The sequence below is a fragment of the Apium graveolens genome, chromosome 11 (genome assembly GCF_009905375.1).
Source record: "Apium graveolens cultivar Ventura chromosome 11, ASM990537v1, whole genome shotgun sequence".
NCBI lineage: Eukaryota > Viridiplantae > Streptophyta > Magnoliopsida > Apiales > Apiaceae > Apium > Apium graveolens.
In genome coordinates this window covers 13,913,408-13,985,496 of record NC_133657.1, presented here as the reverse complement: position 1 = coordinate 13,985,496, position 72,089 = coordinate 13,913,408, and the positions used below count along the sequence as shown (strand labels likewise).

Below are 72,089 nucleotides of genomic sequence, written 5' to 3'. Positions count from 1 at the left end.
AAATAAAGGAGCCATAAGTCCTCGGATGAATATTCATAATAATATTCATTAAATAAAATAAAGTTATCGAATAAACCTTATTCGATTAATAGTTTTGAAAACTATAACCATATATTTATATAAATATATATGTATATATACATATATACAAAATCTACTCGGGATCCTCGACTCCCGGTTTTAGAAAATGTTTTCACCTTTGGGTCCCTATACTAAGGGTATATGCAAATTACTGCTATTCTCTAGCATAGGTATTATCAACTGAATCAACAATTATATATAGAAAGAATATGAAACAGGCATGCATATATATACCATAGCAGCATGCTTCAATATATTGCAACATTTGCTAATATAAACATCATGCATTTATCGCAAGATAATGCATATACATATATACATCACAACAACAGTATAACGGGTAGAAAACTTGCCTGAGCGACTGGGGGTTACGATTGGCTCGGGACGAGTCTGGTAACCTATAAACAACAAGTAAGTTGGAATTAAACCAAAGTCACTTGTAAATCTATACTTTAACTAACTTAGACTCTAACGCTTGTTTTGCGCTTACTGATTCTCTTAAGTCACTCGGGTACCCTCGGCTCCACCATTTTTAATAATTTAACCTTTACGAGTTTTAAGGCGATTCCTTCGCGAGTGTCTTACCAACTGCCTAACACACTTACCATAAATGTTTCATACATTAATTAACCCTTTTTGGTCTTTAACCTATGTTTCAAAGTAAGGCGAGGGGAAAAGTTTCGTTCGCGAAACGCCGTTACTTGAAACGGTCGTTTCTCCTAAACCGTGCATCGGAATCGAACGAACTACATATCAAAACGAAGCTCATAACATGAGCTATCTAAACATGGCAGTGGTCATAATATAGCAGGGGGTTCTCGGGTCCTAATGTTATGCACAAAAACAGTCCAAAGAAAATCGGACGTTACGACGGCTATGTTTACGCGATTACCAATGTTTAAACTACTCCAATTAACCACCAACCAACTCATAACCATCAATACAACAAAACTTCACCTAAACCATACCACATCAGTCCATAATCTCCAAGGTTTTCAACTCAAACAACCACAATCAAGACCTATGAACTATAATCAAGCTTCAATTACCAAAACACTTCCAAATCAAACCAAACTACTAATAATCACAATCCATGCTTCTCATTTCACAACACCAACCATTAAACTTACTAACAAATAAAGTAAAGGCTAGGGTTTGAAGTTTATACCTTCCTTGGGAGGTGTTAAGTTGCTAGGAAGCCTTAGGGAGCCTCCTACAAGCTTGATCTTTCCAAAGAAATCAAGAACACAAAGTTAGGCTTTGAAGTTTCTAAAAGTCCGATTTAAAGAACTGTAAAAATGAGGGTCTTACCATGATTATTTGGATGAGACTTGTGAACAAGAGTTGTAGGCCATCTCAATACCTTTCCAATGAGCTATAGAACACAATATTTGAGTGAGAAATGAAGGAGATACAGCAGTTTTAGTGTTCTGGTTCTGTTTTGGCCGAGAGCATGAAGAACAATGCCTTGGTTTCTTTTTGATTTTGATGAAAAATGATTTTACTTGGCTTGGTTGCTTGGTTTTTGTGTTTGATTTAGTCAATTACCTTGTTGCCCTTGAATTTGTGTGGTTCTCATTCAACCACACCTCCTTCCTTCCCATGTCATGCTTGTGTCATCCTCATGATGTCATCCTCCCCTCCTTGTCCTCTTTCTATTGGTTGGATGACATCATCCCCACTAATCCCTTTGATTAACTTCCTAATCGTTTGCCTAATGACCGTTGATCTGTTATACGGTTCGCTTAACTTTCGTTCTCGTTTATCGTTTGAAGGATCATACCCGGGATCTTATTACTTAGGTTCCCTTAACCTTTCTCAATACATTATATTTCTTTTTATGATCCTCTCTTATAATCCTTTAATTTAAATCCTTTTTATCCTGTTACCTTATACTCAATTCTTTCCGTATCTATTGGATTTCCGGGAAAAATCAAAGTGTTCGGATTTGGATTCTGACGATCTTTACATACACTTATATCCCATATAAAGTACTAATAAATCTCAGAATATCCATATCAGAACCCCTACATAGTGTGGCATGAAAAGTTTTCTCATTCAGCAAAAACACTATTCATAAGGGTTTCAAAAATTTCCAAAAATTGGGGTTATTACAGTCTCCCCTCCTTAAAAGGATTCCGTCCCGGAATCAGATAGAAATGAATAGGGATACTTTCTTAGTATTGCACTTTCTAACTCTCAAGTCAGTTTTCCCCCATTGTGGTTCTACCATCAAACTCTTACTAGTTTGATAACCCTTCTCCTAAGCACTCGTTCCTTCTTAATCTATACCCTTCCTGGTTGCTCCATATAGGTTACGTCTGGTTGCATGTCTATGCGCTCATACGCCCCTATTTGTCTAGCATCCGAAATTACACTTCCTTAACATTGATACGTGAAACACGTTATGACTTGCTATATGTTCTGGGGTAAGGCTAGCTCATATGCTAACTTCCCAATACTTCTTAATATATCCAAGGGTCCGACAAATTGTGGACTTAACTTTCCTTTCTTTCCGAATCTCATCAATCCTTTCCAAGGGTTTCCAAGGGGATACTTTTAACAACACTAGGTTCCCTACTTCCTTTTCTTTGTCCTTTCGTGTCAAATCAACATACTTCTTATGTCCATCTTGGGCTACTACCAGCCGTCCTCTGATTAGATCTATTATATCCCTGGTCCTTTGGACTACTGCGGGTCCGAGCATCTTGCGCTCTACAACTTCATCCTAACATAAGGGAGATGGACAGTGTCTTCCCTCAAGGATCTCATAAGGCGACATCTCGATAATGACATATGATCTATTGTTGTAAGATACTTAATCCGCGTTAAGTGATCATTCCAAATTCTTTCAAGTCTATTGCACAAACTCTCATTACAGCTTTTATCATTAGAACTTTTGCTTCTCAATACCCATTCTTTTCCAGTTCGTAATCGCTATCACCTTCCGTTCCTAATCTTATACTGGTTATACCTTTGTTCGCTAGCGTTCTATAACCTTTTAATAACCACGTCAACCTTAGTATCACGAATGTGTTTCCATTCCGCATACTACCACCACTTTATTACTCCTTTTTCAGTTGTTTCTATTTTCCAAAATTTGATCAATCAAATAGAAGTAAAGGAATTTGTTGAGAGATCACTATGATCATGAACACTTGTTATATCGCATAGTTAGTACAGAAGGTGGCCAGCCTTTAGTACTTGACAAGCAATTAAACAATAGCTGGTATCCTACTCGGCTTCTATCACACAGATAGATAGTCATTCGGCAATACCTCCCCTTCTGGAAGGGTTGTTCTTCTCAGCTTACATGAAATGAAAAGAAGAGAAAAGAACGAACTGAAGAGAATTGTATATTCATAAAAAAATTTTATTGCCATAAAATATCTGGCTTGGAATCTACCTCTGAACTATAGAGGTTTGTCATAGAAGAACAAAACATATATGTATTTATATCAACATCAAGTATTATAGCATCGCATTTCACGTGCCTAAATATTTTCGCTATCCCGTCCATCATTCTATGGACCCATGCTCTTCCTCGAGCTTATACACAATCACCTTTGAAACTCCCTCGACATCGAAAATCGAATTTGGGATCTCATTCTATATATCACCGTTACTAGGATTCTATGCTCGCACCGCAACCTTCCTCGTATAATAATACGACTCTCTATTGATAAGAAAGAATAATTATTCACTAGGTAGATACTCTACTTAATTAGTCTATCAATGATAACTTATACACTACCACGACCCGATTAGGGGTACTCAATCTCAACACCCATTCCAATACAACTCTCATGGTTGTAATCAGCTCACTACTCGCAGAATCATTGCTGCCTTACTATGGTCCACCACTGACCCACTGTAGTCATTCATTTTCCCTGAAGTCTTAATAGCTAACCATACAGAGTCCATACATGTCGTATCTAATTCTCCTAAGGAGTTAACATAACCACCAATCACAATTCATGAAGAACACTCCAAACTCTGATGTACTTTCATGACATAAAGCAGATAAAATTGCAGAAGAGTTTCATATGCCTTAATCATATGCCTTAAATAGAAGACTTAACTCAAAGGTTCGTCTAGTCCTTTTGGAAACATGGTCCTGGCTTATCCCAAGATAGGACCTCCTAAGATAGATAGCCCGTTCATGGCGATTACACGAATTAAACTTTTACCAACTACTATTACGGTTGGGTATTGCACAGTCATCAGAAGGAATGTCAATCTTCCAAACCATAATACAACCTTCACAGTTTTAACCATCATCACTGTATTCCTCTGGCACAAGCGCCTATAATTATCCTCTTACCTTTAAAGTGTCGGCCACCTCTTTGGCCTTTCCTGATATTAAAATTTCCTTATAGTCAATGTCATTTTAACCACCTCCAAATAAATTTTCTACCTTATTTCAATCACTGCTTTTGTGAAGATGTATTCCTTAAAATCTGATGAGTAAAAAAAAATCACCATTTTTCCATAAGTTATTGCCTCAGTCTTTAGAGGTTAATCACTGTCACGACTGACTCTCAATCATACTTAGAACATCTTTTATCTTAAGTCCTAATTGCCCTGAATAATTTCGACCTTTACTGGTTCGATCCATACTTTCTCGTGGTTTAACACGTGCCCCACTTGGCATCATTATAATTATGTCATATTTCCTTTATCAACATTTTTATTCTTGAGAATTTCGAATATTTCCTTTCTCCTTGTAAAACCTCTAAGGTTATCCTTCAATCGTTCCTCCTGTATTCCCTATATACAGGGCATATCAATATACCATTTACTAATACTAGAACCATTGTCTATATACTTCTGAAAAATTTCTCCACTGATCCTTAAAGGTTATTATTACCTTAATCCTTTCCAATTCATACTGTCAAAACTCATACTGTCCCTATTAAGGGTGACATGCCAACCTTTATGCAGTCCCCTAGGATTCATTTTAAGTTACCAATATTCTATCCTTAATTCCACCTTTAAAAGGTACCTGCATCCTTCCACGAATAAATCAAGTCATATATCCTTGATAGATTATCATATTCATCATTCCCACCTCGATAGTCTATACCTTTTTTTTCACAATAGCATCCTTATTCAAGTTAAGGTCAATCCACATGGCCTCCAAAAGATAAAAATGGTTATCCGCTTTTCTTTCCTGATTTGGTAATGATCACATGGATGATCTGGAAGATATTGGTCGTGTTCAACGCGAACTTCTTCTTAATAAATCCTTATTTACTTTTGTTGTTTATCTCAACAGTCATCTCAATGTTGGGATATCTTTCATACCTGGCGTCTCCCTTCCTGGGTATCGAGCCACCGGTCTTACATTTCACTTTATTGAAGGTCACTTCCTTCATCCAATTTTCCTACTTTCCTACTTTCTTGTCTCCTTAGTCTGTCCGCGTCTTATTACTTATCCTTCGAACTATCTAAAGGTTTCCTTGAATCCTCCCAACTTAAAGGGGATAAAATATATGTATCTCTTATGCCTTCACCCAGCAATTTTAACTCATGGTGAATCACCCTCATCCTGACGATTACATACTTTTCTATTTCTATTGCTACGAGTCTTTAGGGTTTCCTCATACCCAATTCCTTTATCATTCCTCAACTCTATTGCCTTTATATTCCTTTCCACTTCAGTTTCTTTTTTTTTTTTTCCTTTCTCTTATCGTTATTTCATGAACCAACACAACATAAGCATTGATTTCAAACATCCTGTCATTCTGGATTCGTGTCCTCAGAACGAATCTTGACAACTTTTATAACTTAGATTCATAATTCGTCATACTCGTCTGCCTTTGTTCTGACTCTAAAGCTTTTACACTATCTCCTTATCCTTGGGAATTACTTTCCGGAAAACAATTGACTGGACTTAAATCAGTTTATTATAATCTCTTGCTCCGTGCCTTTCTTGGTCTTTCACCAGCGGGTGGTCTCTCTCTTAGGAGGGTAAGAGACAAAAACAGTCCTTTTGAGATTCTTCAACCATTTAGAATCTCAAATGATTCCTATATTTCCTTTAGCCAGGCCCTTGCCTAGACTGGGTCAACCTCTTCCTTGGAACTCTGAGAGCTTAGCGACTTAAAGGTCATGAAAGAATTTCCTACCGCATTGTTTCCTCAAGGTGGTGGTTGGGGATAATAGTCTAAGTTCTTTTTAGACAGGTCCATGAATTGCCGTATAGGAGTACCGTCTCGGGTCTCCTTTCCTTACTCGACTTTCCGTTTCCTTAGTATGGAATGTTTCATCCTTCTCCCATACTTGGGGTTATCTTGTACTTTAAAATTCTTATTTTCCACTTCATTATGTTATGGGTTCCTTCTATCTTGATGGCGTCCTCCCTGACTATCACATTCAGGGTTTGCTCTAACTCTTATTCCTCAAACTAGCTTTCATCTAAGATTTCATCTTTAAGCTCTTAAACATTTGGAACCCAAATTCTATAGGAATACCTCATTATTCCCTTATCATCTCTCTCGGTATTAATCTCATATCTATTTGTTGGCTCTCTGCCTTCATTCATCACTTTTTCTGGCACAATATGTTCCTTTCCAATAATTCGGGCTGTATTGCAATCTCAAACAACTTTTCGGTACCGGCTCCGGTTACCTTCATATCTATTTCCATTTTTTTTTCAAAATCTCTTATCAACCCTCCCAAAGTCATTATCATCTTGAGTCTCTCCTTTTTACTAAGGGCATCAGCCACCACATTGGCTTTCCCCGAATGATACAGAATCTCCCAATCATAATTCTTGATTAGCTCTAACCGCCTCCTCAGGCGTATGTTGAGCTCTCTCTACGGGAAAATGTACTAGAGTACTTATGGCTTAGGTAATTCTCGCACTTCTCTCCATACAAGTAGTGCCTCCAATCTTTAGGGTAAAACTATTGCCACGAGCCTAAGCTCATGAGCGGGGATATCGAATTTCATATTACCTTAATTGTCTTGACATGTACGCGATTACCTTACCGTGCTGCATAAGCACGCACCCTAAGCCCTTGTGCGAAGCGTCACTACACTTCACAAAATCTCCTTTTCCATCCGGCAACGCCAGCATAGGGGCCATCACCAACCTCTGCTTCAGTTCTTGAAAGCTGTTCTCGCATTTCTCTGTCCATTCGAACTTCTCAGTCTTACGAGTAAGCCGCGTTAAAGGGGCTACTATCTTTACAACTTGAACGAACCTCCGGTAGTGACCGGCCAATCCTACCTCTGGTAGTCGACCAAACCATGGTCATCAATTCATTAGTGGTCCTTTATCCAATCCTATCAGGATCCTCCATGGGATCCTCCTCAACAACTATCCTTTCTAGGACAACATCCTCAACCGCTACATCCTCAATATCAACATCATCCGGTCCTGCATTAGGACACTATATCGGATCCACAATCCGATCTCCAATTAGTAATAAAATATCATCGCGATGTTGCTCCTCAACCTCAGGGTTCGGAGTCCCGCTACCATATACGATAACGAACTACGCTCCTATCACGATATTTATAAGGGTTCCCATAAGGGTTTTAACTGTCAGTACTACGTTAGGTAGCCCGACTATGAACTTGGCAAGAGTTCTTATTATCTTAGTGAACTTATTATCTTAACGTCCCATCATCTCTGAGGTTTATAACGCTTAGCTCTGATACCATTTCTGTAACACCCCCAGATCCGGGGTCGGGGATCCGGGTCGTCACGGTCTTTCTTTCCACAATATCACTTCACTTAATTAATAATAATAACCTTATGTTGTGACCTCACACTAACACACACCACAACCCGTTATACTCTCAGAGATGAAATTTAAATAAGTACAAGTCTTTGAATCCACCATTTAAAAGTTATTACAACCCAAAATGATTACTTGATAAATTTACAGTTAATTGCCATTATCTGCCACAAGTTATAATTATACATAATTGATTCTCAAAAGTAGATGGTCTGATCTATAATAGATCTACCTCTGCAGCTATAGCAGCTACAACATCAACGGGAAGGCGCGGAACGCTTCCCACGCGCTTGCGCTGGGTCTGCTGGAGTCTGGCCATCTTTCCTAACTGTTGTTGTGTGATGAAGAAATAAAGCAAGGGTGAGCAGCAAGCCCACCAAAATAATATGTATAATGAGTAACAATATATGAGCCTTCTCATAGCACTCATGAAAGTCTTGGTCAAAAGAAATGAACCAAGTTGATATCTTAACGCGACCAAGTCGCAAAATATTCAGTATATATGTATATACATATATATACTTTTCACAATATTTGAAATCCTTTTCCATGCATAATATACACAGAGTTCCAGTTTATAACTGTATAAAAATATCGTTGCAAGGTGATCTCATATATCTAACCTTGTCTCAACGTTTTTCTGAAAATCTTTGTCATGCATAAGATAATCATTTACTAGATATGAGTTTAAAAAAAATGAAGTTACAAGATACTCCAATATACTTTATATCCAAATACTACTTGAACTACCACCGTTCAAGTTATAATCAGTTTCAAAGTTCATCACCCAGATGAGACTACAAGATAAGACTTGAATAGATTCAATCTTTGAAATATCATTATAAATAATGAAGTTACGAGATACTTCATTAAGTCCTGATATATATATATCCATATATATATATATATATCTCATACATTTCCTGAAAATCTCTGTCATGTAAAGTATGAACAGAGTTATAATATCCAATGAATTTTGGAAAGGAAAAGAATTTTGGCATAAACCAGATATCTTGCTGATCAGGCAAAGATACCAATAAGTAACCTTTTCTACTGTAGATGGATGAATTCCTCACCGGTCATCACCCTGGCTGCATTAGGACCTCGCGCTAGACCGTTACCCGGCCACTCACGCGTTGATGGACTGCCACCCAGCCACTTACACTTTGATAGACCGTACCCCGGCCTGTCGCTTATGCCGACTCAATTAGATGGGCTTTCTTCCCGAACATTGGGCAAGTAATCAATTCATTTACCAAAACTGCAACCTCGTTGCGAATATAAAATACACCACAGAGCCGGATTCCCCAGGTTTTGAGCGAGTATTTAGATCCCCTTAAAAAGGAAGATCTTAACTATAAAAATGAGTTTTGGGATCCGCTCTAACTTTTTAAAAAATCATTTTGAAGACTCGAAAACACTTTAAAGAGTGTTTGGAGTAAAGCTGATTTAATGAAGTAAATCAGTCCCCATTATTAGAAAATATCTGAATATTATTATTTAAATAATATTCCCGTAAAGAATAATCTTTATAAAAATAATTGAAGTAGAAGTTTTAAAACTTATACTTGAAACGAGTATTAAATAACCAAAGATACACTTATATGAAAGTATTATCTTTATTTGAATAATCGAAAATAAGTTTGATTATTAACACCTTATTCTTTAATAAAATAAAGAATATATTTCAGTAATAAGCGGAGTCATAATACCTCAAATGAATATTATAAATAATATTCATTAAATAAAATAAAGGAGTCATACATCCTCAAATGAATATCCAAGTAATATTCAATAATAAAATAAAGGAGCCATAAGTCCTCGGATGAATATTCATAATAATATTCATTAAATAAAATAAAGTTATCGAATAAACCTTATTCGATTAATAGTTTTGAAAACTATAACCATATATTTATATAAATATATATGTATATATATACATATATACAAAATCTACTCGGGATCCTCGACTCCCGGTTTTAGAAAATGTTTTCACCTTTGGGTCCCTATACTAAGGGTATATGCAAATTACTGCTATTCTCTAGCATAGGTATTATCAACTGAATCAACAATTATATATAGAAAGAATATGAAACAGGCATGCATATATATACCATAGCAGCATGCTTCAATATTTGCTAATATAAACATCATGCATTTATCGCAAGATAATGCATATACATATATACATCACAACAACAGTATAACGGGTAGAAAACTTGCCTGAGCGACTGGGGGTTACGATTGGCTCGGGACGAGTCTGGTAACCTATAAACAACAAGTAAGTTGGAATTAAACCAAAGTCACTTATAAATCTATACTTTAACTAACTTAGACTCTAACGCTTGTTTTGCGCTTACTGATTCTCTTAAGTCACTCGGGTACCCTCGGCTCCACCATTTTTAATAATTTAACCTTTATGAGTTTTAAGGCGATTCCTTCGCGAGTGTCTTACCAACTGCCTAACACACTTACTATAAATGTTTCATACATTAATTAACCCTTTTTGGTCTTTAACCTATGTTTCAAAGTAAGGCGAGGGGAAAAGTTTCGTTCGCGAAACGCCGTTACTTGAAACGGTCGTTTCTCCTAAACCGTGCATCGGAATCGAACGAACTACATATCAAAATGAAGCTCATAACATGAGCTATCTAAACATGGCAGTGGTAATAATCTAGCAGGGGGTTCTCGGGTCCTAATGTTATGCACAAAAACAGTCCAAAGAAAATCGGACGTTACGACGGCTATGTTTACGCGATTACCAATGTTTAAACTACTCCAATTAACCACCAACCAACTCATAACCATCAATACAACAAAACTTCACCTAAACCATACCACATCAGTCCATAATCTCCAAGGTTTTCAACTCAAACAACCACAATCAAGACCTATGAACTATAATCAAGCTTCAATTACCAAAACACTTCCAAATCAAACCAAACTACTAATAATCACAATCCATGCTTCTCATTTCACAACACCAACCATTAAACTTACTAACAAATAAAGTAAAGGCTAGGGTTTGAAGTTTATACCTTCCTTGGGAGGTGTTAAGTTTCTAGGAAGCCTTAGGGAGCCTCCTACAAGCTTGATCTTTCCAAAGAAATCAAGAACACAAAGTTAGGCTTTGAAGTTTCTAAAAGTCCGATTTAAAGAACTATAAAAATGAGGGTCTTACCATGATTATTTGGATGAGACTTGTGAACAAGAGTTGTAGGCCATCTCAATACCTTTCCAATGAGCTATAGAACACAATATTTGAGTGAGAAATGAAGGAGATACATCAGTTTTAGTGTTCTGGTTCTGTTTTGGCCGAGAGCATGAAGAACAATGCCTTGGTTTCTTTTTGATTTTGATGAAAAATGATTTTACTTGGCTTGGTTGCTTGGTTTTTGTGTTTGATTTAGTCAATTACCTTGTTGCCCTTGAATTTGTATGGTTCTCATTCAACCACACCTCCTTCCTTCCCATGTCATGCTTGTGTCATCCTCATGATGTCATCCTCCCCTCCTTGTCCTCTTTCTATTGGTTGGATGACATCATCCCCACTAATCCCTTTGATTAACTTCCTAATCGTTTGCCTAATGACCGTTGATCTGTTATACGGTTCGCTTAACTTTCGTTCTCGTTTATCGTTTGAAGGATCATACCCGGGATCTTATTACTTAGGTTCCCTTAACCTTTCTCAATACATTATATTTCTTTTTATGATCCTCTCTTATAATCCTTTAATTTAAATCCTTTTTATCCTGTTACCTTATACTCAATTCTTTCCGTATCTATTGGATTTCCGGGAAAAATCAAAGTGTTCGGATTTGGATTCTGACGATCTTTACATACACTTATATCCCATATAAAGTACTAATAAATCTCAGAATATCCATATCAGAACCCCTACATAGTGTGGCATGAAAAGTTTTCTCATTCAGCAAAAACACTATTCATAAGGGTTTCAAAAATTTCCAAAAATTGGGGTTATTACACCTCCTCTGTTTATCGGCCTACCCGTCGGCCAACTCGACGTCAAATCAACAACAAACAACCCATAATTAAGCCAGATACAATTCCCAACCTCCGATTCAACTCAATAATAACAATCATAATTCTACACATTTCCAAATTTCAACTTAATTAGAATTATTAATTATTATTCATATTTATTTATTTTTAAATATTAGGACTCAGATAAACATCATCATCGTCCACCGTCCGCTTGTCGAAATTCATCGTGAACGGCGGTAAAATCCATGGATACCCGATTAATTCGGGTTTCCAATGCTAAATTCTACCGATTAAATAATTTCCGCACATAAATCTATTTTATTTCATGAATTTTACTCAACAAATTCCTGCAGAAAATAACATTAAAATAATAAAAATCTTAACCACAAACACACGCGCACAACGCGCGAAACAGAAAAATAGATACAACCACAGCCATATTAGTACCGCACAGGTTGCAACAGAACCACAGTAAGGTAAGGGCCACGTGCCTCCATCCTCACCGGAAAATCGTGAGGGGCGGCGGCAACAAGAGATGAACAAGAGAGGCACACTGCACACACATATGCACATAAATTACACACACACAAACACCAAATCGATTCATACACACACGCATACACGCGTGTGTATATTCACAGAATCAACAGGAAGAGAAACAAACGGCGGGGCACAGGCGGTTACCGGAATCGGAGTCACGGCGGCACCGGAGAAACCACAGAAACGATTGAGGAGTAAAAACCGAGAGAAAAATAAAAACAAAGGGAGAGAAAGATGCAGTCGAGAGATTCAGAGAACAAATGGGCTTGTAATTGTTATTATATTTTTTTTATCTAACCTATTCTGCTGCTTACACGTGTCCAGAAAGTTGCAAGAATTAAACACGTAGCAAAATTTATTGGTATAATCCTCTTGCCGCCCCATTCTGATCCGCCTTTCCCAATTTAACGCATACATACGCTATTTAATAAAGCCCGTAAAAGTATGAAAATAGTTTTAAAATATCACAAATATCCCGAAGTTTATAAAAATATAATTTCGTAATTTTAAAATAATTTCTGAAATGCAATTTATACCCGCTTTTATCAATTAAATAAATCGACACGCGGGTGAAATTAATCCCTAAAATTACCAAAATAATTTTAAAATTATCGGAATATTCCAAACTTAAATAAATATGAGTTTCATAATTTTTTAAAGAATCCCAGAATTAAATACAGATTTTACGAATAAATACAATCAGAAAATCACTCAGGGCTAAATAATTAATGAAATATTGATTCTAAATTTTATAAAATCCCAAAAATAAATATTGAAATTATAAAGTCATAAAAACGATTTTAGAGACAATCCACATATTTACGCAAATAAACTTGTATTAAATCCACTTTTAAAAGTGAAAACAATTCAATACAAGTCCATAATTAATTATACGAACCACCCTGGACACCATAATTCACACACATAGATAAAAGTAAAACAACACATAACTGACAGAAGCTATACACATATATTATTCATTTAATAATTCCATAATTACACTTTAATTAAATATAAAAGTATACGAGTCGTTACATTATATCCTGGATGCTGACTAAAAAGTGTTCATATTTACATCTCCAATCCACCTTATTCAAGCTAATTCATGACACCAAATATCAATTCAGGCATCCACAAGTGCCAGCACTAAAAGATTACTCACATCACATCTTGAAGCTCTACAACTGCACAATATTCAAGCTCTCCAACACAGTCAAAGTGTGGATGAAATGAAGCAAGAAATTTCTGAAGTCAAATAAGATTTTGTGGCAAGGTTGGATGCCAGACTTCCAGGAACCATCACGACTGAGATAGCTCAAAAGCTAAGGAAAAAAGTTGATCTGGACAGAAAGGTTGAGGCCATGGACTCTAGTTTGTCTAATATGGAGAAGTCAGTGGCCAACATACTTGCAAATCAGGAAGCTCAGACTGCTCTGCTCCAACAGTTGGTGGCTACACAACTCCCTTTTTCTCAACAACTTGATGCTAACAAAAAGGGGGAGAAAGGCTCATCAAGTGAGGGGGAGAAACTGCTCAAAATTCAAGTCAGCAAAGTAATTTGCCATCAATTGCTTTCACTAAGCCACCAGCTATGGATAACATTGATCTCATCAATCTAGCAACAACAAAACTGGAATCAAATGATAAACTGACAAAGATTGATGTAGCAGCAGCTGAGAAGGAGCTAGATGATAAATGGAAGAAGATTGATGTAAATATTCAAAAGAAATTTGGTCAGATACAGAAACCAGACAAGACTTTTCATCACCACTCACAAGTCATACAAATCCCAGTTAATGAAATGAGTCTTAGTAGCTTGGAAAATGCCAAACTTCATGCCTCAAATCTCCAAAAGACAATCTAATTCTGAAGCCTAAAAGGAACTATTTAAAGTTCTCAGACAAAAACCTTGTGGATCTTATGTTTGAGACATCTAGACCAGATGAAAAGAAGCTGTTGGCAAGGTTAATTGCATTTTACAAAGATCCATCTGATTCAGTTCAAAAGAAGAGAATTGGAAAAATTTACAGGAATGGAAAAGAGATCTATGTGGTGGCTGGACACCCTCTGTTTGTAGAAGCTAAGAAGGAAGAAAAAGAAAGGATCAAACAAGAAAAGAAGCAGGCTGCTTTAGACGCTAAGAAGCTCAAACAAAAAAAGGAGCAAGCTGCTATCTTGGCCAAACTTCAAGCTGTCAAATCTACAACTGAGATTTCTGAAAAACCACCTGTGATTACTGAAGCTCAAGATCAACAAATGCAAAATGAACCTCCACAGAAAAGATAATTCAGATACACGCTTCACTCCACAAGAAAATTGGACTCTAGTAATGAGAAAATGGAAGACTAAATTCCCAAACAGTCTACAACTTCAACTCAAACATCCAAGCTCTCAGTGGTACATGAGGAATTCAAGGTAGATCTAACAAAGAACTTTCATGGTGAACCTATAATTCCAAAGGATGACCCAATAGACTGGGAAAGCTTGTCAATTCCTGAATTCAATTTACCTATCTTCAACAAGCCAAAGAAGACAAAGATTAAAGCAACCAAGAAAGTGAAGCCCGTGACTTTCAGGTCCAAGACCCTAACCAAATCTCAACCAACAGTCAACAAGGGAGATCTCTTATACATCTGTGACATCAAGAAGTTTTCTGAAATAAACCTCTACTTGGATGAATTGGAAGAAATAAGAGGAATTGATGCTCATAGACATCTTCTTGAAAGGCTGGTGTTCAAGTACAAAGGAGGGAAATAAATCACATGGAAACTTCACAAGATTCTTCAAGAAAGTCAATCTGTACTGATAAAGGTCTACTCATTATTCAATAAGAACTTTGGATTTAATGTGACTGCGAGGAGATTAGTCCTAAAAAAATAAAAGATCTAAGGAGCAATAGAGCCAAAGATGCACTCCCAAAAACTCTATCAATTCCCTTCACAAGAAAAAGAGTACATTTGAGGCCTTATTGTCTGATGGAATTCATGGATGATAAGGGTTTTAGAAGATTCTTCAGACTGGATGACCAATTGAGTATCTCTAGCAATGAGACTCTATCAGAAATGCAAGAAAAGCTGGATCTATCTGAAGCTGATGAACTTGAATTCCACATACAACTCCAGAATCAAATAGAAGAAAACAACAAGAAGCTTGGGAAGAAATCCAGACAATTAAGGAAATAGAAATCATCTGCTCAGACTAGAGGAGCAACTTTATAATGATTGTGAGAACTCTTTGTACACTTTGCTTTGTTCAATTTTCAATAAAATTATAGCACTTATCAGTTTTATCTACTATATTTTAATCTGTATTTTTAGGGTGTTTTGTTATCATCAAGTTTCTCTTAATTTATGGCTACAATTCCAGTAGACATAAATTGGGGGAGATTGTTAGGAATATGTTGTGAACTTGATGATAAGTTAAACAAAACATCTTAGTAGATTTAACTTAGTGAAATTTGTAGCTCTCGACGGATGATCTAATATAGTCCCGACGGATGAACTTTATAGTCCCGACGGATGACAATTTGACATTCATCGAAAGTGTAGCTTATGTAACAAATAAGTACTGTAGCTCATTTCTGCAAATAACATGTTTTAGTCTGGTAGATTATGTAGGGTTCTCTAAGTCATGTTGACTACTAGATTGATATGCAGAATAGGTTGATTAATTATAAATATGAGATGTCTTGTAATTCTGTATAAGTGAAATAGAGTCAAGTGGCAGATAGACTTCCGACAGATGATTTACAAGACTCCCGGCGGATGATCAACAAAGTTCCCGACGGATAACCAACATAGTCCTGACGGATGATCAAATTCAAAATAGCCGTTGACAGTGACAACACAGTCACATACGTTGTGTGTTTGCAAAAGGAATGTGGCAGCCTGTTAAGCAGAATTTTGAGAAGAAAGAAGCATTACCATTTCCATGCAAATGTGAAGATTTTCAAATTGCTGGAATAGAGTGGTGAAGCATCATGGATTTAGGCTAGATATATTCTATTTTATTATCTTGTCTTACTATCATATAACTTGGTGATATATAAACCAAGAGTAGAAAGTAGAATATTTAACTAAGCAAGTTTATTTTCCGAGAAACATATCAAGCTGTATTCTGCAAGAATTTCTCTGTAGTTTGTTTGTTCAACTTGTAAAGCAGCTGTGAGCTATTCAAAACTTCACAGAGTTCTCATTATGATATATATATATATATATATCTAATGGATACATTCAAATCCACCAGAAAGTTTTAAAGCCTTATGTTTTATTACTTAGTATTTTGATTTCAATTATCTTTCTATTCCACACTTTAGCAAATCAAACGCTGTATATGTATTAAGTTGGAACATTTTTAAAATCAAGAAAAGAAGCCAGAATTACATTCAACCCCCCTTCTGTAATTTTTGTTGTATTGTTAGGGAATAACAAGAAGGGTTCGAGGTTGATGGTTGATCTGTTGATATTTGATGATTTCAGAGTTGAGTGTTGGCAGCTCCCCCTGAATAGATGAGGGAGCTTCAAAAGATGTGCTCTCTTTGTATGTACCATCCTTAATTCTCCTTTCATACACTTGAATTTGTTCAAGTGTTGGTGCAGACTCTTTACATGGTGCACTAGGGAGAGTGCTCTTTTCAATAGAGTTACCCTGTTGAGAGGATGCCCCTAGAGTCTGTTTTAGTCCCTCTTTTTCAACTACATCCTTTTGGGAGGATGCATAGGTAGCTTGAGTGGTCGAATCAGTTGGTTTTGCCTTCTTTGGTTTCTTGAACAAGGTTGACTCTGTTTTCGTGTGATCCTCACCACTCTTATTAATTACAGTTAGGGGTGCCTGCTTTCTCTTCTTTTTACTCACTTCACCCTTTTGAGAGGATGAAGTGGTTGGTTTACTAGATACTATAGGTAAGGAAGGAAGGGTCTTAGTATTATAAGGCCCATGTTTGTGTTCTCGTGTTTGTACTTCCACAGGTAAATGAGTCATTGTCGTACTAAAATCAATATTAGACCTCATGTCAGGCATAGGATAAGAGTAAGCCCTAAGTCTCTCTATCATAAATGGAGTGATTTTAAGACTTACAAGTACCTTATTTTTAGTAGTAAGTGAACCAAACGGAACTTTGGACACTTGCTTACTATTGCCTATTTTAGTTCTATCTATACCATTAAGCATATGAATGTCATACACTTTATTATTTAAAGCAGACATTATAAATCTAGGAAGAAAAATTTCTTTACCTCTTGTTGTCAAAGGGATTATGATCCTGGTGCTTAGCTCCTCCATGATGAGATGACCTACATTGAGGTGTCTGTTATGGGCCATTGAGAACACCAGCTTCTGGACAACACTTGAGATGTTGTCAGATCTTGTCTTTCTGTAAGTGAAGGCCCTCACAATAGAATTAAACAGAAAAGACCATTACCTCCTAAGATATTTCTTGTTCAGGCTAGCCAAGTTGATTCTTTCACTGTAGTTGATGAAGTCCATAAACTCAGCTAGCTTTTCTTGTGTTGGAACCTCCGTCATATTGTCAGTTGGGATGCCCAAAGCTAAATTGACATCATCTTCAAAAAATTCCATATGTTGGCTTTAAATGGAGCAATTAACCACCATGGACATAGTTTGGTTTTCATGTTCCACTGTTCTTATCACAGCTGTGTCACAGAAATCCCTTAGAACATCCAAGTATAGTACCGGATTGCTGTTAGAGCACCTACAAAGTAAGCTTCAGAAAGAAACTTTAGAAAACTCTTGAAACTGTTAGGAGCTTGGTTTGCATCAATAAAAGCCAGATAATTGGTGCCCTTCTTGGGGATGAAAGGTGTAACTGTGTTTGATGCCATTGGAATAGTTTGAATTTGTGTGGGTAAGAAAAATTAGAGAGAAAGAGCTTGAAATGAGAGAAAACGGTTTGGATTTGAAAAAATTAGGTCACTTAAAAATCTCGAAAGTGTAAAGAGGTGTATGTCGAGATGTCTGAGTATTTATAGTAAAAGTATATGACTTGTCGAGAACTAAAAATAGACGTTTGAGATTTGCTTATCGAGAAGTCATATTGAGAATAGATACACATCGATATGTCATTTTCATGACTCTTATCAAGAACTAGAAAATGACTGGTCAAGATCTCAAACAAATACTCAGTTTTTCCTGAATGTAGACCCGGAAATTTTGGACACTAACACGACTTACACGACATGACACGAAAATTTAGTGTTTGTGTTTGCATTTTTAGTACACGAACACGAAAGTACACGGTCGAGATTTAGTGTCGGTTTTGTGTTTAACCTTCGAGTACACGACACGACACGAAGTATACGACATAAATAAATATTATAATTAAATTTTAATATTTTTTATAAATATATGTAGAATTATAATAATTGTATGTATATTTATTTTTAATATATTATTTGATTTCATTATATTGTATAGAATTGAGATCTAAATATATATTTTTCATATATTTCATAATTTTTCTACCTAAAAATCTAATATTTTAATTTATGTTAATATTAAATTTAATATATATTAATATTCAATTAACACGACATACACGACACGAAACGAAAGTACACGAACACGAATGTACACGAACGCTAAACATGTCGGTTTTGTGTTTGGCATTCAAGTATACGAAACACGAAAATACACGACACGAAAGTATACGACACGAACGAATTTCCAGGTCTACCTGAATGGACTGGATTGTTTCCAATTTTTATTTGACTAAATCAAAATAAAATCAGAATGAATTTTATCAAAAGTATTTTAACAAAATAATTTATTAATATAAATTATCTTAGTTCTGAGTTATTGATAAGTCTAAAGTTTGTACTTGTAGAGAACTCTATGGATTATCACTTATCGAGATCTATACAATGACTTATCGAGAAGTCATAATAAATTATCTTTGCAGCATGTTCTCTAATAAAATGGTACCTTACATCAATGTGCTTTGTTTTAGAATGATTAACAGGATTGGCCATAATATATATAACATTAGTATTGTCACACATAATTGGAATTTTTTGTAACACTAGGCCATAGTCCATTAGCTGATTTCTAATCCAAAGCACTTGAGAACAACTTCCAGCAGCTATGTATTCGGCCTCAGCTGTGGAAGTTGACACATATTGTTGTTTCTTGTTATACCAGGATATAAGTCTTTGTTCCAAAAACTGACAGCTTCCACTAGTGCTCTTTCTATCAACCCTGCATCCAACAAAATCTGCATATGTGTATCCAACAGCTTCATATCATGTTCCCTTTGGATACCATAATCCCAAGTTTGGTGTCCCTTTTAAGTATCTGAAAATTCTCTTTACAGCCATCAAATGTGATTCCTTTGGATTGGCTTAAAATCTTGCACACAGACATGTTGCAAACATAATGTCTGGTCTACTAGCAGTCAAATATAACAAAGATCCAATCATCCCTCTATAACCTGAAATGTCTACACTTTTTCCTTTCTTATCTTCATCCAACTTAGTAGTTGTAGACATAGGTGTAGATGCAGGTGAACAATCAATCATACCAAACTTCTTCAATAGATCCTTAACATACTTGGTTTGGCTGATGAAGATTCCATCACTTCTTTGACTGACTTGAAGTCCAAGAAAGTAACTTAACTCGCCCATCATACTAATTTCATATTCACTCTGCATGAGTTTTGAGAATCTTTGACATATCTTTTCATTTGTACAACCAAAAATGATATCATCGATATAGATCTTAAGTTTCTCCATCTCCCAACGATTGATTTGCATAACATATATGATATATTTTGAAGTAATTTAAAAAAAAAAATTACTTGTTTCTAATTTCTATTCTAAAATTAGTTTTTATTAGAGTAGTCCCTATCTATACTATATTAATATACGAAACATTAAAAGTTTGGTAGTCAGTCGGTCGGTCGGTACTTGCTGTAATTACTTAATCACCCTTGTTTAATTATTTTTATTAAATTAATTCATATTAAACTCTATTATTTTTAATTCAACAAACTATGAAACCAACGCGGAAATCGGGAGGACACTATTCCAACAAAATAGCGAACTGTTCACACTACTTCAACTTCACGTGAAGCATAATCTCAGCGGCATCACCTCCTAAACACTTCATCCGACCCCAGAATTCATTATTCCTTCCTGTATTCCGAATTCACAAAACAATTCAAAGCATCCTTTCCGTCTACTAACGGCCTCGATAATTACTTAATTATAAATTATTATAAAAATCTATCTATACTGTTATATTAAAAATAAAACAATAAAAATTTGGTTGATTGTCGGTCTGGTCATCATAATTATATTAGTATTTAAAATACTGTCATAAATATATTAATATTTATGATAAAATTATTTATTTAAATACAAATAAAATTATAATATGTTTAATGGTCTTGATTTAAATAAAATAATATATAATATTCACCCTAGCCGGACTAAACAATATTATACTATTGATCCAGGATTAAATTGAAATTAAAAATTAACTACATACAGTTAGCTGGATTTGCAGTCTCGGACTAAAACAAAATAATAATGACTAATAAAAATTTAAAAGAAAATCTGTTTGATCGATATAATGTCATCAAGATAAAACAAATAACAAACGGGCTAAAACAAAATAAAAATTTAAAAGAAAATTCGTTTAGTTGATATAATGTCATCAGGCTAAAACAACATTATATATTATTTATTCGCTCTAAAACAAAATAACATTTACCCTAGACAAAAATAAAATTAAACAAAAAATTACATATAATTAGCTGGATTTGGTTGATATAACGTGTCTGAGGCTAAAACAAGGTTTACTATCTTATTCTAAAATAATATAATAAATACTACCGATCGGGCTAATTGTTTTTTATTGAACCATGCCAAAACAAAAATGAAATTTTAAACGGAATACGTTGGTCGATATAATGTCATAACGCTAAAATAAAATATATTATTTATTTGATTTAAAATAAAATAATATTCACCCTAAATTAAAATAATATTAAAAACAAAATAAATATAATTTAAGTGCTTCATATAATGGACCTGATATTTAAACAAATAATGTATATTATTGATCTACGTTAAACTAAAATTAGATTCCAACTGAAGATAATTCTTATATTATTAATTGATATTAAAATAAAATTAATATCTACCTAATTTGTTGGTAGGTACAACATAGGCTTACAAAAGTAGGATAACTGGGATCCAACCCTAAAAACCAAAATATTAAAAGTTTGATTCTAGGTCAGTGGGTGCAATGTTTGGTTTATATAATTACATGTTTACTTCAATTTTTATAACATATATACTAATTTAATAAGACAAAAATGTAGATGATTTCTTAGTCAGTATGATTGTTTCGTACTAAAATAAATCAAAATATGCTATTCGTCTGGGATAAAGAAAATATACAATTAATTCATGTTAAATTAAAATTAAACATAAAATAAGAAAATATTTAGACAAGTTCAAAAAAAAAAAAATATATTTTTATCCGAGTTAACATAGTTTTTTTTACCATTGATACATATATTTTTTTTATCATAAATCCAGATTTGAACAGATTAAACTAAAATAAATGTGAATATAATTATTTGGATTTAGTCGGTATACCAAACTAAAGATAATTCATATATGAGTTAAAATTTACCTTTAAATTAAAAACAAATTGTCTTTCTTAAAAACACATACAAACATCAATAAAACTATATATTTTAATTCAAACTAAAATATCACTAACTTATACACGTATATATCTAAAATTATTATCAAATTATATCATTAAAAGTTTCTTATAAATAAATTTCAGAGTTTAAAATTTTCACTTCAAATTAAATGCAAAAAATATATAATATTAAAAACAATATGTGTTTCGCATGGGTTCTAGGCTAGTACTAACATAAAAATTTGAACCGTAACAATTGATTGCATAATGATACTTCGCAAAAAGATAAATGTAAATCTATGCACAATTTCTGAAAATTAATTCTAATAATATCAGGACAACAAGATATTTTATGAAAAATTCAACTCAATTTTTATCTCTCGAAAGTTACTGTTTTAAAAAAAATCCAAAACTAAGATATGGCGTCTCTTTGAGTTTGCAAAAAAATTGGGTTAGTAAAAATCCAGTAATGTAAATCGACAGACAATACCCATTTCTATAAAATAAATTATTGAAAAAGTAATATATTATAAATAATGAATTATTCAAATCTTAATAATAATCTTAACTTAACTTTTGTGTTGAAAAATATTATTGAATAAAAACACATATATAAAAGAGAACCGAAAAGGGGGAGAAAAATAGGATTTTATACTCAATCGAATCAACATAAGTCATTTTCATTTCAGTTAATGTATGTATTGTAATTGTTAATTTATGTAAATTTCATGTAATTGTGAATGTATATTGTGAATTACCTGTTTATTTGAATGTGTGAGGGTGTGTTAGAGAGAGATGATGAAGAGTGTCTATATGTGAATATGAGTATGTATGTTTGTACGAGACATAAACGATTGAGTATGTAAATGTGTATGGGTGAGAGAGAGAAAGAAAGTAAACGATTGAGTATGTAAATGTGTATGGGTGAGAGAGAGAAAGAAAGTAGGGATGACAATTTTTGCCGTCTATACATATTTTTTGGTTAACCTAACCGGAACTGACTCCCCCAGAATATAATGTGTTAATAAATAATTCATTTACAACCTTTAATTTTTAACATCAGAAATACAAACAAGATGCTATTAATACTAGTGCAAATCATATTACAACGGTAATAAAAAACAATGTATTTTACGATTAATTTACTATATACACTAAAAAAATAATCACTAGCACATATCTGAAAATGTCTTCTCATAATGTGAGTTGATCCATTTGATTTGGCACATGAAAACAATTCTAAGATGGTTAATATATGCTCCCAAAACAGGATACTACTATACTAGTACAAATGCAACAAAATTAAGATAGAAAATTATGATTATGCCTCCTGAGCCAAATCCTGTCGCTTAAATGCGGTTTACCTTGGTTCACGTGGTTTGCAGGTTATTACGTGAACCCGTAGGGTTTACCCAGTGCGCACCTGAAGGGTAGCGGCTGCGGGTTACCTACGATAAAAAAAAGATATAAAATTATGATCTTCCCTTAGGTCAACAAATATAATGGTCTAATACACACAATTTTAATAATAAACTAAACATAAGCTATCCAACACCAAATAGTCGATTATAATACAAACTTCTTTCCATTTTTACCTTGGTTGAGGGTTTTGTGAGGAGCTTGCTCGCTGACATCAATCTCTTTGCTCCACCTCTTTATACATTCTGTTCTCTTTATACCCACACACCTTTTTTGTAGTCACTTATCTTTAAAAATTAAATTAAAATGTCGCTACATATTATTTTTTCCTGCCACTTTCATACAAGTTAATTTTGTTTCACATTTTGCCTCTAATCAACTATAAGTCACTTTTCACCATATTAGAGTCACTTCCCACCCTATAAGAGTCACTTGCCACCATATATTAATACAATTAACATGTTAATATCATGTACATGCAATTTGACATCCTTTAACTACCTCTTGGTACCCCTTTTCTACAAGTCAATTTTGGGCCACATTTTGGCTCTAATCAATCATGTAAGTGACTTCTCACCATATTAGAGTCACTTTGCACCTTATAAGAGTCACTTGTCATCATATATTGGTACAATTAACATGTTAACATATCAATTACGGTATTTGGTGGGAGTTAGAACTCTAAGATTCAATTATTATTAAAATTTAGAAGGGTTATTAGATTATAGAATAATTTATGATATAAAATATTTATTTTATTTATTAATTACGCAATTTAATTGCACAATAATTTTGTAAGTTTTTTTTAAATTACCAAAAGTTACGAAAAGTAACTTTAAGAAAATTAAAATACTTGTAAAATTAAGTGTATAATGTGCGTAAAATCAATTTATCATCTAATGAAAAAAAATCTCTCGAAATGGAATAAACTAATTATTCAACTTATCACACGAGGAACATCGAAAATAAACGAACAAAGAAAAATATTTGTAAAATAAAGTGTATAAAGATAAAAATGTGAGAAAAAAAAAGCTGACATCATCTTTTTTGTCGGGAGAATAACATTAAAAAAAGAACGAACGAAGAAAAATATGAAAGGATACGATGTGTGTTTAGATAAATGTGCAAGTCATTCAAATACTGGTGTCATCGAATTTTAATTTTATTTATTTTTGCTTATTGAAACGAGTCAATCGAAAGTTATGAATTTTAAAATATAGCATCGATTAGCTAGCAAAAAAAAAAAAAAATAAATAAAAAAAAAATATAGCATCGATATAGTTACATTCACAAAAATTTGCACATGGATTCAGTTTTGAGGATTTAGATATTAATCTATCTATCTATCTATTATACATGTTATAGATATTCATATCTTCAACCACTACACCAAATAAATTTATAATGTTCTTTTAAGAATCATTAACTACGTCCACAAAAAACTCATTAATTTCATTCAATTTAATATTGTTTCAAGATTTAATAAATATAAAAGTATCAATAAATTCTTCCACACTAATAATAAAAAATTTATAATTATTTAGCCAATATATTGTATCTAGTATAAGCCAGAATGTTTTTTATCAGTTATAAAAATACTAAAACACACTCTACTAATTTAAAACCTAACTTCTCGACCAATTATAAAAGGATTAATGTACTCCCTATGTAAATGTAATTGTGAAACCATATAAAACTTTCATATTATATCAACTTTAATGTTTAAATAAAACGATACTACATTGTAAATAATACATAAATAATGATAATCGAATATTGGAATTTAGGGTCGACTAAACTGATTGTACTTAAAAATCCAAATTCTAAAAATAACTAATTAATTGTATTTATTAATTTTTAAAATTTTATGTTAATATAAGTAATTTTTAATATAAAACTATATGAAATATGCACATATATATATATGATCACCTATAGAGTTTTAGGGAAAAAATATAGATTATAATATATATAATATATGATATTACTTATATATAAGTTGAGTAATATATTCTTAAATCGTTTTTTATCAATATACCGATATCATCACCTAACCGGAACTGACTCCCCCAGAATATAATGTGTTAATAAAAAGTTCATTTACAACCTCTGATTTTTAACATTAGAAATACAACAAGATGCTATTAATACTAGTGCAAATCATATTACAACGGTAATAAAAAACAATGTATTTTACGATTAATTTACTATATACACTAAAAAAATAATCACTAGCACATATCTGAAAATGTCTTCTCATAATGTGAATTGATCCATTTGATTTGGCACGTGAAAACAATTCTAAGATGGTGAATATATGCTCCTAAAACAGGATACTACTATACTAGTACAAATGCAACAAAATTAAGATAGAAAATTATGATCTTCCCTTAGATCAACAAATATAATGGTCTAATACACACAATTTTAATAGTAAACTAAACATAAGCTATCCAACACCAAAAAGTCAATTCTAATACAAAATTCTGTCCATTTGTACCTTTGTTGAGGTTTTTGTTAGAGCATGTGTAATGAATGAACCCATTTTACTTAGATTTAAATATTAATAAAATTGATCTTGTAACACAAAAATGTTTCACACATAAAGAGTAAAAGACAGTGTAGCAGTAGTTGTAATCAATAAATTAATATAAATAGTACATTTCTGATCAAACTGGGCAGGGACACCAAAGAGTGCTTGAACTAATTTTCTTATGTTGCTCCAATGCAAAATATGATGGTCAGGTCCACTTTACTTGTCCCAATGCACTAATTGGACATGCATTGGAGGTGCTCTTAGGAGCTTGCTCGCCGACATCAATCCCTTTCTCCCTTCCCCTTCCCCAACACACCTCTTTACACATTCTATTCTCTTTACACCCACACACATTTTTTATAGTCACTTATCTTTAAAAATTAAATTAAAATGTCGCTACATATTATTTTTTCCTTAGTAAACAAATAAAAATATAAAACCGAAGATTGATAAGGTCTATAAAAAAATAAAAAAGTTTGATAAGGTCAAAATATAACAGTTAAATGTATAAATAGGTGCATGAGTCTGATGGTGAATGTGTGTGTCTTCAATTTTTCTTACATTAGGGATGCCCTGTATACGAGAATATAAGGAAAGTATTTAACATTTATGTGTAATTAAAATCTCATTTATGTAATACGGTCCAGTTGAGCCGGAGATCACCCATAAAAATTACAGATAAAAAAAGAAGAGTAATTGGCAGTTTGTAACCCACTTTTATTTTCATTTTTGCGATTTGGGTCTACATTATTTTCTCTGTCAACATGCACCCCATAAAAATTAATTTCGCTTCTATTTGCACCCCAATGATGACTTTCCATCCAAGATAACCGTTAACTTTAACGGAAGCGGGGGCATTTCAGTAAATTACTAATTAAAATAGACGAAAATAAGAGTAATTGACACTTTGTAACCCGTTTCTTTCGAAGTTTTTTCAATTCGGGTCTATATTATGTTTCCTTGCAAGTTGCACCTTTAACTTTGAATTCCGCTTTGTTTTACATCCCTGGACCGTTTTAATTTTTATATTAGGGGTAAAATCGAAATTTTTTGGTCTACAAGAACAAATCAGCGGATCCTTTGATTTCTCAATCCAAACCTACAAATAAATACATTAATCCATTACAAATAACAAGTAAAAACTACCTGTAATATCAAATTTTATGAAAAATGCCCGGCAATCTAACCACCAATTCGAAATATGAATTCTATTATCGAGTTTAATTTTTAATTTAGCGGATATGAATCGGCATATTAAATATTCGATCCTGGATTCGATCTGATAAAAAAAATCTAATTATAAATGGAGCGAATATTTAATAGGCCGGTCCATATTCGCTAAATAAAAAATTAAACTCGATTCTAGGATTCTTATTTCGAATTGGGGGTTTGATTTTCGGGCATTTTTCATGAAATTTGATATTACAAATATCTTTTGCTTGTTATTTGCAAATGGGGCTGAGCATTCGGTCGGTTTGGTCCAAAACCACACCGAACCGAATAGACCGAAAAACTGAATTATCATATTTTTTCTTGGATCGAACCAGATTGAAATTTTATTATGGACCGGACCGGACCAACCAAACCCAAATAATTCGATTCGGCCCGGTTTTGGATCAAACGGACCGAGTTTTTTTAAAAAAAGAAAATTTTATTAAAAATTTCAAACCAAAAAATATGAAATCTAAAATATAATTAAAGGAAGGTGATATGTAGAGTTCTAAGAGTGTACGAATATAATTACAAATTAAAAACTATGATTATAATTTTTAGATATATGTAAATATATAATATAAAATTATAGTATTTATGATTTGGTCTATTCGGTCTATTCGGTCCGGACCGAAATATTTTTTAAAAGAATCGGTCCAGACCGAATTTTATTTCGGTCTATTTGGTCCGGACAGAATAGAACGAATTTCTGAAAAATCAGGACCGAACTGAATTAGTACGGTTCGGTTCGGTTTTTTGGTTCGATTTGCTCAGCCCTATTTACAATCGATTCATGTATTTATTTGTTGGTTTGGACTGGGAAATCTAAGGATCCGACGATTTGTTCTTGAAAACCAGAAAGTTTTGATTTTAACCCTGATTAAAAGTTAAAAACGGTCCGGGGTGCAAAACAAAGCGAAATTCAAAGTTAAAGGTGCAACTTGCAAGGAAACATAATATAGACCCGAATTGAAAAAACGCCCAAAGAAATGGGTTACAAAGTGCCAAATACTCTTATTTTCTTCTGGTTTAATTAGTAATTTACTGAAATGCCCCCGATTCCGTTAAAGTTAACGGTCAACATGGATGGAAAGTCGTCAATGGGGTGCAAATAGAAGCGAAATTAATTTTATGGGTGTAAGTTGACAGAGAAAATAATGTAGACCCTAATCGCAAAAGTGAAAATAAAAGTGGGTTACAAACTGCCAATTACTCAAAAAAGAAGGTAGTAATGAGAAGAGCCCAGAGGTAAACAAAATACCTAGTTGTCAACCTTCCTTTCCAGTAATAATTCTAAAACATGCATAATGACATAAATCGTATAAATAATCTAAACCCCTTCCATACATTAATGACCATGTCTATGTCCCCAGACCCTTCAAATTGATACCAGCAATTTTAATTTGTTCAAAGATATCGACGTACATATATAATCAAATTGTAGACTTAAGCATTCATTTAAATCTAGTTATAATTTAGAAGTGCAACAATATTCAAATGATAGGCGGTTGTAGGAGAGATTAAGGATATATATGATATGTTTCTTTGGCTGTTTACGCTCTTATACTAACAAAAACTTGACAAACAAACTGAAATTCTCTGTCTGAAATATAAGGTTAGAAAAAATAAGTGTGATCAACTCTAGTGAAATATTGAAAAAAGTTTGATCTGCGATTTAAGAAAGCTTTGGTGAAAATTAGAATTCACTTTGTACTTTTGAGATTTCAAGAAAGAGAATACGTAAAGATTTAATAGACAACTATACCGTGCACTTGTTTTGGACAACACTCTGTCAAAGTTTCATTTTCCTTGTGTAATGTATTTTTCTTGACTGGAGAAAAAACTATAATATATTAATTTGTTTATAATTATTAAATTTTTGATAATTTCAATAAATATATGCATTTACATTCTAATTGGATACATGTTTTACTTTTATAATTATAAAATATAAGTGCTAATTTTGTGTCACATTTAAAATTATATCTGTATTAAAAAATTATCCAAAAGTAATATATTATTTGTTTATTTTTCAACTGAAAGACTCGATATAAACTTATTCCTCATATTGTCTTTTACTGATAAAATATAATTTAAAAACATGTATCGTGTATAACTGAAAAAATTTGGCAATAAGTATTCACTGTAAAAAAAACCTGAATTTAGTCAATAACATGTATTGCGCTCTAAATAATTTCTGATATATAAAGAATTTTTATTTTAAAATTTTATTTTATCTAAGTGGCATATAGAAAAATAATAATTATATCTCGTTTTAAAGTAAGAGTGTAACGTGTTAAGTTTGTTACGCTTTACTCGAAGTTGTTCTTTTTAAGTTTGTTACATTTTTTTATCAAACTTGTTTGATTAGTTTACATTTAGACGTCATAACATGTATACGTTGGTATTACATTAGTTATTTATTATTTTAAAAAAAAACATACATTCTTTCAAATTTAAACTTAAAGTGAGTTGTTATTTTGTATAATATATTTGGGGTATTTTTTTTAAAACCAAAATATTATATTAAAATTTAAAAAATAGTAGATAAATTATTGTCATAAAATATCTAATTTTGCTATATTTGGACTTATTGTAAAAAAAAATATTTTTGAAACTTTGTATTCTTGAACAAAAAGATGAAACATGTATATTACCGGTAATATTTTTTAAAAATGTATATAATTTTGACGTAAATGAAATTAATAATTTATACTACCTCCGTCCCCCTCATTTTTTTACAGTTTTTTTAATACACGCATTTTAAGAAAACTATAAAGTATACTTCAGTAATTTATTTTTAAAATTTTTTTTTTCTATAAAAGTTTGAATATTATATTTTTATTTAAAAGAAAAAAAAATTAAAAAAATTATGCAACTACATTTAATAAGAGTATTAAAGTGCATGACTAGCCCCGTCCCCAAATGTAAAGAATTGAGGTGGACGAAGGGAGTATATAATACAAAACTTATACATCTATATAAAAAGTGAATATTTTATAAATTCATCAATTATTAATTTCTAGTATATACTCCCTCCGTCCTTCCCAATTGTTATCATTTCTGGGAGAGTGTCCGTCACGCATTTTAAGATGAAGAGAAAGTATAGTTCTTTAATTTTTTTTAAAAAAATTATTTTTCTGAGTAAAAGTTTAAATATTCTATTTTTATTAGAAAAAGAATTTTTTAAAAAAAATTATAGAACTATATTTTCTATTCATCTTAAAATACGTGACGGACACTCTTTTATAACAATTGGAGGGACGGAGGGAGGAGGGAGTATATATTTGCAATTGAAAAAGTTTGTAAATGTTTTAACAATTGTAAACGTTTGTAATTAATTGTATGTAGACTTCTAACGTAGAACAATCTCTACATGCTTCGTATCTATCGATACCTAGACCATCCATTTGTGATACATATACACACGTTGATATATGACAGTAGGGTTTTAACAATTGTAAACGTTTGTAATTAATTGTATGTAGACTTCTAACGTAGAACAATCTCTACATGCTTCGTATCTATCGATACCTAGACCATCCATTTGTGATACATATACACACGTTGATATATGACAGTAGGGTTTTGAGGTGAAAGCAATACAGGGTATACACTGTATACTGCTATTCAAGTTGAAAGTCTTTACTGCTAATTAGCAATCTGCATTTACTCTTTAACAAGCTAAATATATTTACCATCAACTTCTTTTAATCATGGCTTTGATTCAGATACATCGTTTTATGGAGAGATCACAATTTCTTATGGCTATTATGATTATGATTCTATGTCTGATAACAATGAAGCTTATTTTGCTCAGTATTACTGCAATAATAATTTTTTTAAAAACAAAGAACATCATAAAAGATGTTAATCTTGCATCTTTAAACAGCAAGGCAAAGGTTATGCAAAATTATAAGAGTTTTAAGAGATTCGATATTGTTGATAATTTCTTGGATCATCATTACTGTCAAACGTGGGACCAGGTGACTTTACATACGACGTTTATGTACATGTTTTCACCATGCTGACTGCTTGAAGCACAGGTCTAATGCGCTTCTTATCTAATGCGTTTCTTCATGACATGTGCTTTGTAGCCTACACAAGCTTGGACAAAGGTAATTTCTAATGAATGGAAAATTTTGAAGAAAAACTTGCCAGGTTAGTTCTTACACTACTCCACCAGGCATATCTTAACTGTTATGCATATAGAACCACGGTCTTAAACAATTGGGGGCTAAAACAATTGTGACACAACATACATGCTTCTAATTTAGTTTTCGTTTATATTAATTATCTGGGGCAGATACAATATATGTTAGAGTGTGTGAGAGAAGAATGGATCTTTTGAGGGCTGTCATCATTGGAGCAGCAGGTACCCCCTACCATGATGGGCTGTTTGTCTTTGATCTTCGCTTCCCCCCTAAATATCCTGCTGTACCACCCGTACGTGTTGCCGCGACAATTATCACGTGTTTAAATTATTTACTACTGTCAATAATGGCACTTCTCTGGCAATCTTTTTCTCTCAGGAGGTTCATTATCACTCTAGAGGGCTTCGAATCAATCCCAACTTGTATGACTGTGGAAGAGTCTGCCTCAGCCTTTTAAACACTTGGACTGGCCGTGGGAACGAGAACTGGTTGCCCAACAAATCTACAGTGCTGCAGGTTTTGGTGTCTATACAAGCCGTGGTACTAAATGAAAAACCCTTCTTTAACGAGCCTGGATACGCTCATACCTATACCGGAAGAAATGGGGCGAGAAAATCCACAAAGTACAATGAACAGACCTTCATTTTATCCTTGAAAACAATGTTGTATACCATAAGAACCCCCCCACAGGTATGGTTTGTCAGGTCTTATACTATGCTTTCCGTGATCAATGACATGCTTCAGGAATTAATAGCATCTTCTCATGTATATAACACGGGTTGTTTTTCAAAACTTATTAAGTGCGTTCTTTTTATTTTGCTACTGCAGCATTTTGAAGATTTTGTTCATGGTCATTTTCGTACTCGGGGACGTGCTATTTTATTAGCTTGTGGAGCTTACATGGAGGGGGCTTCTGTAGGTTACACCGTCAAAGACGAGTCACGGGGTTCCAGGAAGGCAGGAAGGAGGAAGCTTGAAGATTATAAGAGAGCGATAAACAAACTAATGGAGCTGCCAGGATTTAAGAGAGATTTAGGCAATTTAATGAATTCTCTCGCAGAAACCTTGACCAAGCTTGGATCAAAGAACTGTGCTAAATTTTAGATGGCGGGACCTAAATTTCTGCAAAATGACAGCAAATCAGGTGGGAAATTTCTTGACACTATAAGCTGATATTGTATGTGTGAATACAATCTGCCATTAATACATATAATCAAACAAATGTGTGCGTGAGTAAACGAAATCAAACGGAGGAAGAAAAGATATAAACAGAAGAGAGATCCTCGAGTCCAGTTGAAACTGTCTCCTTAAAGCTATTTCGCCTCTCACCGTATGTGCGAGTCGATAGCCTCCCAGGATAAAACGAGGTAGCGGCGGCGTTACGGATAACGAGCACCTTCAGCGAGCTTGAACGGGTACGAAACTATCACCGAGAGAGAGAGAGTTTTGTGTTTAAAGGCGAATATGTTTTTGGTGTGTCTAACCCTAACGCCTTAGAGGTGTTTATATAGGTGTAGATAGACTTGTGCGCTACTCTTTTCCATAAATAATCTGAAACAGAATCAGATTAAATATATCAAGACATACACCATATCAATTAATCTGAAATAAAATCAAATTAATTTATGCCATAATATTTGAGCCAAATTCTAATGGAAAATAATAATTTCCATTATTAAGAGAATATCATCATATCTCACACATCTTTTAGTCATAATGCTCAAAATATGACTTACCAATATGGGACTTATACCCATATTTTCCAACGATCCCCCACATGGGTGAGATTGATGATTTTAGTAGCACACCAGACAGACAGACACGGAGTTTGACTTGGTGATAGTTTCTTCGATCAGATATAGCATACGATAGGTAGAGAATGCTCCTTGAACCTTCGCTCGAGTAAGCATACCGACTTTACTGGTAGACAGTAGACGTGCTTGTCCTTGAACTGTTCGATCGTTTATGTAAACGATGATATACTTATCACTATATCATTTCTGACTCGTTCAGCTCTCATGAGTATGTCCATTTTGGCCATGGAACATCGTCCTGGTTCTGCAGAAGTTTCTAAAGAATTGTGCCTCGCAATTTTCCTTTGAAGCGGCCCCACTTCTCTCCCACATAGGTGATCTTTATCTTATAGAGTAACCCGCGTTTACTCAACTGAATTCCATGCGTTCACTCCTGAGCTCCATGTATTCATCAAAGATCATTAAAAGCTCAAAGCTTAACCTCGTACCTTACGGGTCTCACTGTTTCCTCATCATAGGAACAGGCCAGGGGTTACCCCCACAGTGATTTGGTCATCATGATTTAGTTGTCCCATTGAACCAAGTTCTTGGGATCTCCGGTCAGCAATGGTTGGGTGTCCACCATGATGCCGTTAAGCAATAGGCTTAAGGCCCATCCCTCTCGATGATTTCTCAACCACTTCTCTTAATAACCCTTTGGTTAGTGGATCCGCGATATTATCTTTTGACGGTATATAGTCAACAGTGATAATTCCGGTTGAGATCAATTGTCTAATGGAACTGTGTCGTCGTCGTATATGACGAGACTTTCCATTATACATCGTGCTCTGTGCTCTGCCAATAGCGGATTGACTATCACAGTGAATCCCTATTGCAGTTACAGGCTTTGGCCATCTTGGAATATCCTCCAGAAACTAAAGTAGATATTCAGCCTCTTCGGCGCATTTATCTAGTGCCACAAACTCAGCTTCCATCGTGGAATGAGTTATCACTGTTTGTTTTGAGGATTTCCATGATATTGCCGCTCCAGCTAATGTAAACACATAGCCACTCGTAGACTTAAGTGCTTTCTTGCTAGATATCCAATTTGCGTCAGTATATCCTTCTAATACTGCTGGGTATCTGCCATAGTGCAGTCCATAGTCTCGAGTTCCCCTCAAGTACCTTAGTACCCTTATGATCGCTTTCCAGTGATCAGCTCCCGGATTACTCGTAAACCTACTCAACTTGCTAATTGAGTATGCAATGTCTGGTCTTGTACAACTCATGAGGTACATCAGACTACCAATTATCCTTGAGTATTCCAATTGGGAAACAACTACACCTTTGTTCTTGGATAGGTGCAAAGTCATATCCACAGGTGTCCTAGCTTTCTCAAAGTCATCCTTAAGAAACTTCTCAAGGATCTTGTCAACATAATGTGGTTGACTTAATGCGAGACCCTCTGATGTTCTAGAAATTTGAATTCCCAGAATTACATTTGCTAGTCCCATGTCTTTCATGTCGAATCTTGATTTCAACATATCCTTGGTAGATTTGATCACTTTATCATTGCTTCCGGCAATAAGTAGATCATCTACATATAGCGTCATCATGACATAGCCATTGTCATTCTCCTTGACATAGCGGTTCTCGTTATCCTTGTAATAGGCACAGCTATCACATTCATTGATTTTGAAGTCATTGGCCAGCACGACCTCATCAAATTTTTCATGCCATTTCATAGGCGCTTGTTTCAAACCATACAATGATTTCACCAATCTACAAACTTTCCTTTCTTGTCCTGGGACAACAAACCCTTCGGGTTGTTCCATATAGATTTCCTCATCTATGTCCCCATTTAGGAAGGCTGTTTTCACATCCATTTGATGTACAGTTAGATTACGCATTGCAGCAATAGCAAACAGCATCCTTATGGACGCTATTCTCGTTACAGGAGAATATGTATCAAAGTAATCAAGGCCTTTTTGTTGCTTGTATCCTTTAATTACAAGTCTGGCCTTATACTTATCAATAGTGCCATCAGTTTTCAACTTCTTCTTGAAAACCCACTTGCTACCTAATGGTTTGCAACCAGTTGGCAAGTCCACTAATTCCCAAGTATGATTTTGCATAATTGAATCAACTTCATTCTTGATGGCCTCTTTCCACATAGGCCTATCAGGTGAGGTAACCGCCTCCTTATAAGTTTTTGGGTCACCTTCTTCGAGCAAATAGGTCATAAAATCAGACCCATAGGATTTCTCTGTTCGTTGTCTTTTGCTCCTTCTCACTACCCCCACATTTTCGTCTTCACTTTCGTCACTCTCATTATCGTCATCTACAGACTCATGAGATCGTTTAGACGTCGTAGGTTGTTGGTTTCCTGGATTACAGGGAAACATCGTCTCAAAGAATGAGGCATTCCTTGATTCCATAATGGTATTCTTTTGAATATCAGGAATCTTGGATTCATGAACAAGAAACCGATATGCAGTGTTGTGTGGAGGATATCCGATGAAGATACAATCCACAGTCTTAGGACCTATCTTCACCTTCTTCGGTGTAGGGATCACTACCTTTGCAAGGCACCCCCACACTTTCAGGTGTTGGTAACTTGGTTTCTTTTTCTTCCACATATCATAAGGACTTACATCCTTATTCTTGCGCATCGTAATATTTAAAATATTATTTGCGCTTAGGATGGCTTCTCCCCACATCGATTATGAAAGCCCAGAGCTTAACAACATCGCATTCATCATTTCTTTCAGAGTGCGATTCTTCCTTTCAGCCACACCGTTTGACTGAGGGGAGTATGGTGCAGTGACCTCATGGATTATACCATGTTGTGAACAGAATTCTCCAAATGGTTCAACATATTCACCTCCATGATCACTTCGTATCGCTTTGATTTTCTCAGTCTGTTGTGTCTCAACTTCTTCCTTATAGATTTTAAATTTATCTATAGCTTCGTCTTTGCTTTTCAACAAATATACATAGCAGTATTTTGTACAATCATCAATGACTTGTTTCCTCCTCTTGTTGGAACGAATTTTAAATCACATATGTCGCTATGTATTAGGTCTAGCACTTTGGTGTTCCTTTCCACACGTTTAAATGATGATCTCGTTAATTTTTCCTCAACACAAGTCTCACACTTATGTTTTGAATCGATAGTAAGTTTAGGTATGTATTCTTTTGCACTTAAACGTCGTAAAGTGTCATAATTTACATGTCCTAATCTAGCATGCCATAAATTAGGAGACTCAAGCAAGTAAGCAGAAGAATTCTTCATTTCATTATTGTCCTTAACGGACATTACATTGAGCTTAAAAAGCCCATCGGTTAAATAACCCTTGCCTACAAACATACCACTCTTAGACAAAATTACTTTATCTGACTCTATTACAATGCGAAAGCCATGCTTACTCAACAGAGAACCAGACACAAGGTTCTTGCGAATATCAGGCACATAAAGTACATTCTTCAAAGTCAGATTCTTCCCAGAGGTCATCTTCAGGATCACCGTGCCTTCACCCTCAATGGTAGAAGTTGCTGAATTCCCCATGTAGAGCTTCTCACCAGCATCAGAAGCTTTGAGGCTAGAGAAAATCGCCTTGTCTGAGCAAACATGCCTAGTAGCACCAGTATCAATCCACCATTCACGTGGATTAGAACCGACCAGGTTCACTTCAGAGACCGTAGCACAGAGGTCTATATCACCCATATCCTTGGAGATATTCTCTACCATGTTTGCTTCTTTCTTCTTGTTGGGCTTCTTGGGCTTCTTGCAGTCAGAAGACCTATGACCAACTTTATCACAGTTGTAGCACTTCCCCTGAAATTTCAACTTCGAAATCCCTCCTTTGGGTGCCAGCTTTGCCCCTTTACTAGAATTAGTCTTCTTGGGCTTGGAGCTTTGAGCATGCTCCACCATGTTTGCCTTCTCAGTGGCAACATTAACTTTCTTCTCGGACCCTCTGTTGTCTTCTTCAATACGAAGTCTAACAATAAGATCCTCCATAGACATCTCATTTCGCTTGTGCTTAAGGTAGTTCTTGAAATCTTTCCATCCAGGTGGAAGCTTTTCAATAACAGCAGCAACTTGGAAAGACTCACTTATGACCATTCCCTCAGCATGAATGTCATGAATGATCACCTGCAGTTCCTGCACCTGACTGACCACAGTCTTAGAGTCTGCCATCTTATAATCAAGAAAGCGGCCAACAATCCACTTCTTTGCCCCAGCGTCCTCGGTTTTATACTTATGGTCAAGTGACTCCCATAAGACCTTAGTTGTTGGCTCCGTGCTGTATACGTTATACAACGGGTCAGACAAACAATTTAACACATAGTTCCGACAGATGTAGTCGGAGTGCTTCCAAGCATCAGCAGCATACACAGTCTGCATGTTACTCTCAGCAGTGAGCAACGGTGGTTCTTCCTTAAGGAAGCGATCCATATGCAACGTGGTCAGATAAAAGTGCATCTTTTGTTGCCAACGTTTGAACTTCGTTCCGTTGAACTTCTCAGGTTTTTCAGCATGTGCAGCAGGCACAGTTGGCATAACAGGTGCAGCAGGCACCACAGGTGGAACAGATGGTACGTGCGTCTATACTACAGGTGTATGCACACCAGTAGGCACCGCAGGTATGATCGGAGGAGTGAATCCTGCCGATATCTGTCCAAGAGGAACACTAAACTGTCCAATGACAGTGTGTCCCACAGGCACATGTCCCGAAGGCACATGTCCAACAGGCGTTTGACCCCCATCAGATCGTACGATCCGTGCGTTAGGGTTAATCAGCTGCTGGTGAACCCCATCAGATCCAGTGATCTGTGCGTTGGGATCAGCCGTCATGTTCATCGGATCGTTTACAGTTTGGTTCTCCATCGATCTGTTACTCAATCAAAACAAGCAGATACAGATGTATCAGTCACAGATGTATAAAATAAATAGCTTTAAGATTGTGAATACAATCTGCGATTAATACATATAATCAAACAAATGTGTGCGTGAGTAAACGAAATCAAACGGAGGAAGAAAAGATATAAACAGAAGAGAGATCCTCGAATCCAGTTGAAACTGTCTCCTTAAAGCTATTTCGCCTCTCACCGTATGTGCGAGTCGATAGCCTCTCGGGATAAAACGAGGTAGCGGCGGCGTTACGGATAACGAGTACCTTCAGCGAGTTTGAACGGGTACGAAACTATTACCGAGAGAGAGAGAGTTTTGTGTTTAAAGGCGAATATGTTTTTGGTGTGTCTAACCCTAACGTCTTAGAGGTGTTTATATAGGTGTAGATGGATTTGTGCGCCACTCTTTTCCATAAATAATCTGAAACAGAATCAGATTAAATATATCAAGACATACACCATATCAATTAATCTGAAACAAAATCAAATTAATTTATGCCATAATATTTGAGCCAAATTCTAATGGAAAATAATAATTTCCATTATTAAGAGAATATCATCATATCTCACACATCTTTTAGTCATAATGCTCAAAATATGACTTACCAATATGGGACTTATACCCATATTTTCCAACACTATGTATGTTGCTCTTGGTCATTTCTCTTCTTGTAACCTGATGCTAAATTTCATGCAACTGGCAACAATATTGAATATTCACTTGAATTGCTGCAAAGCTTCTTAAATGCCCTGCTACAGTTCCGGCCTCCACGTCCAAGCGAACTAAAAGTGACACTCTACAGAACACATGGTGGCTGATTAATGTGAAAGTAATCTTAGAGCAGTTAGCACATGCTTTATGAAGACACCGCATATTTTATGAAGACAACATGGGGAGATAAAATGCACTTTGACATTTTGCAACACTCTTAAAACATGTTTAGGTTATCCTGAGAACCTACAGATCAACATAATATGCAATCTACAAACATAATAACAAACCAAGAAAAGAAATCTTGCAAATAATTTGCTTCCTCTACCACAGATATTCAAGTTCACGTGTGAAACAAATTAATGGCGTGGGCAATCTTCATGAATCATGATGTAGCTCTGGACCCAACATATGATGCAACAGGATATCAACTCTCTGACTTCGTGTTTTCGTCCCGACATTACGCCGGCAATCCTTCCTTCCACTTTCCTTGTCCAAGCACTCGCGTTTTTCTGAATCTTCGACTTCCATTTCAGCAAAGAACGCCTCCAGCACAAATGCTACAACCAAATTCAAGAGCAGTAGAACTGTTATCACATAAAAGCTGATAAAGTATGCGTAAGTCCAACCCGTAACTGTTAGCTCTTTGTAGCTCTCAATCCATATTTGCCAGTTATTCTGCACTAATAAATTGTAAAGAGTCAACAATCCACTTTGGAAGTCATTAAAATTAAAAAGTAGATAGTCGCTATCTGCCATATCTGTTTCAAATGCATAGGGGTTTCCCGCGTTTACTATCCCACCAAAGAACTGTACCCCAAGAGAGCAATAAAAGCACAAGACGCAAAATATAGTTCCCAGATATGGCATTAAACTTGGTATGAGAGTAAGAAATGTCGCAACAAAGGCTCGGTAACGACGTACATACATTAATAGCCTTATTAATCTCAACATTCTTGCTATCAAAAGATAACGAATCCATTCTCCATTTGAAAGAAAAGTCAGTCCATCAGGGGAGACAAATGTTGCTGTTTCTCCAACAACTATAACCCAGGTGATAACGAAATCAAAACGATTTTGACCATCCCTCCAATAATTTTCAAACCCATATGCATAAACTTTAAGTGCCATTTCCAGTACATACAACCATCCAAAGGCAAACTCCAGGCTCTGCCAAACCTTTTGCCCGGAGTTGTCCTGTACATCAAGGGTTGTTTCGATAATAACCGTGACAATATTTAAGATGAGAATGAATTCTACAACATATCCAAAAACTGTGCTTCGAACAAAGGCTTTCAACTTCCGAGAAAAGGGTGAATTGTAGAATGTCGGAAATTTTTCCAACCAAGGAAGCGAATCCTCTTTCTGAAATCTTAATGCTATAGCATTGCAAAGATCATAAAACTCATCCAAATTGATCTTGAAGTCATTACTGTCATCCAACTCTGCAAAAATTAACTCAAAATCTTCTTTCGATATATCAGGCAATGTCCTGTATCTGTTGAGTTCCTCGAACAAATGGACGCATTGATCTATATTAAGAAAATCATGACTATTTTCATCAATAAGATTAAATGCTTTCTTTAATATTCTTTTTCTCATACGATCCTTCCCACTAATCTGTTTAGCTAACTGATCCTTAAAGCTGTCGTATACAACAGCAAGGATCAAGTTGGTGACAAAGTAAACACCCAGCAGCTCATAGAGAACAAAGAACAGGCTATACCAACGCGACACTTTGTATGCAGGAATCCAGACATCTGGATTATTAGATGTGGTAAATAAAATAAACATCTGATATGTTGTTGCGCCAAATGAAGTAAACACTGTCTTCCCTTGTTCAGTATCTTCAAACATGACATATGCCAACCAACTCGAAAACAGAAGATATAGAAGTCCTAAGGCCTATATTTTTAACAGGAAAATAGATTAGCAGGCAATTTTTAACATTAGGTAAATTTGATTGACATGTCAAAGAAAAATTGAAGTGTCAACTCTTTCCTTAGTGAATGTGTTTGATAATCACATGGCATTGCTATGTTGCATGATGCTAACTGATCACACTAAGAGGGTACTAGACTTGACAGAAAAAAGTATAATGATACAGTAGAAGACATACCAAGACATTTAGATATGTCACAATCATTCCAGCCAGGACGACTATGCTGTCTCGTAAATCCCTAAATTGAAAAGATGATTCAAATAAGTACAATATCAAATCAGTGTGCACCAGGATATATGAATGCATATTCACCAAAATATTTAAAATTTATCAAGTCTAATATTGCCCCCAAATCATATTGTTCGTAACAAACCAAATGTGTTGTGAACATTTTAAGGTGTTATACTCCAGATGCACTAGTAGTCACTTCTAAGAATTAAGTGGGATGTTTCCAGTAAAGGATATTACTGACTTTTTATGGTGCACATCCATTTTCTGGAAAAAAGAAGTAAATTACTAAGATTATACAGGTGGGCTAACTAAACAAAGAACTTGGGCTTTTATTAGATTATTACAGTGGGGAATATGTCGGAATATTTATCCAATAGGCTGATGAACAAATCTTAATTGTCTTTCTTTGCATGATTATAGTTAGAGAAACTTCTCAAGATACATAGTCGCATACTTACAGATTACTAGTAAAGCTAATACCACAAACACAATTGTTAATAACTCCTGTCAGGTAAACAACAATGTCTTCAGAATTAAATGCAGAAAAACTAATTCAAAACTTGATAAAAAAAATGTTTCAGAAATTCATCCACCTTTACTAGTTCTAAAATAATTCTTAAAAACAGTTGGCAAGAAAAACAAGAATTTGTCCAAGCACTACCTGATGTTCAGAATGAGAAAAATAACCCGGATGTAAGGAGCAATTCGGAATGGGAGAGAATACATGCCCACCGGAGAGAGAAAAAGTGCATAGAGTAAAACATCGACAATCAGAGCTAACAGGAAAATGACCTGGAAGTCAATTTAATGAGTACAGTCACTAGTTGCGGTGTAACCAGCAAAAAATTGTGTTGCATGTAGATAATTGTATTAGAATTAAGTTAAGATTCTACAAAGGAGGAAGCCTGGAATATCATGAGTGTGTTCTTACATCCTTCAACTTGGAACAGCAAAAAATATGTCCAAATCACCTACTGCATATACGTTGATGTCATACGCCAAAACAGAGTTCTCGAGACAACGGCAACATGTTATGCAATGGATTTTACTAATGGTTGCAACTCTGTATCTCATGTTTATGTGGTATATTTTGCCCCAAAACCATTTTGCATGTAAAATGAAAACAAATGAAGCACTTTGAACTAATGAAAAGGGTAAAATTTGTGAAGCAACTATGCATCAAACTTGAGCTTGTTTTCAACAAATAATTTGTCAAGAGAGTTTTGTACGTTAATTGGGTACAAACTGCTCTTGTTTTACATTCATGATAGTAAATCTGTGGCCCAACACTCTTGGGGTATTCTCATACTCGGTGGCTTTATCCTCCCTTGAGGTTTCTATGTAATATTTGTGCTACTTACCATCATTTTTATATTGTATTTTTGTAAGACTTAATTCGTTATGATCCTAAGTGCTTAACGATACCATAGATTCATGCATTCATGATCTCGTATACCTATATAACTATTTAACATGTGCACATCAATGCACAAATATACACACAACATGTGAAATGTTTATTCAAGGAGACAAAAATAAATGAAAAACAAGGAAAGGCCAGAGTTCCACAATTCTTCTTTTAATAATCATTTGAGTTTCAAGCTTTTAGTTTTAATTTCAAATTTTGCAATATATGCAACATATATGCACTTTGCCTATAATTTTTCTAACAAACGAACTATTCCATGTCCAAAAAATTTATAAATATTAGATGTTAAAGTAAAACGAAGGAGAGTAGGAATCTAAAATGACATATTGGCAAACATATTTGGGGACAGAAGAATTTACAAACACCAAAAAGAGTAAAAAATAAAAATAAAGTATCATGAGCATAGAAATCGATTAGTCTATGTTACTCGGACTCTTCATTTTACCATCAAGTACCCCGACATGGAAACTCGGACTTGGACACTTATTTTAGGGCAAAAACATGTATATTTTTCAAAATGTTGCCAAGTCCGATACTTGGATACGTATCCATGTTGTACACTTCTAGTGGAGTCCGAGTAACATACTTGAGCAACAGTATGGAAATAAGTACCTTCAGTTTGTTAAGTCGACTTCTCCAGTACAGGTTCAAACCTTCATATGAAATCGGAAAAAACATATGTGCCATGAGAATTAAAAGTGTTACTCCCTGCATGAAAGATTTAACAGGTAAATAAATTGATACCCCACTATCTCCCGGTTGTCAAACTTCAAATTAACTTTAAAAAGAAAATTTAACTACCTTATTTTCTTAAATGAAGCCAACCTAGCTTCTTATAAAACATTTTCATGCCTCTTGAAGACTTGTACGGTTATGTTTCTAGATGATGACCACAAGGTATGGACATAGACAGTTTATAAAAAAGAACTCCAAATTCAAAGGAAATTCCAAATGTATAAATGCATGCATTCACATGTGACATGTGAGCCATCATACCAGATGGATGTTGATGAATATACAATTAAATTCTTTTAAACTGAGATCAACATAAACATGGACGTACTTTTTGATATCTAAATTGCTAGATGCATTCCTCGACTATTTCCCCAAGGATTAAAGTTCATTTAATCACCCACATAGTGGTACAAAACAAATGCAAATCAAGATACAATATTTCAATTACAGTTTAGCAAACACTATTACCTCGTAGATAAGAGACTCGGCACCAGTTAAGTATGGCAGCTGGCCAAGAAAGTAGTAGTCTCTGTTATTGCAAGAAATTGCAGCAGCATCCTGAGAGCACCACAGTGGTTTCTGTGGAGTTTTCAACAACTTACAATTCAGACAAACTGCTACAAAAAAAAAAGCACAGTCTCTCACTCAGTGTGTGTATGTTTGTGTTGAGCGCCTTAATATATAGCAACAAATACTGATGGACACCTACCAGTTAAAATAAACAAATTAATGGGCTGATTTCTTTTGTTTGTAAAATAGAAAATTATTGGGAAAAGGAAGTCCATGACCACTCGGTCCATCAATGCCAAATTAGCGATCTAGAATAAGTAAATCAAGAGCAAATCACTGACCTCGAAGAAGTTAAGAGCTAACAATGCAAAATAATTAAGGGTCCACAAGATATCAAACTGAATGAAGAAAAAATAGAGCTTGGCACATTTTTCAAAGCTTGGCTGATCAAGAACTTCCTCCGGTATACCAACGCCATCTTCAGCCTGTAAAAGGTAACCAGATTTGTAACTAGTTATATTCATCATGCAAAATTTGAACTTCCAGAATTGCTCTCAAGAAACTAGCCTTTAAGCAAATTTGACAGCTGGTGAGTGTTTTTGTGTGCTGAACAATCAAATAACAGCCCTTGGTATTCTCTTACATTGCTGCAAACATGTATTAATAGATACAGTTTCAAGGATCATATAATAAACCCTCCAAGGTAGGTTCCTCTATCATACGCTCGCGATACTTTTAAAAGATTGCTTCTTACTAAAAGTTATAAAGGTAATTTTATGACTTACAAGTATAATTTGGTTTAAGTTAGTATCTGTATGACCTTTTAATTGACAATATATCAACTTATAAGTTACTAAAAATAATACGAATTGCAACATTAATAGGAATGGTATAAGCTAGCAATTTCTTCTTGAATTGTTGACCGGTTTGAACTCTAGTTTAGATTATTAGGAAAGAAAATACAGGAGGAAAAAAGTACATTCCCATCACCCATTGTGATTCACCCGAACAACAAACAAGCATCATAACAAGTTGAATAAGTAAGTTAAGTTAAATAAACAAGCGTCATGTAGTTGTGGTTGGAATTGGATATACGGAATTGCTAGCTTATAAGCCGACAAGGACACCTAGGTAGTATTGTAGTAAAATTAGTGTTGAATGACAAGAATCAAAGTAAATAGAAAGTTACAAAATCAGAAAAGGAGAAAACAGAACAAAAAAAGTACAGTATATGGACAAGAGAGAGTGTATGTTGTTGATAAGCATATAAAGAAAGGAAGAGGAAAATAGAAGAGGAGCATACGAGATCAACAAGGGCAGCAGCCTTCTGATAAGAAGAACCATAAGCTATGACGTTGGACCTCCGAACGTACTTAGGTTGCGCCCGCTGATTAGACGTCGTTGTAGTTCCGCCACCTCCATTGTTACTTCCTTCTTCTGTCAGTAAACCTATATCCATCTATGTGTGCATACAGAGAGAGAGAGAGAGAGAGAGAGTATAAGTTGGGATGAGCAACTGAAAGCGCTGTCTGGATATCCATCTCCTATCCTATGTCACTTTACTTCTGTAGGTACAGTAAGTTTTTTTTAGTGGGTTCCACTTTTTATGTCGACGGACAGACAAACTTGGAATTTACTGTTTTGTAATCGCTTTCGTCATGGTTTACCTACTATCTCCTTGGACAAATTGGATTTCCTGTAAATAAATTATTTATCGATACCAAATGCTTTGTCCATCACTATCTTCGTCCCAGTTTCTATTTTATAATTATGTTTCTCCAACAACTTTGTGTCTCCCTCCCAGCTATCCACCACGTATTTGCGTATACACGTGTTTGGGTTTTATTCGACTTAACTTATTGCCTTTGGATCTTTCATAAGCAACCTTTTTCTCGTAATAACTACGTTTGATCTCTTGTACAATCCAGGAATTCGATTTGGTGCGTGCGTTAAAAAAAAGAAACTTTGTCAAGTTATAATATTATTAAACTTAAGTTTAAGTTTATTAATATATTTAAGTTTAATTTTGACCGATTATAACTCTAGTATTTCCCCTCAAATCAAGTTTAAATTATTAGAGCAAGTTCAAAATATAATATAAAAAATTAGTTTTTAGTGAATTAAAACACGAAAAGGATATTTGTCTCCAATAATATTATTTATATTTGTTCCTTATTTAATATTTTATTATAAAAAATATATCACATCAATTCTAATTTAAAATTTAAGAGAGAGAAAGAGACACTAGTCTTCGAATATATTATAAATTAATAAAGAAGATAATATGTGCACACCCTAAATGTATAGGTGCACACCCTTTTTTGGTTAAAGGACTAAAATACCCTTCCCACTGTATATTACTGCTTCGTCGATTTGTTATCAAAAGGATTGAACACGGAAATTAAGAAATATGTATAAAGTAGTGAAAAGAGAAAGAAAAGTGGGTGAAGTGGCGGATCCATTGATTTTTAATGTATAAAAGAGAGATAGTGGGGTAAAAATAGTGTGAAAAGGAAAAAAAGTGGGGAAATAAGGGGACCCATCGACTATTTTTGGTAAGTTTTGAAATGTAAAGAAATGAATAAGATATAAAAAAGGAAAGTGTAAAGAAATAAAAAAGACGGAGGGAGTATAATTTGAATCTTTGAGCCATAAAAATATTTATGTTGTACTTACTATTTAAAATTGAATAATTATTAATTTATTATATATAATATTATGATTATAAAATAAATCCTACTTACAAAATTACATTAAAATGTGATAGATATGTAGAATTACAAAATCTCATAATTTTCATTACAATCAAATATCGGAAAATTTGAACAAATAACAAAAAAATATGCTTGCACAAATATCATAATCTGGTTGCACCACATTTGAGAAAATTGTAATATTTTCTTCTGAAAAATAATTACGTCTATTGAATATTAATCGGTTAATATAACTCAAAAGAATACAGGGTCTTTGCCCTTTTGCCTGTTGACCAATTTAGTTCCCTTTCTTCTCTTGACAAATTTAGTTGTCCTCACTCCTCGGAGCTCTCAAGGTCATTGTATTATGTTGTAGTTGTATTAAAAAACAAGATAATAATTATCTCGATAAGATGAAGACTGATAGAATAGCTTAAAGAATTATCCAACAAGAAAGGAAATTCTGATAAGGATATTCTGGGTTACAAATTTGGAGATAAGGCTGGAGTTTGTTACATCAAAATATCATACTCTCTATGACAGACAAACTAGAATAAATACAACTCCCTAGTACATGAAATGACTACGGAATAAATGTGAAATGCTCATGAAATGTAAATGCATGCTGGTTGGTCTGGTCACTCTGAGCTAGTGGTCCTAGGTCCTTCTTTCTTGTGAATTCCTATTGGTCCAGCTATCCCACTACTCCTTTCTGTAATTCTGTCACCTTGCATGCTTTTGTACGCTGTTTGTTCTGTTGTCTTTGCCTATTTCAACCTCCAATTTTTGTAACATAACAATGCTCCCATGTTCAGAGGATCCTTGACCCCAAGGATCAAAGTGGGGAAATTGCTACATGATTAATTGAGCATCCTCCCAAGTAGATTCTTCGACTGGTGAGTGTGACCAACGAACCAGCCACTGGACCTGTGCCGCATTCTGTCTTTTGACCGTTCGAACCTCTTGTACCGCTGCAGGTATACGTATTGGAGCTGTTTCAGCTGGGTCATAGTTCTCAGGAAGAGTAGTATCGATGTTTGTCGGAGCCGGCCCATGATGTTTCTTGAGTAGAGACACATGGAAAGTAGGATGTATTTTTGATGACGGTGGTAACTGCAGAGTGTAAGCTACCTCTCCCACCCTCTTTAGAATCAAGTGAGGACCATGGTATCTCGTCGCCAGCTTCTGGTTCTCCCTATTCACCACATAATGCTGACGATATGGGTGTAGTTTGAGGTACACCCAATCCCCCACTACAAACTGCCTGTCAGAGCGCTTACGATCGGCTTGTTGTTTCATACGGTTTTGAGCTTTGTGCAGATTCTGTTTAAGCCTAGCTAATGTATCTTCTCTGGCTTGTAGGCTTCGATCTACCGCCTCCACGGTACTTGTCCCTGCTATATAGGGCCGGTGGGTTGGGGGTGGTTGTCCATACACAACTTCAAATGACGTCTTTTGTGTAGCAGTGTGGAATGTTGAGTTGTACCAAAACTCCGCCAGAGGCAACCATACGAGGTGATTCATGACACATGCAACGCAAGTATGTCTCTAAACAGCGGTTGAGAACCTCCGTCTGACCATCGGTCTGGGGATGGTATGTTGTAGACAACTGAAGTTTAACCCCTTGCAACATCATGAATTCTGCCCAGAACTTGCTGATAAACACCTTGTCACGATCTGACACAATTGTTTTCGGCCAAGCATGCAGCTTGTAAACATTATCCAAGTAACTCTGAGCTACTGTTAGGGCTGAAAACGGATGGGAAAGTTCTATGAAGTGAGCGTATTTGCTCAACCGATCAACCACCACCATCACAACTAGGGGTGAACATTCGGTTCGGTTAACCGAATACCGAACTGAAATAACCGAAATAATTCGGTTCAGTTACGGAACCGAAATAATTCAGTTTTTTAATTTGGTTCTGATTTTTTATGTTATTCGGTATTTCGGTAAAAACCGAAATACCCGAATTACCGAAATTACCGAAATATAATAAAAAATATATATTAATATATACATAAATATATTTATTTATATATTACTTATTTTTACCTAGCTCCTTTCTTTTTTCTTCACTTGAATTTTCAATTCTCCGTTCCCAACTTCACTTTTCCTCTCTTTTTATTTGTTATATTTAATTGCTATTTGCCTAATTTAGATTTTAATGTATTTAGTTTTCATGATCTTCAATTTAGTTGCTAAAATAAAAAAATAAACTAACTAATTGGAAGTACTTTTATTATAATCAAGACACCACACCATAATATTCAGGTGCATGAAAGTGGAGCTAAGAGTACAAGTTAATTGTTGTACGATCATTAATCTTTGTTGTAATTTATTAAATATTTTATTATTAAAATTTTAAAAAAAATCCTAATTCGGTTTTTTAATTCGGTTTTCGGTTTTAACCTAAATAATTATTTTGGTTCGGTAAATAACCGAAATTATTTCGGTTCACTATTCGGTTCTGATTTTTACCCTTATTCGGTATTCGGTAACCGAATTATATTTCGGTTCGGTTACCGAATAACCGAATACTCAGCCCTAATCACAACCTCTCTACCCTGGGATCTTGTCAGTCCTTCTATGAAATCCATAGAGATATCTTCCCATATTGATTCAGGAATAGACAACGGTTGTAGAAGTCCCGGATAAGCACACTGATCATACTTGCACCTTTGACATGTCACGCAACTTTTAATAAATTCTTTGACTGTATTTTTCATGCTCTTCCAATAAAACAGGGGTTGCACTCTTTTGAGGGTACCTTACACACCCGAATGACCTCCTGTGTGAGAACTGTGCATATATTTCAAGATTTTTTTCTGCAAGGCTTCATTTTGACCTACCATGATCTTACCCTTCCGTCTCAACACTGTATTATCCCACGTGAACATTGAATGAGACCCGGGGTCCTGTGCTAGTTCTTGAATTATTTTGCTCATGGTTGCATCTGCCTTCCAATGATCTTGAAGCTCAATTAAAAGACTAGAGTCGATCGAAGATACAACTAATGCCAACAGCTGTGCTCCGGGGACTCGAGAGAGAGTATCAGCCACAATATTTTCCTTGCCCCTCTTGTATTCTACCACATAGTCGAAACCAGCAAGCTTGGACATCCATTTTTGCTGAAATGGTGTCGATAACTTGTGCTCGAGCAGATATTTCAAACTTTGTTGGCCTGTCTTTAATATAAATGGGCGTACCATTAGGTAATGTTGCCACTTAGAAACTGCGAATACCACTGCTAGGAGCTCTCGCTCATAAGCCGATAAAAGGGCATTTTTAACAGAGAAGTGCTTGCTTAAATAAGCTATTAGGTGACCTTCCTGAAGAAGAACTGCTCCCATACCTTGAGCTGATGCGTCTGTTTCTACTGTAAAGGTCTTGCTGAAATCCGGCAGTGCCAAAATCGGGGGGTTGGACATAGTGGCCTTAAGAATTTCAAACGCAGCCTGAGCTTCACTATTCCAAGTGAAAGCATCTTTCTTGAGCAAGTCGTGCAGGGGACGACACATTCGGCCATAATATTTAATAAACCGACGATAATACCCCGTTAAGCCGAGGAACCCACGTAGCTGTTTCAATGTTGTAGGGGTTGGCCATTGTTGGATCGCTGCAATCTTTTCTGTCTCCGTATGCACTCCCTTATCTGATATTACATGACCCAGGTAATGTACCTCCGTTACTCCAAATGAGCATTTCTTCAAGTTTGCATGGAGGTGATTCTGCTGCATTATTTGCAGAACCATTTGAAGGTGGCTGAGATGCTCCTGCCAAGACGAGCTGTGTATCAAGATGTCGTCAAAAAAACAAGGACCCCTTTGCGAAGCATGGGTTGGAAAACATGGTTCATAAGGGATTGGAACGTTGATGGTGCGTTTGTGAGGCCAAATGGCATCACCAGGTATTCATAATGCCCGGCATGAGTTTTGAATGCTGTTTATGAATGTCCTGAGAACATACCCTAATTTAGTGGTATCCGGACTTGAGGTCGATTTTCGAAAAATACTTAGTACCGTCCAACTCATCTAAGAGCTCCTCGATTATTGGAATGGGAAACTTATCCTTCACAGTAGCTTTGTTGAGAGACCTATAGTCTATACACATTCTCCAAGACCCATCTTTCTTTTTAACTAACACGACAGGTGCAGCAAACAGACTGTTGCTAGGCTGGATCACCCCTTGTTTTAGCATTTCTTGGATCAATTCTTCAATAACATCTTTCTGCACAGTTGAGTATCTGTACGGCCTAATATTAATGACATATGTCCCTTCTTTGAGGAGAATTCGGTGGTCAAACTGTGGCCGTTTGGGAGGGAGGTCCTGGATATCCGTGAAGACTTCAGTATACTGTTGTAGAACTGCTGTTATGTCACTGTCATGGGTGGTTTCACAAGTGTGTAAAGTTGGTGTAATATGAGGGGTGTGGTCTACATCTACAGGAAAAATTTGCAGCATAAAAATTTCCCCAGTAGCATGTAACAGTTTGTCCATTTTGGATGATGTGATGCTTTTAAGCTTCTTACTCCCCATACCCCTTAGACTCACCTTTTGACCATTGTGTTTAAACTGCATTGTCAGCTTGGCAAAGTCCCATAAAACTGGCCCAAGGTTGGAAAACCATTGAACTCCTAGCACCATATCACTACCTGTTAATGGTAAGAGCAGAACATCTGCATTGAAAGAGTGGCCCTGCATTTTCCATGTAAATCCTCGAATTATTTTATCACATATCAGCTGGCCCCCATCAGCAACACGAACCCCCATTGGCGTAATAGTATCGACCTTGCATTGTAGCTTCAAGGCCTTGTTTACGTCAATAAAATTGTGTGTGCTTCCACTATCTAGCAGTATGTGCAGCTCCTTCTTTCCCACGTGACCCGTTACTCGCATTGTTTGGAATGTAGACACTCCTTCAATAGCTTCAAGCGAGATTTTTGCACCCATGACTTCTTCCTCCATTTCTAATACCTCCTCCTCTTCTTCTGTGACCCCTTCTGCATCTTCGTAAGTCATTTCAATGTGAAAAAATTGTGGTTTTTTGCCCTTACAGTTGTGCCCTGGAACATACTTCTCATCACACCAGAAACATAAATTTTTAGCTCGCTTATCAGCAAGTTCAGCAGGGGTTAAGGTACGTTTATAATTAGGTTTGGGTGGGGGGGTTATTTGAGGTTTGGTGAATGGGATTTTGGAGTAATTCTATGGCTGTGGTTTGGTATAAGATTGTGTAAGGGTGGCTTTACTAGGGGTGGGTAAGAGAGGGCCTTTAGGGTTTTGTTTGGTGTGTTTAGCTTTACTAGAGGCTTCTTGTAGCTTTGCTAAGCACAAGGCTTGTTGTATAGTTTTGGGTGAAAACATCCTGAATGCAAGATGAACATCATCTTCCAACCCTCCCAAGTAACAGCTTAATAAGTATTCTTCTGATAAGTTCAAACGACTAGCTAGGGCGTCAAACTCATCGTGGTACTCCTGGACGGAGCCACTATGTTTTAATGTTTTCAAATCTGCCATGGGGTCATCATACAGATCCCCAAACCTTACAGTGATGTCTGTCATATACTGTGTCCAGGTGGGTAAAACCTGATTCCGACGCTGCATATACGTCTGGTGCCATAATAAGGCTTTGCCTTCAAGATGAATGGCTGCCAGTCTAACCTTCTGAGGGTCAGATGTCTCATCAAGCTGAAAAAATTGGTTGCATTTAAACAACCAAGACCTTAAGTTCGTCGTATCGAACTTTGGAAAATCAACCTTAGTCATTCTAGCCGCGTAGGATGCAAAACGGCTGTGTGCATCATTAGAATGATTACCTCCCCCTCGCTCATGACTATGGTCCTTACTACCAGAATCAGAAGACTCAGGGTTCACTAGTTTAGCAACTTGTACGGAAAAACCCAAAATAAGATCATTTAATTCTGAAATAGACTTAGCATTCTGCTCAATATTAACAACATTATTGGTGCAAGCAGCAATTAAACGTTGGTTCTGTGTTTCAAGCAATGTACGGAGGCTTACCTCCATACGGCTGAGATATGGGTGACCATGCTCTCCACCTTCGTTATCTGAGGTACCAGATCTTGTAGTTGGTTTCAGACCCATTATTCCAAGGAGCGTCTGGCTCTGATACCAGTGTTGTAGTTGTATTCAAAAACAAGATAGTAATTAACAATAACACAGTCTGATCTCGATAAGATGAAAACTGATAGAATAGCTTAAAGAATTACCCAACAAGAAAGGAAATTCTGATAAGGATATTCTGGGTTACAAATTTGGAGATAAGGCTGGAGTTTGTTACATCAAAATAACATACTCTCTATGACAGACAAACTAGAATAAATACCACTCCCTAGTACATGAAATGACTACGGAATAAATGTGAAATGCTCATGAAATGTAAATGCATGCTGGTTGGTCTGGTCACTCTGAGTTAGTGGTCCTGGGTCCTTCCTTCTTGTGAATTCCTATTGGTCCAGCTATCCCACTACTCCCTTCTGTAATTCTGTCACCTTGCATGCTTTTGTACGCTGTTTGTTCTGCTGTCTTGCCCATTTTAACCTCCAATTTTTGTAACATAACATATTATGATCTCTATCAATGAATATTCTTCTTTGCGTTTTAAGAAAAACTTATTTTTGAAATAGTATTCAATAAATATCTCGCAAGTCTTTATTTATTCAACAGGAATAATATTCTATAAATCATGCGTACGTAGGAACTAATGGATAAATTTCATTATCTTATATTCAAAAATATAATAAAAAGTTATTCAAGAAAAATATGTAAAGTATTGTTTTGTTAAATAAAAACTTGAAAAGTAAGAATATTCAAAACCTAAATATTTATTAAAAATAAGGGTATTCTTGTCAATTTGGTAACTAAGGGTGTGCAACAATATAAGGAGGGTGTGTACTTATCAGCTCCCATTAATAATTAGAGAATCCTTTAAAAAGATTAGACAAATACTCAAAATTAAGAAGTGAGAATAGCCTCTTAATTTTTGAAGGAAGTAAGGCTACTAACCATGGTAGGACAAATTTTGTTCAAAATCATTATAATCAAAGTTAAGAGATCATGTTAGTAGTCGGTTGAAATTGTTCTTAAACAATTTAAAATTCAACTTTTTTCTAAGAGGGTAAAAATCCAAACAAAAAATTTCGCAAGTTCAAATTCGATAATAAATAACATATTTCCAGTCATGGGGATGGTAACTCTCAATTCAATCTATAAAACCATCCATCCAAAATTCTCAATTCGACCTATAAGAGCATCCCCAATGGGGAGGCCCAAGTCCACATGAGACCTTTTTAATGCCACATAAGCACCAAGTGGGCTTTTGAAAAATGTGGGCATTTCTCTCCGATGCATGAGCCTACTTCCACTTACACAAATGGGTCCTACTATATCTTATCTTTCTTTTTTAATACTCACAAATGGGTCCAACGCAAAAGGCAGGTGACAGTTTTGGCAGCTTTACAGCAACTGGGCTTGGCCACTACGGTGGGCTTGACCAGAACTTCTCCAACGTATGGGCTTGGCCACTACGGTGGGCTTGACCAGAACTTCTCCAACGTATGAATCTTCTCTCCTGGTCAGATTGAGTGTCCCAAGGCAGCAAACAGGCTCGCGCTGCGGGTGCTCTAAGTCCATCTTTAATGTGAGAACCCAGTTTCAAGTTAATTGGGTCCTATTAGTAAGACAGATCAACAAAAGTTGGACTCAGGACACTAGTATAATCGTCCAACGCAAAATCTGTTGACCTCTATCAGCTGACCCCACTTGTAATGCAATACAGAGCAGGTAACACACAAGGGATGAATTAAATATTAATATAGAGAGATTATTTGCAGGCTCGACCCAGCTTAATAACCCTGGACACAAGATTTACTGCCTGCTCCAACACTATACAGATCATTTGCAAAGTCAGGCTCGGCCCAACTTAGTAATCCTGGACACAAGATTTACTGCCTACTCTAACGCTATACTTTGAAACCGGATCTGTTTCACGGTGTCCAACGCAGGGGTCTAAAACCATCCGAAATTCTCTCTACTCAATCTATAACACAGGGGCCGGGAATGATAATCTCTCAATAAATCCGCTATGCCTATAGATACAATTTATCACTTATGCCTTCCCAAAGAAAATACTTAATTTACAAGAGCACTATACAAAGTGAGAAGGTTTTTTAAACCAAGTATAGTTATGCCATGATTCTGTATATAATCACAATTAATATAGCAACATTGTAATATAATCCTTTAATTAGTATCAACACACTCTAGCAAGCCCACATCATTATTTAAGCATCACCATACTCTAGCCGAATGCAAGTCGTACATTTATACTCTGGAGTATAATACTCTTCTAAGATCTATATAAAGCCAATGCTGAGCTAATTCAAAGACCAAAAAAAAAGATGTAATTATACGCAATTATGCACCATTATGATGCAGCATTGGAACTAAAAAAAGACATTAATTTAAAAACCCAGCCTGCTCCTGAATCACAATAACATAAAAAGTTTTCAATTCCTCACAGGAAATAAACATTACAAGAGGACAGCTGATATGACATTCATCCAAGAAATATCCCTTAGAGAGAATAAGAACATTTTAAAATTTACCTATCAGCTTCAAATCTTATCAAGCTTTTCTGCCTTAACGACGGGATTAGCCTTGGCTATTGCATCCCGTGCAGCAGTTTGATAATCAAAGGAGCACTCATGTTTATCTGAATAGCGGTGTGATCCACAGTAAAGCTTACCACAACGACATTTAAATCCAGTTAATCCAACCCGTTTCCTGCAAGTACTGCAGCGACGAGGACCTTCTTTCGCATTTGTCTTGTCACTTTCACCTGAACCTGAAATGATAAGTGATGCCACCGAGATGACCTTTGCCTCTGGTAAATCAACTCGCGTATGCACAATGTCTGCAGCAACAGGGTCTTTCTCACAGCTACTTGATGATCCATTAACAAAGTTTTCGATGGATGTTGCAGCAAGCTTAGCTTGCTCTTGTTTTAAAATCATGTCCTTGTGGCACTTAGAGCACAAATTCATGGTTGCCGCACTTCCAAAGAAGCCACAATTATTGATGCACAAGATAGGTCCTTCAGGAGGGGCTTGACATCCTGTTTCATTGTGTTCCATTTATGACTGCTGCAGTAAAAGACACTTAAGAACTGCAACACAAAAAACTGTAACTGGTAACACGAACAACCAACCCAATAATCTACTAACAGTAAAATGTAACAGAATAAGTGAAACAATATAATGATATAGCATAGTGATATCAAATTTCAATCAAAACATTACATATCGAATCATAGGTTTATGTCACAATACATATTCCTCAGCAATCACACAGATTTTCTCTATGATATGTATATTCCTTTGCAACACATGTTTGACGATGACAATTATAAAAAACATAAAACACAGCCTTCTAAGAAATTCATCAGTGTACATGTTTTGCATCCAAGTATATGCATCCTCGTACCTGGATGAACCCATCGCATCCAAGTATGACTGGATACTCAGATCCTGGGGGATACTTAGATACCTCACTAAATCTCAACTAGAATTTTCCTTCTTACAATTTTACTTTTTTTACTATAAAAATAGATTATCTGAATTAAATTCTTGTTTTACATGCTTACATCATGTATTTGATTCAATTCGCATAGGTTACTAGTTTTGTAAATAAATAATATTCATACCATTACATATATATACATATATATATATATATATATATTATCAGCATATATGTGACATATCCCCCACACACAAATCCCCGTATTATCATATCTGCCAAATCTATGTATCCTCACTCACATCACCACACAATTACCCTTGCTTCTCAGTGGAGCCTGTAGCATACCAAACATGACAATCTAGCATAATATTTATCATCACTAGTCTTGAGGTTTGATCTTCCCCTCGGAGTTCTTATGCAAAAGCCCCCTTTTTTATATCCAGCAAGCTAAATCCTTATCTAATTTGATGATTGTTAACTTAAAACAACAAGCTAAATTGAAACTAAATTTTCACCCTCCTAGCAAAGAATTAATAATTTTCGAGATACACTCAACTTAATCAAACTAAATAAACTGCAACACAATTCTACCAATAGTCCTCAGCAATAAAAATCGAAACTTTACAGTAAATCCAGAAATTCAAAATACAAAACCCACATATAAACACATATCTTTACCCAAAAAACCTCAAAAATTAAAAACCATAAATCCTAATACAATACAATACACAATATCATCATATCTAACAATAAACACAAAAGGGTCGATAAAATTGAAAGGTCTGACCTGATAATTGTGTTAAAAATCAAAACTTGAGGCCGATATCACAACAATAAGCCCTGTATCAAACAATTATACATATATAATTCAGATTAAAGGCTGATAATATGGAGAAAATATTATAGATACAAAATAAATAGAAGTAGTATAAATTTGCATACCTGAAAAACAAACGCAAGTTGAGAAAATTGGTGAATTTGAATTGGGATTATTATGCTTTTCGAAGTTTTGATGGGTGATGCTATTAGTATATATAGGCAGCCAACATAGAGGTCAAGAAAAAAGTCGTTTATGTATTCTATTTAGGATTCGATAAATAATTGATAAATTTAAATTGGAGTCAAAATTTTAAAATTTTGAATCGATTTAATAATAATTACAAAAATTCATCAAGAATACAATAGTTTATAGAAAACCAATTCTAAATCTATTCTAATAAAATATAAGAGGTTACTTACAAATCAAAAACTTGAAAATAATTTTTAATTTCTTAATCATAGTACAATTCAAATTTGTGACACTGTCCTTTATAAAACACACTCAACTAGCCACGATGATTATAATCGAAAATTTAGGGCTGGGCAATGAAGAGGCAGCGCATGGTTATCGCAGTACATGATGAGCCCGGTCACAAGAAACAGAGATATGAGAAGAAATCTACGGGGACAGAAACAAATAAAAAGTAATACAAAAATTATATTGACAAAGTAAATTTTTGTGGTTCGGAGAAAAAATCAAATGAAAAATATATCGACAAAGATCGTGATAGTAAGCTGTATTTTGATATGAAAATCAGAGGATACATCGGTCTTACGAAAATACATGAGTATTACAATTCATCAGAGATCCATCATCTCTAGCATTCTCTATGATCAACTAGTTTATTTTTCTCAGTTGGCTATTTGGAGCTATAACACTAAGCAGGTTACAAACTTTGACAATGTACAAGCGCTTATGGCAAAAAAATCTACGGCTTTCCATTCTCATTATTATATAACTTTCAAAGCCTTCTCTGCTGATGAAATTGCGGAAGCTTTTCAAACAAAAATGTGTTATTATTTTCCTACACCATGTCCAAAACTCGAGATTATTTTTGTGAGGATCAGATCCTCTACTTTTGATGACTTTGGTGAGGACTCTCAGACTGATCACCCTTCTAATCTTGATAAGATCTATAAACAACGTGTCAAAACAAAAAGTGATGATTCTCGTTTCAAGTTGGCTGTTTATCTCTCCCAATATGCTCTCCTCGACTATAACATCGGCAAGTTAGGTGTAAATGCTGCAATGTACGAGGTTCAATCACTGAAAATTGTGAAGTCGATGAACATATTAGGAAGGGTACAACTTACCTTCTCACTTTTGAAGCCTCCTTGTGTGATGATAGTAATAATGTTGAAACCTTCGACACAGAAATATGCATGCCTACCCTCTTTCCAACTACAACGATAGAGTTTTGGAATTTTAGAATCAAACACAACTGAAAACAGGGCCTTTGAGCTTGCAAAATTTGCTCCTCAAGCTTGAAAAAATTGGTTGGTGAATGAAGAAATTGCTTAATGCATCTATATTATGTTTATGAATAGGTCATTTAGTTTTGTTTTTATTTATGGTTGCATGTTTAACCATTTGATTGAGACATTAGGTTGATGCACAAACTTATAACTTTAGAGATTGTTTGTGATAAGTATTCTACTATGGTCCTGGTTAGTTTGTATAAAAATGACATCTCATGTGTTTGAAATGCGTAACATTCTTTTAACTTTATACAGGTTAAAAAAATTTAATCATTAAGCATAATGGTTCTGGAAATCTTTGTCTTTGAAAACTTGGTTGCATCAGGTTTCACACCCAATTTCTAGCATCCTATTCACTGATAATGGAACATAATTCAACAATGAGGAATTCAAGAAGTACTGTGAAGAAAATGAAATTGAGTTACGGTTCACCTCTGTGGCACACCCGCAAGCTAATGGGCAAGCAGAAGTAGCGAATCGAATAATCCTAGATGGACTAAAGAAGAGGATCGAGAAGTCGAGGAATAATTGGGTGGATGAGTTACTCCCAATATTATGGGCCTATAGAACTACCTGTAGAGTCACGACTGGAGCAACTCCCTTCATGTTAGCATATGGGGCAGAAGCAGTTGTTCCCGTGGAGATATCACATTCCTCTCCCAGGATTTAAGCTTTCAATGCTGAGGAGAATCAGGAAGGGCAAAGATTAGCCCTGGATCTAATTGACGAAGTGCGAGATGAGGCACATTCGAAGATAGTGAAATATCATAAAAAGGCTTTGTTTTACTACAACCTAAGGGTTAAAGAAAGGTTCTTCAAACAGGGTGACTTGGTCTTGAGAAAGGTGGAAGCTTCTGGTGTAGGGCAGAAAGGAAAGCTCGCCCCAAATTGGGAAGGGCCATACAAGGTCAAGAGTGTTCGAGGTAGAGGAACCTATAAGCTGGAGACTATGGATGGTTTTGAAGTCCCGAGAACTTGGCATGCTCAAAACCTGAAGGTTTACTATGTGTAGAATAGTTAAAGTACGATTCTCACTTGTCAGAGTGACAAGTAGGTTTAAAAGTACCTTGAAGCTTTGCTTGCTTAGGGTTTTTTATATCGAAGATATGTTTAGATTTTATCAGGGTTGAACCCATTTCATGTAAGGTATCAAGAATACCAAGTTATAATAAAAAGCGTTCGACTTAATCTTAGCCTATTAGATTGATGAACCAAGTTATAAACTTGAGTTTGAAAACTTTGAAAAATACGATGATGCTTGGGCAAATACAACCGAGAATAATAAAAGTTAATTACAAAGTTTAATATTGTCTAGGAAAGAAGAACTACATAAAACCTAGGCCTTGGAAGGCTCAGATTCTTCGGAACCACTATCCAAAGTCTCCTCGAATGTCCCTTTAGTCGGTCCCTCGGATGTATCTTCGGAAGTCTCCGCAGAGGTTCCCTCAGAACTATCCTCGGACGCCTTGAAGGCCGCAGAAGACGCTGGTTTAGGAGACGCTGGCTTTGGAGGCTCTTCTACCCTGGCCTTCTTTATAACAGGCTCGGTCTCCTCCTCAGAAGAAGATTCCTCCTCTTCAGAGCTGGATTCAAGCTCTTTCCTTTTTTAGCCTTGGCCCTGGCTTTCTGATGGGCCATCCTTAATCAGATCAGCTAGTTTATCTGCAACGCTCCCAAGTGCTGGAACTCGCACAGGACAAGGGAATGAAGATTGTTCAAGGACTTCTGGAAACTCGTCCTGGATAGCCTCCACAGCGGCGTCCCAGCCTTCCTTATAGATGACCGGATGTAGGAGGGCATCATGCTCCACCATTAAATCCTTAAATTCCTGAGTATCCATCCAGCCGTCAAAAGCTTTGTCTTTTTGAGCCTTTAGGATAACATTCTCAGCCCGGGTCGTTTCAAGGCCAGAAGTTGATGAGGCAAGTTGGGCTTCAAGAGCCTCTATCCTCTGGTTGGCCTCCTCCAGCTTCTTGTTTGCATTCTCTAGGCCAACTTTCCAAGCCTTGGCTTGGTGAATCGCCCCTTGAAAATGGACGTCGCCTACAAGATACAAAGCAAAAGTGAGAAATGAGAAAAATTATGGCAAAAAACTATGAATGCCAAAGGAAAAAGACGTACCGTTGCCAAAGCCTGAGCTCTGAAAAGCTCGTTAGCCTCCAAGTCCTGTTGAAGGACAAGGTCGTGATAGTCAACCGGGGAAATGGAATGCATAGACCATTCCTTGGCAAGCGCTGTGTTGCCAACAATCGAATCCTTACCCCGGATTCCCCAAGCGGGTTGGAAGAAAGCCCCTGGTTTTTGTTTAGTACGTAAAGGTTGGTTGGGGCCTTCCTCGCCTGGTTCCTTCGCCTGGAGTAGGAACTCCGGGAAACGATCCCCGAGGCGCGGGTCTTTGAAGACCTTCCCAGCACGTTTCATCCTGGCTGTCTCCAGGTCTTTAGGCCTTATAGCCTCCTCAATCTTCTCAGCCAGTGCAATAAATAAGGTAATTGAGTTGATAAATTAGCAAAGTAAAAGATGGAAGGAACGAAGACAACTAGAGAAGGAAGGAAACATACTCTTTCTAGGAACGGGAGAAAGGCCACGTTCTACAAGAACGGTCTCCCTGATGAGATCCCAAAAGTGGGAAGTTCCATTATCTTGAGTAAGGAGGTTGAAAGCTTTGGACTCCTCCTCAGAAAAAACTATATCATTAGGGCTCCCATCTACAGCTAGCCCAAAAGATGAATGAAAGAGGGTGCCCCAATCGCTGCCCTCCAAAAGAACGTACATAAAATCTTTCTTCCACCCCAAATTATTGTCAGGGATGGACTTCCCATTCACTATGTGGGGAATAGTTGGACGATGGTGCAAAGAAACCCACCCCGGATTCTTGTCGGGACTGTTTTTGAACTGAAAAATCATTCTAAAAACGGTAACCGAAGTAGAAACGTTGTGCTTGGAGCATTGCGACAAGTAGCACATAATCAACCTCCAAGAGTTTGGAGGGAGTTGGCAAGGACTGATCCCCACATCAGCTAGCAAAACAGGGATAAATGGATAAAATGGGAGTCTAATACCTGCCCTTAGAGTGTCCCTGTAGATGCATAGTGCGTCCTTCCTCCATTGACAGGCCCTGTCGGCCGAACCCGCAAGAATTAGCTTGAAAGGTTCCTTGATTTTGAAATAAGCACTCAACTTGTCCCGCAAGACACTGATATGGTCGTGCACGTCTAAATGCGCATCAGACGGGTACTCGTCCCCTCGGGTGTTGATCATATCAATCAAGGAAGTGTACCTTGATCGAATGGGGAATTCATTGGACTTTATGGCCACATTCATCTTGGCCAAACGAGTCATTTTCTTATCAGCCATCTGAAAAAAGGGCACATAAGAAGACAATTTTAAATGCAAACTATGCAAAAACAAGCACAAGAAGAAAAAAGGGAAAAGTGTTTACCTGAGGTAATGCTGCTAAAAGAGGCTGGCTTGCTAAATGGAAGCTTTGGGGCTCAAAATACTCCGACCTACTGTTATTTCTCTGAGATCCTTAACGGAACAAAAAAGAAGGAGAATTTAGAAATAAGAAAGTGAGGAGCAATAGACTCTACTCACTCCTTTATATAGGAGAAAAAGTGAAGTTGAAGGGACAAAAAGCCCAGTAAGATTAAAGGCCCAAAGAAGAAATCCCAGAAATGGAACGTTCCAGAATACTCCAAGGAATCCCAAAGGAAATAAATAAAAATTCCCGAGAATTCTAGAGAATTCTAAATAAGGTGTTTTAACATATTAAAGTCCAGATTAATATGGAAGAGGCCCAATAGGAGGCCCAAATCCAATTAGGATTTGGAAAAATAGAAGGCCCAAATCCAATCAGGATTTGGAAAAATAGAGGCCCAAATCCAATTAGGATTTGGAAAAATAGAAGGCCCAAACAAGGCCCAATCCAAATTGAATTAGGAAGAAGCCCAATACAGATCAGGATTGAGGTCGAATTCCAGGTCGTGAATTCTATTTGAATTCTTTCGAACAGACACCCGAAAATTACGGGTAAAAAAGACCAGGATTGAGGTCGAATTCCACGTCGTGAATTCTATTCGAATTCTTTCGAACAGACACCCGAAAATTACGGGTAAAAAAGATCAGGATTGAGGTCGAAAGCCAGGTAAATAAGACCAGGATTGAGGTCGAATTCCTGGATCAAGCACAATATTTTTCGACTAAAATCCAGGTCGAAGGTTCGACTAGGATCCTGGTCGAAATCCAGGTCGTGAATCCTAGTCGAAACCTTATGACCAGGAAATAAATAAGCACAGAAGTCTCGAAAAAAATCCAGGTCGAAGGTTCGACTAGGATCCTGGTCAAAATCCAGGTCGTGAATCCTAGTCGAAACCTTACGACTATGATGCAAAGAAAGACAAAAATTTTGACCAAAGTCCAGGTCGAAGATTCGACTAGGATCCTGGTCGAAATCCAGGTCGTGGATCCTAGTCGAAATCCTTCGACCAGGATTGAAAGGCTGGCCCAAAATTTGACTAGGATCTAGGTCGAAATATCGACTAGGATCCTAGTTGAAAAAGGGCTGAAAATTGAAAAATGTTTGTGAAAAATTACAGAAAATTTGGAAAAATCTCGGAAATAAAGGGAAAATTCCTGAAAAATACCAGAAAATTCCTAAAAATAGGGAAAAGGTAAGAAAATAAAAAGGAAGTTTTTAAACGATCCTGAAGCCGTGTACAAGGCAAATCGTTGTAAACGTGTAGGTCGCTCCACACTTTACGCAAAACGTTACCCTGTAAGGGAATGAATGAACTTAACTTTTGCGAAACCTTATACGGTTTCCCAAAAGTTGGGGGGCAAATGATAGGGATAAATGAATCTTGATTGTGTAAATTAAATATTATATTAATTATACTTGATTTTGGCGGCAAGGCCCAATAAGAAGATGTATGATATTCAGACAAAAAAGGTTAATACATTGATCAAGCCTGATGGACCAGATCAGGTCTGATGGAACAAAGAAGGCCCAAAACCCTGATTATTAATTAATTTCGTAATTAATTAATAAGGGAGAAAAACAGCTATTAAGATAAGTCCTAATGGGGATATAAATCCTTGTAGATTGGCCTCCAAGGAACCTCATGGGATAAGGAATCAGCTTCCTACTTCCTAGGACTCCAAAGTCCATTCTAATTCAGAGACTTGAGCACCAAGTCTCCTATACCAAGTCCAATTCAAGGACTCCCAACATCTATATAAGGGGCCTCACCCCACAGATCAAAACTACATTTTTTGACTTGATCCTTGGCAATCAGCAAGGTACGTAGGCATCTTGTTAAGGCAGATTGTAACACCCCCAAATCCGGGGTCGGGGATCCGGGTTGTCACGAGTTCCATTTCCCTTAATAACACCCAATCTTAATAAATAATCAACTACTCTGTACTGTGACCCCACAATAAACACACACACCACAAGTTATAGTCTCAGAGATGAATATCCAAAAATAATCACAAGTCGTTTTATTCCACAATTATATGCCAATACACCTTAAAAGGGTTTTTGAATAAATTTACATTTCTTTGCCATTATTACAATTGATAAAGATACCTAAGTCTGGTACATCAAAAGTTGAAATCCTAGCCTATTGGTAGTTCCTACCTCAGCTACAGCGACATCAACGCCTATAGGAAACTGCGGAACGTTTCCTATCTGCTCGCGAATTGGGAGCTTGGTCCTGTTCATCTTTTCTATCTGTTGTTGTGTGATGAAAGAAGAAAGCAAGGGTGAGCAACAAGCCCACCAAAATAATATGTATAATGATTAACAATATATGAGCATTCTCATAGTACTCAAGAAAGTCTTGGTTAAGAAGAAATGAACCAAGTTGATATCTTAACGCGACCAAGTCGCAAAATATTCAGTATATACATACATAAATACTTTTCACAATCTTTGAAATCCTCTAACATGTATAATATACACAGAGATCCAGTTTATAACTGTATAAAAATATCGTTGCAAGGTGATCTCATATATCTAACATTGTCTCAACGTTTTTCTGAAAATCTTTGACATGCACAAGATAATCATTTACTAGATATAAGTTTAAAAGATGAAGTTACAAGATACTCCAATATACTTATATCTTTTCCGAATACTACTTGAACTACCACCGTTCAAGTTATAATTAGTTTCAAAAGTTCATCACACAGATGAGACTACAAGATAAGACTTGAATAGATTCAATCTTTGAAATATTATTGAATGAAATGAAGTTACGAGATACTTCATTAAGTCCCGGTATATATATATACATATATATCTCCCATACATTTCCTGAAAACCTCTGTCATGTAAAGTATGAACAGAGTTGCAATATCCAATGAATTTGGAAAGAAAAGAATTTTGGCAGAAACCCGATATCTTGCTGATCAGGCAAAGATACCAATAAGTAACCTTTTCTACTGTAGATGGATGAATTCCTCGCCCGTCATCACCCTGGCCGCATTCGGACCTCGCGCTAGACCGTTACCCGGCCACTCACGCGTGGATGGACTGTCACCCAGCCTCTTACACCTTCATAGACCGTACCCCGGCAAGTCGCTTATGCTGACTCAATCAGATGGACTTACTTCCCGAATATTGGGCAAGTAATCAAATTGTTGTCTCAAAACAGCAACCACATTGCGAATATAAAATACACCACAGAGCCGGATCCCTCAGGTTTTGAGTGAGTATTTAAATCCCCTTGAAAGGAAGATCTTAAATATAAAAATGAGTTTTGGGATCCGCTCTAACTTTTAAAAATCATTTTGAAGACTCGAAAACATTTTTAAGAATATTTGGAGTAATGCTGATTTAATAAAATAAATCAGTCCCAATATATTAGAAAATATCTGAATATTATTATTTAAATAATATTCCCATAAGGATAATCCTTATAAAAATAATTGAAATAAAAGTTTTAAAACTCATACTTGAAATGGATATTAAATAACCAAAGATATACTTATACGAAAGTACTATCTTTATTTGAATAATCAAAAATAAGTTTGATTATCGAAACATTATTCTTTAATAAAATAAAGAATATTACTTAGTAAATAATCGGAGTCATAAGTCCTCGAATGAATATTCAAAGTAATATTCATTAATAAAATAAACGGAGTCATAAGCCTCCGAATGAATATTCAAAATAATATTCATTAATAAAATAAACGGAGTTATAAGCCCCCGAATGAATATTCAAAATAATATAAACCGAGTCATAAGTCCTCAAATGAATATTCAAGTAATATTCATTAAATAATATAAACTTATCGAATAAACCTTATTCGATTAATAGTTTTGAAAACTATATCAATATATATATATATATATAAATATATATATATATATATATATCATATACTCTGGAACATCTACTCCCGGTTTTAGAAAAGGGTTCACCTTTGGGTCCCCTATACTCAGGGTATACGCAACTACTGCTTATCTCTAGCATAGGTATTATGCAACTAATAAGCATTTGAACCAACAGATATATAAATCAAGAATACGAAACATGCATGCATATATACCATATCACATGCTACAATATACCGCAAGAATTTGCTAATAACAAATATGCATTTATCACAAGATCATGCATATACACATATACATCACAACACAGTAATACGGGTAGAAAACTTGCCTGAGCGACTGGGGGTTATAAATGGCTTGGGACGAGTCTGGTAACCTATAAATAACATATAAGTTGGAATTAAACCAAAGTCACTTGTAAATCTATACTTTAACCAAATTAGACTCTAACGCTCGCTTTGCGCTTAAAGATTCACTTAAGTCGCTCGAGTACCCTCGGCTCCACCATTTTTAATAAATTAACCATTACGAGTTTTAAGGAGATTCTTTCACGAGTGTCTTACCAACTGCCTAACACACTTTACATAAATGTTTCATAATCCAATTAGCCCTTTTAGGTCTTTAACATATGTTTCAAAGTAAGGCAAGGGGTAATGATTCGTTCGTGAAACGTCGTTACTTAAAACGGCCGTTTCTCCTAAACCGTACATCGGAATCAAACGAACCACATATCAAAACAAAGCTCGTAACATGAACTATCTAATTTTTCTAATGGTCAAAACCTAGCAGTGAGTTCACGGGTCCTAATGTTAAGAACAAAAACAGCCTAAAGTAAATCGGACATTACGACGGCTATGTTTACGCGATTACCCAAATTTAAAACACTCTAATTCAACCCACAATCAAGCCACAATCACAACCCAATCAAAACTCCATCCATACTACATCATAACAGCCCCTACAACTCAACATTAACAATTTATACTTATACTTAAACTTGAATTTAGCTACACTTAAGTTCATTAATCAATAATCCAAGAATTACCCTTCCAAAACTTAACAAACTAACTAATCTCTACATTCACAACAAGCAAGCCTCCCATGAATTAAAATCAACAAAACTAAACCTAATTACTCAAATAAAGTTAGGGTTTGGAGGGGTTATACCTTCCTTGGAGAGTGGAGAATCAAGAGAATGGCTTGGAATCACCCTTAAAGTCCTTATCCAAGCTTAAACTAAACAAAACTTCAAGAACAAAAATTTTAGTTCTTGAAAAACACTATTCACCATCTTCTTCCATGATTTTTAGGAAGAGATTGTGAAGGATTTAGGAGCTCAAACTTATAGGATATCCATAACTATGCATAAGGAGTCTTAGATAAATACCTTGCAATTTAACAAAGCTTGGAACTAGGTTTTTGATTTTTCTTCCTTTGAAAAGAAGAAAAAGCCGAGAGCTCCTTGGTTGAAGAAAAGAAATGACTTTATGTTTTGGTGAAAAATGAATTATTGGCTTGGTTGGTTGACATTTTGATTTGTTTTGTTACCTTTTTACCATGGTAATTTTTGTGTGGCTCACAATCATCCAACAACATACTTGCTTGGTCATGCTTATGTCACCATGTGATGTCACCCTCCCTCCTTTGTCCTCTTCTCATTGGTTTGATGACATCATCCCCACTAATCTCTTTGATTAGCTTTTAATTATTTGGCTAATGACCGCTGATCTGTTATACGGTTCGCTTAACTTTCGTTTTCGTTTATCGTTTGAGGGATCATACCCGGGATCTTATTACTTGGGTTCCCTTAACCTTTCTCAATACATTATATTCCTTTTATGATCCTCTCTCATAATCCTTGAATTTAAATCCTTTTAATCATGTTACCTTATACTCAATTCTTTCGGTATCTGGTGGATTTTCGGGAAAAATCAAAGTGTTCGGAAATGGATTCTGACGATCTTTACATACACTTATATACCATATAGAGTACTAATAAAATCTCAGAATATCAATAACAGAACCCCTACATAGTGTGGCATGAAAAGTTTTCTTATTCATCATAATCTGCAAAATCACTATTCATAAGGGTTTCAAAAATTTCCAAAAATTGGGGTTATTACAGTCTCCCCTCCTTAAAAGGATTCCGTCCCGGAATCAGATAGAAAATGAACAGGGATACTCTCTTAGCATTGCACTTTCTAACTCTCGAGTAAATTTTCCCACATTGTGGTCCTACCACTAAACTCTGCCTAGTTTGATAACCCTTCTCCTAAGCACTTGTTCCTTTTCACTCTATAACCCTTCCTGGTTGCTCCATATAGGTTACGTCGGGTTACATGTCTATGCGCTCATATGCCCCTATTTATCTGGCATCCGAATTACACTTCCTTAACATTGATACGTGGAACACATTATGAACTTGCTACAGGTTCGGGGGTAGGGCTAGCTCGTATGCTAACTTCCCAATATGTTTTAGTATATCCAAGGGTCCGACAAATTGTGAACTTAGCTTTCCTTTCTTTCCGAATCTCATCAATCCTTTCCAAGGGTTTCCAAGGGGATACCTTAAAAAATACTAGGTCCCCTACTTCCTATTCTTTGTCATTTCGTGTCAAATCAACATACTTCTTATGTCCATCTTGGGCTACTACTAGCCGTCCTCTGATTAGATCTATTATATCCTTGGTCCTTTGGACTACTGCAGGTCCGAGCATCTTGCGCTCTACAACTTCATCCTAACATAAGGGAGATCGACATTGTCTTCCCTCAAGGATCTCATAAGGCGACATCTCGATAATGACATATGATCTATTGTCGTAAGAAAACTCAATCCGTGTTAAGTGATCATTCCAATTTCTTTCAAGTCTATTGCACAGACTCTCATTATAGCTTTTAGCATTAGAGCTTTTGCTTCTCAATACCCATTCTTTTCCAGTTCGTAATCGCTACTACCTTCCGTTCCTAATATTATACTGGTTATACTTTTGCTCGTTAGCGTTCTATAACCTTTTAATAACCACGTCAACCTTAGTATCACGAATGTGTTTCCATTCTGAATACCACCACAACTTTACTATTCCTTTTTCAGCTGTTTCCATTTTCCAAAATTTGATCAATCATATAAAAGTAAAGGAATTTGTTGAGAGATCACTATGATCATGAACACTTGTTCTATTACATAGTTAGTACAGAAGGTGGCCAGCCTTTAGTACTTGACAAGCAATTAAATAATAGCTGGTATCCTACTCGGCTTCTATCACACAGATAGATAGTCATTCATCAATACCTCCCCTTCTGGAAGGGTTGTTCTTCTCAGTTTATATGAAATGAAAAGAAGAGAAAAGAACGAATTGAAGAGAATTGTATATATGAAAAAAAAATATACTGCCACAAAATATCTGGCTTGGAACCTACCTCTGAACTATAGAGGTTTGTCCTAGGAGAACAAAACATATGTGTATATATATCAAGTATTATCGCATCGCATTTCACATGCTTAAATATTTTTGCTATTCCGTCCATCATTCTATGGACCCATGCTCTTCCTCGAGCTTATACTCAATCACCTTTGAAACTCCCTCGACATCGAAAATTGAATCTGGAATCTCATTTTATACCTCATCGTTATTAGAATTCTATGCTTGCACCGCAACCTTCCTCGTATAGTAATACGACTCTCTATTGATAAGAAGGAATAAGTATTCAATAGGTAGATAATCTACTTAATTAGTCTATCAATTGATAACTTATACGTCAACACGACACGATTAGTGGTACTCAATCTCAACATCCATTCCAATACAACTCTCACGGTTGTAATCAGCTCATTACTCACAGAATCATTGCTGCATTACTATGGTCCACCACTGACCTACTGCCGTCATTCACTTTCCATGAAATCTTAATATCTAACCATACGGAGTCCATACATGTAGTATAAAATTCTTCTAAGGAGTTAACATAATCACCATTCGTAATTCATGAAGAACACTCCTGATCCTGACATACATACATGACATGAAGCATATAAAATTGCAGAAGAGTTTCAATCAAAGCACCGATAGCAGGTTAATACCATTCTTAATCATATACCTTCAATAGAAGACTTAACTCGAAGGTTCGTTTAGTCCTTTTTGAAATATGGTCCTGGATTATTCTCAGGATAGTTCCTTCTAAGATAGATAGCCCGCTCATGGCGATTTTTACGAATTAAACCTTTACCAAACTACTATTACGGTTGGGTATTGCACAGTCATCAGAAGGAATGTCAATCTTCCAAACCATAATACAACCTTCACAGCTTTTACCATTATCACTGTATTCCTCTGGCACGAGCGCCGATAATTGTCTTCTTACACTTAAAGTGTCGGCCACCTCTTTAGCCTTTCCTGATAGTAATACTTCCTTACAGTCAATGTCATTTTAACCACCTTCACTAAATTTTCTACCTCATTTCAAATCACTGCTTATGTGAAAATGCATTTCTTAAGTCCTTGTGATAAAAATAAAAAAAATCACCATTTTTATTCCATAAGTCACTGCCTTAGTCTTTAAATGTAAACATTATCATGGCTGACTTTCGATCATACTTATGACGTCTTTTATCTTGGGCCCTTCTTGCTTTAACAATTCTGACCTTCATTGGTTCAATCTATACTTCTTATGGTTTAACACGTGCCCACCTGGCATTATTATAATTACGCCATATTTCCTTCATCAAAATTTCTATTCTTGAGAACTTTGAATATTACCTTTCTCCTTATAAAACCTCTAAAGGTTATCCTTAAATCCTTCATCAGGTACACCCTAGGTACAGGGCATATACTTCTGAAAAATTTCTCCACTGATCCTTAAAGGTTGTTATTACCTTAATCCTTTCCAATTCATACTGTCAAAACTCATACTATCCCTATTAAGGGTGAAATGCCAACCTTTATGCATTCCCCTAGGATTCATTTTAAGTTACCGATGTTCTATCCTTAATTCCACCTTAAAAAGGGTACATGCATCCTTCCATGGATAAATTAAGTCATATATCCCTGACAGGGGTGTCTTATTCAATCATTCCCACCTCGATAGTATATGCCTAATTTCACAATAACATCTGTATTCAAAATGAGGTCAATCAATATGGCCTCCAAAAGATAACAACGGTTATCCGCTTTTCTTGCCTAATTTGGTAACGATAACAAGGATGTTCTGGAAGATATTGGTCGTGTTCAACGTGAACTTCTTCTTAATAATTCCTTATTTACTTTTGTTGTTTATCTCAACAGTCATCTCAATGTTGGGATATCTTTCATACCTGGCGTCTCCCTTTCTGGGTATCAAGCCACCGGTCTTACACTTCACATTCTTGAAGGTCACTTCCTTCATCCAATTTTCCTAATTTCTTATTTCCTTGTCTCCTCAGTCTATCCGCGTCTCATTATTTATCCTTCGAACTATCTCAAGGTTTCCTCGAATCCTCCCAACTTACAGGGGATAAAATATATGTATCTCTTATGCCTTCAACCATCAATTTTAACTCATGGTGAATCACCCTCATCCTGACGATTACATACTTTTCTATTTCTATTGCTACGAGTCTTTAGGGTTTCCTTATACCCAACTCCCTTATCATTCCTCAAACTCTATTGCCTTTATATTCCTTTCCACTTCAATTCCTTTTTATTTTCCTTTCTCTTATCATTATTTCATGAACCAACACAATATAAGCATTGATTTCAAACATCCCGTCATTCTGGATTCGTGTCCTCAGAACGAATCTTGACAACTTTTACAACTTAGGTTCATAATTCATCATACTCGTCCGCTTTTGTTCTGGCTCTAAAGCTTTTACACTACCTCCATAGCCTTGGGAAGTACTTTCCCGAAAACAATTCTCTGAACTTTAATCATTTTATTATGACCTCTGGCTCCGTGCCTTTCTTGGTCTTTCACCAGTGGGTGGCCTCTCTCTTAGGAGGGTAAGTGACAAAACAGTCTTTTGTGATTCGTCAATCATTTGGAATCTCAAATGATTCCTATATTTCCTTTAGCCAGGCTCTTGCCTCGACTGGGTCAACCTGTTCCTTGGAACTCTGAGAGCTTAGCGATTTAAAGGTCATGAAAGAATTTCCTACCGTATTGTTTCCTCAAGGTGGTGGTTGGGGATAATAGTCTAAGTTCTTTTTAGACAGGTCCATGAATTGCTGTATAGGAGTACCGTCTCGGGTCTCCTTTCCTTACTCGACTTTCTGCTTCCTTAGTATGAAATATTTTATCCTTCTCCCATACTTGGGGTTATCTTATACGTTAAAATCCTCATTTTCCACTTCATTATATTATGGGTTCCTTCTATCTTGATGGCGTCCTCCCTGATTATCACATTCAGGGTTTGCCCTTAATCTTATTCCTTGAACTATGACTTTCATCTAATATCTCATCTTTAAGCTCTTGAACATTTGGAACCCAAATTTTATAGGAATACCTCATTATTCCCTTATCATCTTTCTCGGTATTAATCTCATATCTATTTGTTGGCTCTCTGCCTTCATTCATCACTTTTTCTGGCATAATATGTTCTTTTCCAATAATTCGGTCTGTATTGCAATCTCAAATAGCTTTTCGGTACCGGCTCCG

General features: G+C 35.7%; 4 protein-coding genes across 9 annotated transcripts; 1 reads left to right on the top strand and 3 right to left on the bottom strand.

Annotated features, from left to right (window-relative positions):
* The first annotated feature begins 30,935 nt into the window (after positions 1-30,935).
* Positions 30,936-32,477, top strand: LOC141695371 (putative ubiquitin-conjugating enzyme E2 38). Its single transcript, XM_074499620.1, has 5 exons — positions 30,936-31,205; positions 31,317-31,380; positions 31,526-31,665; positions 31,752-32,063; positions 32,202-32,477. The coding sequence occupies exons 1-5, from the start codon at positions 30,936-30,938 to the stop codon at positions 32,475-32,477; spliced, it is 1,062 nt and encodes a 353-aa protein (XP_074355721.1).
* A 6,439-nt stretch (positions 32,478-38,916) lies between these two features.
* Positions 38,917-45,182, bottom strand: LOC141696882 (two pore calcium channel protein 1A-like). 3 transcript variants are annotated; one of them, XM_074501017.1, is made up of 7 exons: positions 44,886-45,182; positions 43,924-44,067; positions 43,541-43,651; positions 42,950-43,045; positions 41,570-41,700; positions 40,855-40,915; positions 38,917-40,640 (listed from the first exon to the last, which is right to left on the bottom strand). In XM_074501017.1, exons 1-7 carry the CDS (start codon positions 45,039-45,041, stop codon positions 39,114-39,116), a joined length of 2,226 nt encoding a protein of 741 aa, XP_074357118.1. In that variant the 5' UTR covers positions 45,042-45,182; the 3' UTR covers positions 38,917-39,113. The 3 variants fall into 3 exon arrangements, with proteins under 3 accessions (XP_074357118.1, XP_074357119.1, XP_074357120.1); XM_074501018.1 differs by lacking the exons at positions 43,924-44,067; positions 44,886-45,182 and adding an exon at positions 43,782-43,887 and having other exon boundaries at positions 43,541-43,689; XM_074501019.1 differs by lacking the exons at positions 43,924-44,067; positions 44,886-45,182 and adding an exon at positions 43,782-43,887 and having other exon boundaries at positions 43,541-43,686.
* A 5,066-nt stretch (positions 45,183-50,248) lies between these two features.
* On the bottom strand, positions 50,249-51,295 carry LOC141695370 (uncharacterized). The gene has a single exon (XM_074499619.1). The coding sequence runs from the start codon at positions 51,293-51,295 to the stop codon at positions 50,249-50,251; it is 1,047 nt and encodes a 348-aa protein (XP_074355720.1).
* A 3,478-nt stretch (positions 51,296-54,773) lies between these two features.
* Positions 54,774-56,906, bottom strand: LOC141698229 (zinc finger A20 and AN1 domain-containing stress-associated protein 8-like). Of its 4 annotated transcripts, none has more exons than XM_074502896.1 (3): positions 56,762-56,897; positions 56,607-56,659; positions 54,774-55,440 (listed from the first exon to the last, which is right to left on the bottom strand). In XM_074502896.1, the coding sequence occupies exon 3, from the start codon at positions 55,429-55,431 to the stop codon at positions 54,913-54,915; it is 519 nt and encodes a 172-aa protein (XP_074358997.1). In that variant the 5' UTR covers positions 55,432-55,440; positions 56,607-56,659; positions 56,762-56,897; the 3' UTR covers positions 54,774-54,912. The 4 variants fall into 4 exon arrangements, with proteins under 4 accessions (XP_074358997.1, XP_074358998.1, XP_074358995.1 ...); XM_074502897.1 differs by having other exon boundaries at positions 54,774-55,437; XM_074502894.1 differs by having other exon boundaries at positions 54,774-55,463; positions 56,762-56,894.
* Between the last annotated feature and the right edge of the window lie 15,183 nt (positions 56,907-72,089).

Excerpts from the sequence above, each read along its gene's own strand:
- LOC141695371 (XM_074499620.1), top strand. The coding sequence starts at position 30,936 with ATGGCTTTGATTCAGATACATCGTTTTATGGAGAGATCACAATTTCTT. Across the intron at positions 31,206-31,316 it reads ACTGTCAAACGTGGGACCAG|CCTACACAAGCTTGGACAAA; the intron begins GTGACTTTACAT and ends TGTGCTTTGTAG. Across the intron at positions 31,666-31,751 it reads AATATCCTGCTGTACCACCC|GAGGTTCATTATCACTCTAG; the intron begins GTACGTGTTGCC and ends TTTTTCTCTCAG.
- LOC141696882 (XM_074501017.1), bottom strand. The coding sequence starts at position 45,041 with ATGGATATAGGTTTACTGACAGAAGAAGGAAGTAACAATGGAGGTGGC. Across the intron at positions 44,068-44,885 it reads CTGCTGCCCTTGTTGATCTC|GCTGAAGATGGCGTTGGTAT; the intron begins GTATGCTCCTCT and ends TACCTTTTACAG. Across the intron at positions 40,916-41,569 it reads TTTCTCATTCTGAACATCAG|GGATTTACGAGACAGCATAG; the intron begins GTAGTGCTTGGA and ends TTTTCAATTTAG.
- LOC141695370 (XM_074499619.1), bottom strand. The coding sequence starts at position 51,295 with ATGACTTACGAAGATGCAGAAGGGGTCACAGAAGAAGAGGAGGAGGTA.
- LOC141698229 (XM_074502895.1), bottom strand. The coding sequence starts at position 55,431 with ATGGAACACAATGAAACAGGATGTCAAGCCCCTCCTGAAGGACCTATC.